The sequence below is a fragment of the Sciurus vulgaris genome (assembly GCF_902686455.1).
Source record: "Sciurus vulgaris genome assembly, chromosome: 10".
Classification (NCBI taxonomy): domain Eukaryota; kingdom Metazoa; phylum Chordata; class Mammalia; order Rodentia; family Sciuridae; genus Sciurus; species Sciurus vulgaris.
Genome location: NC_136470.1, coordinates 40,364,315 through 40,436,403, shown reverse-complemented (window position 1 = coordinate 40,436,403; position 72,089 = coordinate 40,364,315). Strand labels below are relative to the sequence as shown.

At 34.0% G+C, this 72,089-nt stretch overlaps 2 protein-coding genes across 3 annotated transcripts; one reads left to right on the top strand and one right to left on the bottom strand.

Moving 5' to 3' along the window:
* Positions 1-16,963: 16,963 nt before the first annotated feature.
* Positions 16,964-33,746, top strand: POU1F1 (POU class 1 homeobox 1; the record flags this gene model as incomplete). 2 transcript variants are annotated; one of them, XM_079155105.1, is made up of 6 exons in its annotated part: positions 16,964-17,105; positions 20,362-20,433; positions 27,632-27,856; positions 29,987-30,151; positions 30,930-30,990; positions 31,824-33,746. In XM_079155105.1, 6 exons carry the CDS (start codon positions 16,964-16,966, stop codon positions 32,032-32,034), a joined length of 876 nt encoding a protein of 291 aa, XP_079011231.1. In that variant the 3' UTR covers positions 32,035-33,746. The 2 variants fall into 2 exon arrangements, with proteins under 2 accessions (XP_079011231.1, XP_079011230.1); XM_079155104.1 differs by having other exon boundaries at positions 20,284-20,433.
* A 1,805-nt stretch (positions 33,747-35,551) lies between these two features.
* CHMP2B (charged multivesicular body protein 2B) lies at positions 35,552-66,334 on the bottom strand. Its single transcript, XM_079156321.1, is given in 8 exon segments — positions 35,552-37,208; positions 37,394-37,500; positions 40,986-41,088; positions 44,697-44,834; positions 44,836-44,856; positions 44,858-44,893; positions 50,116-50,207; positions 66,038-66,334. Coding segments are annotated over 8 exon segments (642 nt in total). The 5' UTR covers positions 66,072-66,334; the 3' UTR covers positions 35,552-37,097.
* Between the last annotated feature and the right edge of the window lie 5,755 nt (positions 66,335-72,089).

Genomic DNA, 72,089 nt, shown 5'->3' with positions numbered 1-72,089 from the left:
AATATAACTCATTTATCCATACTCGCAAGGCATTAATATTTATTCTGAGTATACTGGATACTGTGAATGTTTGGGAGGAGTCTTCCTAGCCAAAAGGGTTAAGTTTATTTTAAACTTCCCATGAAATTATTCATTTCATTTTCAAATATAATCTTTTCAGCTTTAATATTAAATATTAATTAAGGGAGGTATAGATGTTCTTTCACCAGGCCACACTCAGTACATGGGATAATGCAACACTGAAAATGACTATTTAAGTCCAACAGACAAACATAATATGCCTGAATTTCTTGTGTATTTATGCCAGGACATAGCTCCTCCAAATGAGGTGGCTGAGGTCAGGAAGGAGGAAAGAACAGACAGGATTCTTACTTATCTCAAAGATGTAACTAGAAAGAAAAAATTGTCAGAATCATTATTTCACACAGTAGTACTTCTGAAAAGATTTTAACAGAATTATATAATATTGATATTTTGTTTATTGAGAGGGGATTTTCAACAAACTACAACTCCCCTCCACACCCTAGACAACTTGATCAGATTAAGTCAGATTTGTTGGCTTTTTAAAAAGAGTCGCTGGTTCCTTTTTAAAGAAAATGGTTGCGTTTTTAGGATATGACTCTTGTGACCTTGAGCCCCTGGGGAAGTAGTCCCTCCTGCTTCCTGAAGCTCCAGCCTCCTTTGCATTCTTTCTGATTGGGTCTGAGTTGAGCCACACACTCTCTGAGGGTACTTCTAACACAGTTTTATCTAATTTATCAGAGATGCAAGAATCTGGCTGCAAAGAAAAGACTGGAATTAGAATGATTGTATAAGGAGTGAAGGAAGATTCTTATTCTTTATCCTTGTCCAATTTCTCCAAAATAACTAAATATACTTCCCCATCAGCAACAACAAAAAAAGAATATTTCTTATAGCAATGCTTTAAAAAATTCTAAGCTCAATACAGAACAATATCTTTGTATATATATATATACTTTATATATATAATATATATATATGTCTTTATATCCCTCCCTGTCTTCATCATACCCAATATGTTGTCTCATGAGAAAGAAATGTTTTGAAGAACTAATATTTCATTTCACTGATTAAAAAGTATGATTGAAATAACTTTGGAGTTGCAAAAGTGTTTGGTAAATATACATAGGCATCTTGTGAGGATATTTTACCAAGACTGTATTTCAACAAAGACATTCTTGAATTTCTAGGATACTATAATACTGGTTATTGCAAGCATTCTTTAATTGTCAATAATTTCTGCCTCTTTTTACATGTTTTAAAATTAATTGTATAGATGGTTTCACTCAGTATCTGTTCCATCTTTCCCTTTCTGTTGCTTGAGGACTTTAACTTCCCTAGTGGATGCACAGCGGTCATCACATTGTATCTGAATGTATATGGTGCTCCCTCTGTGCATTTCCTATGTTTCAACCATTAATTACCCTCTGAATCTTACATTCTTATTTAAATGTTTCATAGAGCTGCTCCTCGAATCAGAGAGACCATTTAAAAAATTCTTCATAAAAATAATCAAAATTGATAAAGTAATTGAATTATTTATAGTCAGTATTGTGACATAAAGGGAATTGTTTGAGCAACTAAACCTGAATTCACCTAATAAAGACAACAGATGCAGATGACAAAACTAATGAACAAATAAGAAACAACCCTTTAAAACTTCTTGAAATGTCACTTTCTTGATTTTCTTCTTTTTATTAGTTTCATATTTCAGGTGAAAGAGATTTGGTGAATCCTAGTTTCTAGTTTAATATCTAATTCACCAGGAAACTGAAATATCTTTATTTCATGTTGTCTGAATGAAAAATTGTTGAATTTTTACTTATTTATCAGTACTTTAGCAAAGCAGAAAATTAGAGTTGTTTTACAAAATTCCAAAACTATCAGTATGTTCTAAAAATGTTTTGTGCTAAAATCTCTATGAAAACCCTTCATCTTACTTTATTCATGTATCTTTATATGACAAGATATTTTTGCCTATGCCAGTATACATACTTATAAAACATTTTCAAATGCTTCATACCATTTCTCATATAAAAATATAGATTGAGAAGGGTAAGATGGTGCATGCCTGTAATCCCACGTACTCAGGAGGCTGAAGCAAGAGGATTGCTAGTTAAAAGCCAGTCTTTGCAACATAGAGAGACCCCATCTCACACACACACACACACACACACACACACACACAGAGAAAGGGGGGCGAGGGGAGTTGAATATCTGCTGTCTGACGTAGCTGGACTAGAAGTAGTTCAGATTTTAGATATTTTTGGATTTTGAAATAATTGTGTATAAATAATAACATATTGTATCAGAAAGGGATCTAAAGCTAAACATAAAATTCATTTATTTTTCATATACATTCTATACATAAAATCCGAAGTTGATTTTATAGTGTTTTTACTGCACTTGGGTTTTGAGTGTAATCCTCTCATGAGGCCAAGGATGGAATTTTCCACTTACATCCCGTCCCTGCTCAAAAAATTTTGGATTTTGGAACCTTTATGAATTAAGATTTTCAGATTAGCAATGCTCAAACTACCATTTGCTTAAATATTCACCTATAACCAGATGTGTGGGTGTTTCCATTTCTTTCTAATAAAATATTTTATGGAAATTCTTATGCAGAAATATTTGTTGGCATTTCTACATATTTATGATAAATTCCTTCAGGAAAAAAACACATAAACATTTTGAGTTTCTTCATACATAATTAATGATGATCCCAAATTGACCTATAAAAATGTTAAGCACACTTCTGCAGTTATGAGAATACATTTTTTAACTTATTTTTACTCATTCTATCTTATCATTTGATCAGTCATATCTTATTATTATCTTTCTTTGTCTTCCTTTGACTATTAGTGCAACAAAATTGTTTGTATTGTTTAATGACCATGTGTATGCTTGTGTTTCATTCACTGCTGTATTTCCATGGCCTAAAATACTGCCTTCCACAGGAAATCAACACACTCTAGACTGGTGCAAGCTGTACAACACCAATTCATTTGACTTTCGATTATGTTGTATTTCAAGTGTAGAGAGAAGCTCAGACATTAACATACTTAGCCCCAGATTTAATAGTTACTGGTTTACTCTCTGAGTTTTAGATCTTCTTATTTAATTCTTTTCTAAAATATTAAAGCATTAGAGTTACCACTCAAGTAACAGTCCCTATCTACCTACTTTTTCTCATTATTTTTACTTGTCTACATATGTAAAGATGTCAAACAACATATAGCATTATCTTAAGTGCTTTAAATATTACATAAATTGTGTCATATATGCCTCATTTTGTAATATATATATATATTTAATTTACCATTATGCTTTTGAGATTTAGCTGTTTTTACAGGTTCTTCAGTACCCTGGAAGGGTTTGGTTCCAGCACTATTCTCAGATGCCAAAAACCCTTAGATGCTCAAGTCCCTTGAATAAAAAGATGTAATACTTGTCAATAATGTATAGTCATCTCCTTTGAATCATCTGCAGGTTGCTTATAGTATCTAATGCAATGTAAATCATGTAAGTAGTTGATATACTGTATTATTTAGAGAAAATAATGTCAGTGAAAAAAGTCCTTACATGTGTAGTACAGACACAATTATTTTTTTGAATGTCTTAGATCTGCAGTTGAGTCCACAGATGGAGAACCTGCAGATACAGAGGGAAGACTGTAATTCATTTTAAGGGAGGCATAGAATCTGGTAGATGACTGTGCCAGAGTTCAATTTTCTATTTCCTTACTGTTAAATCATTTCCATTCTTTACTATTATAAATAATGCTAGAATTAACATCTTTAATATGTGTCCATACAAAGTTAATGTCAGAAGCCTTCTAAGTTATTATACATAAAAGAATTCTGCATCGTAAGTTGAACTTATCTTTTGACTTTTCTAGGTATGATCTAACTGCTGTCCAAAGTGCTTTTAATAATTTACATGTAATGAGCAACTCAAATTATACTTGTTTTTTTTTTTGACAAATTAGCATTTTCAGACTTTTTAAAACACGTAATGGCATTTTATGATGTAATTTTCATTTCAATGTTTGCTAGTGAGGAAGAATATCTTACTTATTTATCCTCCATTTGGATGTTCTCTTTTGTGCTCTTTTGTCTAATTGACTCAATACAAATGTGTTTCTGGTTTTAATGATTTCTGTTCCTTATTAATTTTTCTCTTCTATACTTTGGGTTTAATTTGCTCTTCTTTTATTATCTTCTAAAAAGAAGACTTAAACCTAATTTCTCTTCTTTTATTATCTTCTAAAAAGAAGACTTAACCCTAATTTTTCCTTCTTTTTGAAATATTTTCTAATTTCTACTGTGATAGCAACAGAAGTGTATTGCTTAATTTTTCAAATAATTTACCAATTTCTTCCTTTTATTGATTTGCAACTTAAATCTTACCTTTGTCAGAGATTACTTTTTATTCTTTTAATCATTTACCTCAATTATGATTTATTCCTGGCCCAAAATAAGTTTTTATGCTGGAAAAAATCTTTACAATCTTTACATGTGCTTAAGAAAAGTGCATTTTGCCATTTAGAAAATGTATTTTGTAAATATTCATTAAGTCAAGTTGACTTCAAATATAGTTGGGATTTTCTATGTTCTCACTGACATTTTTCTCCCCAAGGTTCTTGAGGTTGAACCCAGGACCTTGCGTGTTCTAGACAAATGTTTTACCAAGCAGCATCCCCAACCCTTTTTAAAATTTTATTTAGAGACAGGATCTCACTAAGTTTCTGAGTCTGGCCTCAAACTTGGTATCCACCTGCCTCAGCCTTACAAGTCTTCACCCATCTGACATTTTTTTCCTCTGGTCTACTTACCCTACCAAAAACTGGGAAAAGATATTGAATTATCCAAATAATATTAAATTATCCAAATATAGTTGTGAACTTTTCTATTTTTACTTAGTTCTAGGAATGTTCATTTATAACTTTGAAAGTGTGCAATTAGGCATGCATACATTCATTATTAGTTTGTCTCCCTGATAAATTGACCTATTTTGTTCTTTTGCAAATATTCACATTTAATTCTGTTTTTGGTTTGGGGGTAAAAATTGTAAACTCAAAGTAAAATTATTTTAGGCATGAAAAGATAAAGAAGACTGAACATAAAATTTGCAATAGAATTTTTTATTTAATTTAGTTCCTCTATCTTAAAACTTTAATTTGCAGGAAAATGTCACCTGGGAATAGTGCAGGGAGAAGACTGCTCTACAATATAGACACAAACTAAGTCTTTACCTTCAGATATCCCTGGTTCTACTGCATTCTGAGTCTTTGAAACTAGCTTTATTTTTGTTTAAACAATGCTCAAGAAACAACCAAACAGCCACAAGTGCACAGAGATGGCTGATGCGAACAAAAACTGGAGGTAGGAAGGGAATTCAGAGCAGATAAGGAAGTCTGGAGACTCGGATCCATATACATCGACTGTCTCCTTGATCCACCAGAATTCAACACCTTTTGTAGTCTCTTTTCTCCTGTCAATGAGGCAATTCTGAGTGGACATCCAACAGTGTCCCTATGGTCATGGACTGCCCTGCACTGAGGGGAGTCCTCAGAAAGGAGTATTGAAGCCATTCTGTCTCCGACCCCGAGCCTTAAGCAGCCATGCAGCCTTCTAGATCTTGGTTTCCTACACGATGTTTACTTTTTCCATTGTGCTTTTTCCTTCTTGGTGTTCCAAGATGGTTTCTTTTCTTCTTTACTTCTGTTCAGAGGACTTCCTTTGTCTATTCTTTTAAGGCAGGCTGCTGGAAGCAGATTCTCTTCATTTTCTTTCCTCTGAGAATGCTCTCATTTCTTCTTTAATCCTAGAAGATAATTTCACTTGATATGGGATTTGATTCTGGGTTTATAGTTGTTTCCTCCAGCACTTCAAAGTATTGGGCTCCTTCTTCCTGACCTCCGTGGTTCTGATGAAAAACGTACTGTCATTTGGAATTTTTTTCCCCTAAAGATAAAATGTTGCTTCTCTCTTCTTTCAAGACTTTTTCCTCTTCTCTTTAATTTTCAGAAATCTGATTATGATGTGTCTTGGTATAGATTTCTTTAGCGTTTTCCTTTGGGAGCTTATTCAGTTTCTCATATCCATAACTTTATACATTTTACTCAATTTCAAAATTTCTCAGACATTATTTCTTGAAATATTTTCTTAAAAATTTTATTTATTTTTATTTTTACAGACTGCATTTTGTTTCATTGTACACAAATGGGGTACACCTTTTTGTTTCTATGGTTGTGCACCATGTAGATTCATACCATTCATGTTCATACATGTACATAGGATAATGATGTCTGTCTCATGAAATAATTTTTGAGTTCATCTTTCAACCCATTCTGGCACATAAATAACAAAAATGTTAGAGCTTTTTATAGTCTCCAAGTTACTGAGGTTTAATTCTCTTTTTTATTTGTTCTGTTTGTATTTTAGTCTAATTTCTTTGTTTATGCTGTATAATTTTATTGTTCTACTTTTCAGGTCACCATTCTTTCCTCTGTCCTCTCAATTCTGCTGCTGAATTTGTCCACTGAGATTTTGTATCTCAGTTCTTCTGAAATATCTTTTATTTCTAAAATATTCATTTGATTCTTCTTTGTATCTTCAGTTTGTTTGCTGATACTTTCCACTTTTCATTTGTTTCTAGTGTTTTTGTAATTGTTCCTTGAAGTATTTTTATTATGTTGCTTTAAAATCATCAGGAAAATTCCAACATCTTGTCATGTTTGTGTTGACACTTCTGGATTGTCCTTTCTCATTCATGTTGATTATCAGATTCTTGATAATAAGTGATTCTAAAAATCCTATCCTAAATATTTTGGGGACTGTGTTATGAGCTTTTGAATCTTAATTAAACTTTTTTGCTGCAATAGTCTTCCTCTGCTGATACTGTGCTAATGGGGAAGGGAAGCATTGCCTGACTGATGTCAAGTGTGAACAGAAGTCCTCGTTCTCCATTTGGCCATTTTTGACACCCCCATAGAGCATGTCACAGCTGCTGAATGGTGGTGAGTTTGGGCTCCCACTGGGCATCCCTGACCCACTCTGGCTGGGAGTGGGAAGGGTGCCTCATTTTTGCTTCCCATGTGGCCTCCACTGACACCAGGATAAGTGAGGTCCTTCTTACTGATGTAAGGTAGGTGAAAATTCTGTCTCCCAGTAGGCCTCCTCTGACACATGCCCTGGGTAGGGAGAGTGGTTATTGTAAATGAGTTTTTTGTCTTGATTGGCTGCCCTTTACCTGGTCCTTCAGTTAGAGCAGAATTTTCCTGAAGCTTGTTTCAGCTGCACCCATTGGTATTCCTGGAGTACCACCTTCTCCAGCACTAAACCTTAGATATATGAAAAGCTAAACAAAAACATGCAGGAAACTTGCAGTGAATAGCAGGAAACTGTTCAGCTAACAAGGAGGAACCTCATTATATTATTTTTCCCTGGGTCCTAAGGTTGTTAGATAGTCTGTCTTTTTTACCCCTCTCGTTGTCTTATTTTGTTTGTATGATATACAATGCCCAGGGCTTTTCATGGTACCTAGTGGAAGGAATAGGTACAACCATGTCTATACTACCATGTTGTGGAACCAGAAATCCAAACTGGCATTTTTTTAATTATGAAATGTCCATCTTCATTCTGCTAATGTTCCTTAACTTGAAGGATATGTTTCTTGACAATGACATAGCCATAGAACCTATTTTTTCTCAGAACTTTGTTATTCTAATGTGACTATTCAGAAGCATTTTTTCACTTCAAACATTTCCTTTGTGTTTTCTTTCCTATTTGTAATTTTCCTTTGATTTCAAAATCCTTTTGTAGCTGCCATATAATTCCACTATATCATGCTCTGGATTTGTATTCCAGTGTTTTTCAAAGGTAACCCAAGTGTCACAGTAACATTTATTCAATAAATTTTTTTCCTACCATTTTTAAAAATAACTTCATTAAAAACTAAATGCTCATAATCAGACTTGCAGAAATTATTTTGAAATTATTAGAACTTCACAACTTTCGTAAATATAAAATATCACGAATTAACTTTATTCTGAACAAACTCCATTATAGTGTTTTTAGATTAAAATCTTGCCTACCATGTCTTATGTTTCAAAGTTTTACAAGTGACCTTTAATGGATGCTGGGCATTGATTTGAATATGCTGATGAAATCACTTGGCTTGCAAGATACTTGATAGAAAAATGAAACCTTAAACTATCAACTCTGTTTGAACAGATGATGTTTTTCTACCTACTGCACCAATATTCATTAAACAGAAGTATGTGCCCAAAGTTCAGGTATGAATAAAAATGAAATGGATTTTCTGAGTGCTTACATGTTAATCTGCATTTGGTCATAGTTTCTCAACACTATTATGATTTGCCCTCTGTTCTTCAATACAAAAGAAGCAATTAAAATAAGTCCCCATGAACCCAAAAGAACTTTTGTTCTCATTACTAGTCATTTTTAAGCTAGAAATCTGTAGTTGGCTTTACGAACTTGCGTCATTGACTAATTCTAGGAACTCATTCTACTCCTTCTACTTCATGTTTCTTATCTCCTTAATTTTTCTCCCTAGATTGTGGATACCAAATTTAAATAAAATAATACTAGGAAGACTAATTTAAGAAGATTAAAACAAATTTCTTTGTAATATTTTACCTTGCGCTTTCCTATACTTTTCTTTTATGTGTATCACAAGTGAAATAAGAGCAGGATTCCCTCCTGTATAAATCCTGCTTGTGTCCTACCTATAGAGTCACTAAATTCTCAAGGGATCTTTCAGACTCACAGCATATGTTCAGTCCTCTGCTGTCTCTCCAGTTCGCTTCTCCTAGCCACTTCTCCCCTTCCTTCTATTTTTCTCTCAGTGATTCCAATCTATTTAATCCCTTGAATGTCTGTAGAGTCAAAGTAAGACTCTTAAGAAGAGTAAGATACCTATTATTTCTCTGCACACTGTTAGTGAAGACAGAAGCTTAATAAGGGGAAGTGCATTTTACAAAATAATCGGAGCATGCTTTTTATATTCTGTAAACATTATCAATATTTTTAATCGTTATTTGCATTTTCTGAATCGCTAAATGAGGAATTCATTAGAAAATAATTCTCATAAACAGTATAACATATAAGGTATTTAAAAATGATCTTATTTCAGGGAGTGAAGTAATTAGATGGCCCTGGTCAGATTCAATTTTATATTTTGCTATCTTACTCCATGAAAACTCACTTTTTAATGTTCATGTATCTGTATTATCCTAAGCTTATCTGTGATATTGGCTTCGTTTATTTTGTGCATTTAATTTTATTCTATACGAACCTTTCCATGTAGCTTAATTGTCTTACTTGGATCGACTACTTATTATCATTTAAAATTCAGAATTTAGCTAACCCAGTTTTACAAAATTTTGTCACGCATTCTGTTTCCACCCTCTATGTTCTCTGAGAACCGTGGGAAAAACAGCATTAGCCCCAGAGATAGTTCCTCCCTGCAATGTACAGCAGAGTGGTTTTCATTTGCACACTCAATCTAGTACCAGGCAGGTGTCTGAGTGAGAGAAATTCTAGTCTTATTTACCTTTTATTGAATCTTTCAATTTTTCTTAATTAAACATCCAAGTTTCTGTCAAGAGCTATGTAATTATATGTGTTTTATTCAGAACTCTAAGGTCTAGACAGCAATTAATCTCATACACACATATACATACACACAATGAAATACATATATATTTCATTGCTATTGTCTGGGGCATGAGGAAGAATTTTCTTACAAATTATCCAAATCTGCTCTCTTCATTTTCCCTTACATAGACAAATATATCCTACTTACTCAGTGTGAGACTCAAAGAATTAATTTGAGTTTACCTCTACCACCTTGTTCAGTTTTTGCACTGAAATAATTCCAATATACAAGAAAAATTAAGATTTTCATTTAAAATACAAATCAGAATATTCGGGTTTTTCTGTAACAGTGATAAAAAATACAAAAGAAGAAAATTTCTTTGTAGCCAAAAAAACAAAAATGATAAATTCACATTTTAGTAATCTAACAATGTTGTCAAAATATGCAATAGTTTAGAATATCACTTAGAGATCACTAAAATTACACTAATTTAAGTAATATGTGACATAATAATGTATTTCAAGGCATTTGCTAAAATGAGGAACAAAGTAGATGTTCAATAAACATTAAATGAATCTGATTTTGGGTTCAAAAAAAAAGTCTTACTATGGAAAAAATAATTTTATTTTTAAATAATTGGTCATTGAAAAGTACTGCACAAATACATACCAGGAACAGTTCTCAGCAATATTTTAAAATATGTCCCCTGGGATTTTTTTCAATAATTCAATTATGCTGCCATTAACTTCCCCTACATCTTTCAAACAATTAACTTTTTTCCTATTTGAATTATAAATTGAATAATATTTAGCTACTTCTCTTTTCCTTAGTGATTCAAATTAATAGAGATTTATAAAAGTTTAGATTATTACATCCATTCCCCAAAAGTAGGAATGGAAACTTAAAATTACTTCATCAACCCACAACATTCCTGCATGGGAACCAAAAAGAAGAAAAGGGAATAAATTATACATTATAGTAAACACACACACACACACATACACACACACAGAAGAATAACTAGAAATGGTGTAGACTATTATTTGAGGATAGCTAGTCCTAACATAGAACATGGTAAGAATCCATCTTTTAAAAACCTTATTCTTCACTATGATTTGGCTTTGTAATAAGTTTTGTTTACCTTCACTTTCATAATTTTTTTTAGCCAAACACTATGAATTATACAAAAATTTCTGAATATCTCTTCCACTTCAACAATACTGATAGGTAGTGATAGGTAGATGGATTTTCTTAGCATAGTCCTGGCCCCCTCAAAAACACAACAAAACACAGGGGCAATCCCAAATAATCAGATGTATCCTTTGATCTTCATCAGAGGAAATGAAACACCTTTCTTCCTCCTACTTTGCACCCCTGTTCCCTTCTAAAATCCCTACATTAGATGATCTTGTGTCATGTACTAAGCCATAGCCAGATGATTATAATTAAATAATCTCATTGCAGTAACTAAAACAACACTCTGCTTCTTTCATCTTTAGAGACACCTGAAAGAAAAAAGCAGGTAGGCTCACTCAGCACAATATCAATTAATTTGCTGTGTTCTGCATTTATTTCTTATTACACCATATGATATCCTTGTGTCACCCAGTAAGACTACTAAGGAGCTAATCGTTTTCCCCTTTTCCCCCTACATCATGAGTTTAAGGACTGAAAGACTTCTCATTCAATCTCAATAGTAAACATATCTCTTGTGAAAGATTTATACACTCTGAAATATACCTCTTTGCCTCACCTATTAATGCTATGTAATGAAACTCAGAGCAAAGAGGTTTTCCAATTTAATTAACCCAGGCACAGCAGTATATTGTTTGGACAAGACTGAATCTATTTAAGTGAGTGAGGCAAATGATAAATCCACCCATGAGCTATAGTACAACAGAGATATGGTCCTTATGGGTGAGCATCATTCCTAAGTCAATGTCTCACCTTGACGTTTATTTTCCATAAGTTACAAGCTTACCCTTTGGACAACGTTATGAGAGCATTCATCTTCAGCAAGGTTGCAAGTCTTTGACATAATGTCTACCTTGGGCAATAAAGAACTTTAATTTCTGGGCGTGAAAGAATCTAAGCAAGAATGAACTGCATAATGTGAACATTCATTGCTGCGTTCACAATCAATAAACAGCCAAACATGGCATGCGTGACTGACATGTGCTTTGAATAATGTGTGCTTCCAGTGTGACAAAGCCCCTTTTCAAGCCATATGGCTGAATAATCTTTTCTTAAAAAAACTGCTTTGAGTAAAATTCATCATCTTTTCAAAAGTTATGAATTGTGGGAATACTACATTTTATTGCCACTTAGGCTAACTGAATTAATTAATTTCGATTCATCTTCACTTTCTTAACCACCTGGGAGTTCTTCATCTTAATTCCTTCCTCTTTATCAATTTTTTAATATCTAAAATACCTACAACTTGATTTAGTTCAAAGTGATTTGAATTGCAAGTTGGCAGAAAAAGAATTACCAACATTGATTGAGCATATTATATCACAGGATTACTTTATTCAGATTACTTTTTCATTGCCCCACAAGAAATATTGCCCCTGCCACACAGGTAATACAGCTGTGTATAACCCAGATTACATAGAAATGCATGTTCTAAAAAGATAGAGCATGACATCCTTTACAGAATTAGCTTTCCTTCCGTATTTTCTCTCTAAAAGTATGTGACAAAAAGTCTACACACAAAGACTGAGACACAGAACTAGATTTAGATAAATATCAATACAAAAATAGCTTTTCCACATATAGTAGAAAACAGTATTGTGTTGATTGCGTAGGCTTTAAATGGCTTGGGCTGTTATACTGGTCGATCACTTACTGAAGGGCTTTTGGTAAGAAATTAATCTGTCTGTGCCTCAGTTTCTCAGTCTGTGAAATGATGCTTATTTTACCATTTCAATGTGAAAATCAAATGAGATAAATCAAATAAAGCACATGGGCTAAATAAACATAAATAATTGTTACTACAAAGCTTTGCATATTAGTAATTGCTAACATTTACTAAATATTTCCTATGTGTCAGGCATTGCTATACCTGAGTTGAGTATTAGTTTATCTCCATTTGACAGATAACACAAAACACTGAAAAGTGGTATTACTTGCCTGTAATTCCATAGTTTAAAGGTGTAATGATCAGTATTGAACTCAGGCAGTTGGACTCTAGAATTTGCTGATGTGCTGAGCATGCTATATTGCTCTGAACTAAAATTTTTTAAAAATGTAGAGAAACTAAAAAACATAAATATGAAAAAAACCTTTAGCTATTATTACCTAGAAATTAATAGATTAGGATATTATAACTTAATAAGATTTTTTTTCTGGGCTTATATATTTTTCAAAGTGTGATCATTCTTTCAAAACTAAGCATATTTCAAAAACAATCATCTTCTCAGTTTAAGAAGAGCTACAGTGACTGAACTAGGTTAACAAATACTCCATGATCAATAGTTTTCTTCTATTTATTCTTTAATTACCTTAATTTGAAGAGGTCTTTTATAGTTTGTCTAATATTTTTAAACGAGTTATATTTTTCATTAATATCTAAACATTTATAAATGAACTCTAGAAACATAATGACTAGATTAGCTTAAAATGTCAAGAGGAATTTTGTAAGACTCAAAATTATGAGAGCTAAAAGTAAGGAAATAAGCCTTTGGATAAAGAGAATTTTAAAATTTAAAATCATTAAGAAATGAACAAAAGAGAAGATCAACATGTTTAGCTCTTACAAAAAATATTGTGGATGTTAAGGTCTAGCACAACTTTAAAAGACAACTGAGAAATTAGAAAAAATTTAATCATAAATTGAAAACAATGAAAATTAATATATTTAGTATAGTTCAAAGCATACAAATGGATAATAAAACTGTAGGAATGGCATTAAATAAAATGGCAAAATATAGAATTAATTAACAAAGTCATAAATATAAATAAGCTAATATAAAATGAAAGGATAGCATATTCACAATCCAAAAATCCAAATAAAACAATAAAATGCCATGGTCCAATCAGACTGATAAAGCATAACTACTTAGTCTTTACTACTGACATTAAGAGTGTAAAACAATTCATAGTTCCACCAATGGTGCTAACATAAGATCAAATAACAGCATCAGTCATATTTGAAGTGTCTTCCCAGATTATGACCTAGCCCTCTCTCTACAAATACCTACATGTATTCAGGGCAAACCCATTCGTTCCTAAATATGAACCAACAGGAGCCAAGCTTGTGCTTCTGGATACATCAATAGCCATGCCCCCAAAGAATATTTCTGTCATAAGTGTAGATGAAGAAACTCCAAGATCATACCTTTGCCTACTTGAAAGTTTAAGATGATGAATGAGGTGGCCATGGATGGAGTACAGCCTAGGCTGTTCTGCAGAGGGTAAGAAAACAGAGACACAGAAGAAAAGAAAATAGAAGAGGCAGACAGCTGTGCCAAAAGGCTTCCCATTTCCCTGTGGAGTCTTTCCCTGTGGCCTGACTTCCTTTTCTGTGAGTTCTAGAAAACTCCCATGTCCCCTGATAATAAGCAACTGCTTTTTGCCCAATGTTTTTTCATAATATTTGAAAACAAAATCTTAAGAAAACAAATTATTAAAAAAAAAAAAGAAAACAAATTATTTTTAAAATGACAGAAGTTTATAAAACAAACTATCTACTCCTACAGCTCAGAATCTATCTTCAAGGGAGACATGCAAAAAACTTCCTGTTATATTATAAAAATAAATCATTAAAAAATTTTGAACAGTAAAGCTAATTACATTCTTGTTTACAAAAGTAAAAAGCAGAAAGTAACATAAATACCAAAAACGATAATTTTTTTTTCTTTTTGTGGTGATGGGGATTGAACCCAAAGTCTTATGTATGTGAGGCAAGCACTCTACCAACTAAGTTATATCCCCAGCCCTAAATGATAAAATTTTAATCTATACATACAATATTATGTATTAAAGTTTTTTTTATAAACAACTGATAATAAAATTGATAAATGAATAGCTTACAGTATTGAGACGATTATAATGGAAACATCTATTTCTTAGCTTCACATCATTTTAACTGTATCATTCCAGTTTGCATTTCATAAAACAGGTGTTCAAATTTTTTTCTTTTTCTCTTTTTGTGCAGTGCAACAAATTAAACCCAGGGTCTTGCACATGCTAGATGCTAGGCACACTACCACTGAGCCACAACCTCTGCTCTTTTTATTTGATTTTTGAGGTAAGGTCTCCAAAGTTGCCCTGGTTGACCTTGAATTTGTGATCCTTCAACTTCGACCTTCAGAGTAGCTGGGATTACAGTGGTTGCCACAACGCCTACCTTAAACTTTTAAAATTATTTTCTTAATCAAGTCTGTCTAATATTGCAATTTCATAACTTAAATATTATGATAAATTACTAGAAAATTCTTTATTATTTGCTAGACAGATTTGATGGTACTCCATTACTTGATTGATATAATTTACAAAAATATTCCCATGATGTTTATATAACAATAGTAAAATTATTAAGGGTGATTTTCAAATTGTAAGCACTATAAATATCATGTAGCTTAATCTTTTTAATAAGTCATTCTCAATACAATTACTTGCATTTAGTTTCCTTAGCATAATCATTTTATAAACATACTGGAAAACTATGTTTTTAATATACTTAAAGATGAAAATTACTAAAATTCTGCAAAAGTATAATAAATACTCTTGGCTATCTGGGGTTGTGACTCAGTGGTAGAGCACTTGCCTAGCCTGTGTGAGGCACTGGGTTCAATTCTCAGCACCACCTATAAATAAATGAATAAAACAAAGGTCTATCAACTCTTGGTTATCTAAAATTTTAATTAGAGTAGATTAATAGAGTTTAAATTCAGAAAGGAAAAATATTTATTTTTAGAATAGTATTTTTTAGGCAATATCTAATGATTTAGACAATCTTTAACAAATTTTCCTACAAACTATCAATTGATTACTAACAAATTGTTCAAGTTTTTTGAAGATGTATTCTTGTCAATATTAACGTTAAACTTAACCAAAAGCACCAATTCTAACTTATTTTGAACATTTCATAATAAAAAACTTCATAGTCTAATGAAGCATGACCTTCACATCAGTAATGTCTAATGTCTATCAGGCTACTTTTGCTATTTTATCCTAGCTTATACACTATAAATAATATTGTATCCACTCAGTTATAGATATCAGTTATAGATAGAGAGCACGATGGTCAAAAAAATCTTGATGCTTATATTTATCTTTGAATCAACTGTTTTTGGTATTTTTTTTTATTCCCATATAATAACAATAAATTCAGTGTGAGAAGTCTGCATTCAATGCTGTCATGGTCACTCCATGCTCTGTGGTAGAATGGTCAAGACTCACAGTCTGGCTTAATGAGGATGGCCTGGTCTGTAACACACAGAGGTGCCGTGAGATTTGCTTGACATAGCTATAGAAATTGCCTTTGAATACTGTAAGCATCTAGTAAGAGTTTACTAAACATTAGTTGTTGATGAGTAAATTGAAATCAAGGGAAATATATGGACACTCATGTTCATCTTCTTTGCACATTACTAGATTTTACTCCTTTATTTCCATTTTCCACTTAAATACAATAAAAACTTAATTGCTTGTCACTGTTTTTCAAAAATGTGCATCGTTGAGCTTAAATTAGTAACGGGCAACTTATTCATTCTCATATTTAGTTGCATCTGCTTTTTTCAATAAGTGTTCTCCAGTAACACTTAAATATTCAAATTCTTAACATTATGTAGTATTTCTCTTGTTTTGTGTTATTTTGCAGGTTTAATGATAAGTTAGCAAAAAAGATAAAAACATCTCATATCTATAAATTTGTAATTATGTTGTTAGTGGCCAAAAGACACCTACAATTTTTAAATTAATTGTAGGATTATTTCTTTAAGAGACACCTTTTCAAAGTTCTTGAGTCCTCTCCAAAATGTCTGGATTACTGAAGTTGTCAAAGTTTCAGATTTCTCCTGTCCCCTCAAGCTATCCCCAAGAACCAGCTTCCTTCTTGGGCATGGATATGTTTGGGTAAGAAAGGAAGACAGTTCGGGTTGATAAAGCAATACTCCTGGGAAAAGACTATTAACATGTATAAAGGGATTTCCTTGCAGTATAAATGCTAGCACGCGCCCTCCTGGTGCCTCAGAGCCTTCTTGATGTATATATGCAGGTAGGGAGAATTGAATCAGCCCTTTGATACAGTAATATAATAAAACCCTGATTTGGGGAACAGCGGTTCTTCTTATTTTTCTACTCTCTTGTGGGAATGAGTTGCCAATCTTTTACTCCAGCTGATACGTTTTTACCTCTGAATTCTGACGCTTCTGCGACTCTGCCTCTGATAATGCATCACAGTGCTGCCGAGTGCCTACCAGTCTCCAACCATGCCACCAACGTGATGTCTACAGGTACTGACCCCTATGACAATTTCCATACAGCTAGGCCTGAGGTTTTCAGAATGAATGCTTTGACTCTTGGAAGTAAATAATCTTTTGCTTCTCTAATATTTTCCCTTCAGTTTTATTTGGCTTAAGTGAAATATTAAGTATATTTTAAAAACCAAAATGCCAAAGATTTTTAAAGAAAATATTAGTAAGGGAAATCATCTAGATTATTATTGGTTTTATTATAATGAAGAAAATCTCTTTTATAAATATGAAAGCAGTGAGTATTTTTTTAATCTGAAAAATATTTGAGTTGAAACAGTTTTGGATAAGAAAAAAATGGAGTATTCTAAAATAGTTTAATATTTAATAGGTACCACTCCTTTTTATTAAAGATTTATTTGGTTTTTAAATCACATGTGGGACTGTTTAAAAGTCATAAACTTCATAGTAAATACAAATGAATAATTTCCAATGCCAACGACAACAGATTTTAAAGAATAAAGTAATTAAATGTTTTAATAAACATGTTTTAGCATAATATTAAACAAAAATCAAAGTTAGAAGTAATTAACATTTAGAGTCCATGAACTGAGTTAAATTTCTTAAGACTGAGCTCCGAAGAGACTAACCTGTAAACTAGATCTTATGCTTTTCCTCATCTGTCTTAAATAGAAATTAAACTTAGGAATTCAAATATATTGTCTCACCACAGTCAGCCAAATATGTGTGCTTTCCTACTGCATTCATTCCTTAACTATGCGGTAACACACGGCTTCGAAGTTGATTTATAAATGGATAAAATCTTGAATAGAGTATATCTCTTCCATTAAATAGCAATACACTATTCATTTTCTGTTTGTTTTAAATGCAATTTGCCTCACATTTAAAAATGAAATAAATTTTATACATCCAGAATCAAAATTTGAGTTCATAAATTTATGTTCTGTTTTAAAAGACTTAAGGTTTATCTTCCACTGTAATTAGAGAGTGTCCAAACATATATGTAAGTTTGACATTAATCTCCAGAAGAATTTTGAAGAATCTAGAGATTAGATATATGGACTTTGACAAAATCACTCAATGTAGAGATTTTTTTCATCTCAAAAAGTTCTTATAATTTAACTCAAAATACAATATTGGAAGTATCCTCAACATATTTTTGAAAAATGTAACCAAGTGTTTTAATATAATTATTGTTACATATATTGTTTTATATATGTACACATAGTCATTTATACTTTGTACATATACTATAAATTTCTCTTAAAAATTGCCATATAGTTAATCATAGATTTTAAATAATAAATCATTTTATAGATTGAAGATAAGAATGATACATTGCTTCTTTTAACTACAGTTGTATGAAGACAAATTATCCAGCATGAAAAAGACCTTTAGAATTGAGGTAGTGATCTAGCAAAGGGATCTTATTTTAAGCTCAAAATCCTATTGATTCATTTGTTTATAAACACAAGTAGAGAACGTTTTTAGAAAAGCAAGGATTATTCTGTCAAAGGGAAAGAGGTCAGGCCCTCTTTAGAGTGAGAAGCTTATTTATTTAAGAATTAAATACCAGAGTATTTAGCAAATTAGTTCATTCTTTATCCAATTTCAAAAAACCAGAGTCAAAAATTATTTAAAAGTTGGAAGTAAAAGAATTCATTACCAGTAAAAATGCTAAAAAAACCTTAAAATGTTTTAAATTGATTTATAGTTTTTCTATGAAATTATATGTACCTAGTTGTCTAAGTAAGGAATTAGAAAAAATGGTTTTAATTAGAAGATTTGGGCATTAAATGTGCTTATATTTATTTGTCTAAATTTTGAATACATAGTAAGATTTTGATGTCATTATTGTATTACAAAACAACTTAAGTTCTTTTGATGTCAATTATAAAATTACTTATTCAGATATTTAAGAAGTAAAGATTGCTCTATATTTAGACAAAATACATTTTCTTTTCTTCATGAAGAGATCTCATCTTTAATCACTAAGTCATATTTTAATTTATATGTATATACGTATATATATATATATATATTTTTTTTTTTTTTTTCCTTATTTGGTACCAGGGATTGAACCCAGGGGTGCTTAACCATTGATTCACAGCCCCAGATATTTTTTTCTTTTTTTTTGAAACAGGGTCTCACTAAGTTCTTAGGGCCTAAGTTGCTGAGGTTGTTCTGGAACTTGTGATCCTTGTGCCTTAACCTCCTAAGTTTCTGGGATTACAAACATGCACAATCATGCCCGCAGTCAAAAAGAAAGAGTATGGGTCCCTCTCTTTTCAAAGGATCCTAGTTCTATACTATATATCTCATTTTTTCAAGAAGATTAGTTTATGGTTTATTGGTTTATATCCGGATATGAGGGAAAAATGAGAAAATACATAAAAAAACATTGACAGCTTAATAATCAATAGTCCTTGCTCTTAGTCAACTTGGTGACTTATGTCTAAAACTCGATAAAAGTTTAGTAATTCATATTTTCTTTTAAAATACACATTGACTCCATGAAGCATATAACTACGAATAAGATTATGTTTACACGGAGCTTTATGTGTATCTTCAATTGATAAGAAACTTATTTTCCAATTGACTTTATCATAAAAACATTTGAATTAATCATGTGTGCATAGATAACCTGCATAAATACATCAAATACATCATACATTTTCACAGGTTTTATTGAACACCCTGAATGCAGTGGTGGTGTTATATTCGTATACACTGGGAGGATACTGTCATTTCCTCTTCTGTGAAAGGAAGTTGTTAAAAAAATAAGTAAATACGCAGACTATTCAAGAGTCAATTTCAATATTCATTCTTCCAGAGAAAAATCTCCAGTATGACAATGTTAAGAGACTATTATTCTCCAGTTGTTGTAATGTCTATATTGGATGCAAGCTATGAGAATTTTAAAACTCCCAAAAGGCCAAGAACCAAACTGGTCAGTCACACCTTTGTGGGGTACTTGTAGCTATAGCACAGATTGCAAGATAATTAATGAAGGTTAGAGTTCATCTGATGACTTAGAGCTCATTACCAGAAGTGAACTTTGATTCCTAATTTTACCTACTCACTAAAAACTTCTCTCAAGTGAAAAGAAATTATTGGCATATAACTTTAAGAATTGCATAAATGTGTATCTTTGAAATGAACTGAATGTGTCTTGAATCCTCATACATTTTCTTACCAGTCCCGTCTATTTTGTCTTTGATCCAAACTCCTAAATGTTCTTGCACATATTTCTCGGTGACAACGTTGGGAAATACAGCAACAGGACTTCATTATTCTGTTCCTTCCTGTCATTATGGGAACCAGCCATCAACCTATGGAGTGATGGCAGGTAAGAAAAAGTACCTTTGTACATTATATTGAAATTGGGATAACTAATGAATTTTCTGGGCTTTTGGGAATGGTAATTAGTGTATAACATCAAATTCTCCTGATATCTTAACCTTGGAAGTTATTGGTAAAAGCCACCACTTATTGAGATGTTCCCTGATCTCAGAGATCATAGGAGTTATTCCTGATTGCCCTATTCTACACAGTCCTAAACTGCTATCCTTAACTCTTGTGTTTGCCTTGTATTTTTTAAATTTGAATTCACAGCTGTCAAACTGCCAATTGCCACCTGACGCTTTTGCAGGCTTGCCTTCAATTGTTATACAGTAGATAATAGCCTCACATTGCTATTTAAATTTAAATGTAAATTAACAGAAATAAAATAAAATTTAAAATCAAGATCCTCATGTGCCCTAGCTACATTTTGGGTGCTCATATCAGCCATAACAGATTTGATGAACATCCCCCTCATCACAGTATTTCTTTTGAATATTTGGTCCATAAAGATAAATAAGATACTGACTGAAAGCTGACAGTAATCTGCAGGGACTTTAGTGATAGCTATTTGGGGCTTTGCCTACCTTTTCTGAGATGCTTGAAAGTGTTAAATGAGAATAAAATTAATGAGGTTATATACTTGTCTCTCTGGATGAGTGAAGCATCAGTATTTAAAGCATAATTGTTGATTTACTTATGCTCATATGAACACACCATAGCATGCTTTTTCACTAGAGTATTGTACATAGTATTGGGGTTCATTTTGACAAAATAATATGTGCAAGGAATTTGATTTAAATGCTGATTCTCCTGCCCTCCCTCCCTCTGGTTCTCCTTCTATTCCACTCATCTACCTTATATCTTCTTGATATCCAATCCCCTCTCCCATGGCCTTCTTTCCCTTATTTTGCTGACTTCTTATATGAGAGTAAATATTTGGCTCTTGATTTCTGAAATTGGTTTCACTTAGCATTGTTTTTTTCCATTTCTTCATTTACTAACAAATGTCATTATTTCTTTATGACTGAATAGAACTCCACTATGTATATATCTCATATTTTCTTGATCAGTTCATCTGTTGATGGGCATCTAGGTTGATTCCATAACTTGGGTGTTGGGAATTGTGCTGCTATAAACACTGAAGTGTCTGTATTGCTTCAGTATGCTACTTTTAGATCTTTTGGATAAATACAATAGAGTGGGATAGCTGAGTCATATGGAGGTCCCATTTCTAGATTTCGAGGAGTCTCCACACTGCTTTTCATAGTGGTTGTACTAATTCGCAATCCCACCAGCAATGTCTGAGTGTACCTTTTTCCCACATCCTCACCAACAATTATTATTGTTTCTGTTCTTGGCAATTGCAATTCTGACCGGAATGAGATGAAATTTGAGTGTAGTTTTGATTCACATTTTCATGATCTATAGTATAGTTTTTAAGGAATGGTAAAAATCTGGCTAAGAGATCTCATGAAAGAACTCATTCATTTTAGGCATGACCAGGTAAAAGATTTTAATGGTTAATACAATGCACAGTTTGTTATGCATAAATTTTTTATTTGATTTTTTTTCTTAAAGAAATTTATTTTCTGTTTATTTCTGTAGCAAGAAAAGAACAGCCATCAGTTACATTAAGCTGTGTGTGTGTGTGTGTGTGTGTGTGTGTGTGTGAGAGAAAGAATTATACTGAAAAATTTTGACTGAAGGAATCATACGTTTAACTTATAAGTCTCTTTTAACTTACGTTTCATTATAATCCAAACAAAATCTGAAATGAAGAAACACGAATTTATGCCTATAATTTTGAAATAAAATGAAAGGAATACTTTACTTCACTAATCTTTAATTTCTCAAAGTGTCTCAGTTCAAGACGCAATAGAATGTTAAAACCTAAAGTATTTCAGGAAAAGATTAGCTTTTTTACATTCTGTCAAAAGCATTTCAAATAAACGAGCATCCTCACTTTTGTGGTAAAATGAACCCTGATATTTCTAATGATTTCCTGTAAATCATGACTTCTCTTTCTAATAATTAAGAAATAGAGAAAGCCAAAGATACCCTTCATCTTTGAGAACTGATCACTTATGACCCATGTCCACAGTTAATCAGTGTTCATAGATGATGAGTACAGCCCTCTTCAGGGATGAACTACTTCCATTATAAAATGGTCAACTCTGTGCATTGAGCTGCTGCAGGTGCAAGTGGAACAATTTCTTTGGCTTTCACAATGTTTTGATTATGTAGACAGTAAATGAGAAGCACATAGTGATGTGCCGCTGTCTCCTGGAGGGAAGTTCATTGCCAGTGACTTCCAGGAACCAAGGGCACACCTTTTGTTTCTCTCTTACCCCAGCACAGAGGTAGTCAGTGCCTGCTGATAGAGGTTAGCACAAACAAAAAACCAGATACAGCCCAGGGGCCAATAATCTCTTGCCCGAAGACCTTTAGATCCTTGATGCTACCTCTTTTCTTCCACCACATCAAAGAGGGCCACTGCAGGCCCAGTAGGTGTGCAGCTGGCCTCAGAATCCTAACATCCATACTGCTCCCAGGAACTGGAGCCAACGGAGGTGTTCACATTAGCAGTCAACAAGCAGCTCAAGTTTTGTAGGTACATGTTCCTTCAAGCAGGCACTCAACAAACCCTCTTTCACTAATCATTTCTTCATCACAATTAAAAAGGAAAAATTCCCCTGAGAAAGCCTTTCAGTCAGATTTAAAGTCTGACTTAGTGGCTTCAAGAGCAAAATTGTTGATTTGCAGGTATCATTGTAGCCTTAAAATAAAATAAATTTTGTCACTGAGTGAAAAACTCACTATGGCAAGCATAGAGTTGTTATTTGAATATTTCTGAGAGGAATATCATTAAAATGTGATATGCTTTATATTTTGTCAGAATGCCTATATTTTGACATGTATATTCAGCATTAGCATTTTCTTCATGGCAGATTAAATCTTAAAGAATCTATATTTTCATGCCTTCATTCTCAGAAAAGCAGCACAAATTGTGTTATAAAATACAGGAATTCATAAATAAGAAAGAAAAGACACAAAATAAATAATAGAAATCTGGTTGTTATTTGAATTTTCTGAGGAGTCAGAAGGTATGAATCAGTCACTTTCTCCCTATCCACAGAAGCATGTTATCAACAACAAAGACAGATTGTGTCACATGCTCTGCATGAAAGTGAAGCTCTAGAAAGAACTACATTTCAAAGGATGTGAAATTACTATTTTAATTTGTTTATTTTATTAGCCATACTCTGATGTTTTCATTTGAGCATTTTATTAAATTAGCCCACAGGAAGGGAACAGCTATAGCTAATACCTGTCAGTTTGGTATGGGGATTTTAATTATCAGATGAATCCATTGTACCTCCTAAATCCAGGGAAAGGCATAAACAGAATGACTAATTGGGAACAACAGCCACACCATTAACTAATTACTAAACTTTCCAAGTCACATAGCACCTCTGAGCTTCAATCTCTTCATATCTAAGTTACAATAGGTACTACAAACCTATCAGCAAAAAATTGTATTGACTCAACCTTTCTGTTTTGATCTCTTCATAAATTCTTGCAGCAAAAATTCCTTCTTCTGTTCCTTCATTCCTAAGAATTTAGATAATTCAACAATCTACAATGCAAATAACAGAAAACAGAGAAATACAAGTACTACTCCAAATCTTCTCTAGATAAGCACAGAACAAAATATTAACAAAAATCTTCAACACCCATGCTTGGGTATCTGAGATTGTGTTCTTCAGTTTTTAAAGTAGGGTGAAATTTATCTCAGTGGGCTGTCACTCTTTCCTAGGAGTCTAAGCAAATCAGACTCCTGTCACTGAATGTTAAACCTTATACATGACAATGGCGAACCAAGAGCTGGTGTGATAGTTCTTGTTTTAAAGTTCAATTTTAAGAGGAAAGGGAAAAAATGTTTGGAAATCAATCAAAAGAATGAACATCCATTCTCTTTTGATGAGAAGTGGATAATAAGGGAAAGGATTATTATGGCTGAAAAAGTCCTCCTCCCCACCTGAACTAATACAAAAGGTACTGAAATTATTTCAGCCACCAAGATGGAAAAAATAGTCCGCTTTCAACCCACTTCTTCATTTTTTTAAACTTTTGCTTTTAAATTTCTTTTGTCCAGTCTGTTCTTTCCTCTCTCCCTCCCACCCTCCCACGTTCCTCCCATCCCCCAACTCCTCTCTTTCATTTTGTTTTAAACTAAATTTTCCCATGGTTGTTTAGAATTGTCTATTGCTGAGGGAAGGAGTCATTGCAAGGTCTTTTGCCTCTCAATAAATCACTAAAGGTCTTTCAGTAACAATAACATGAATATTTTTCTCTTCTAGACTACATGTTGGTGACCTTCTGTTTTAAGGAACCAGACAGTAAATATCTTACACTTTCTAGTCTCTGTTGCAACTGCTTGATTTCCTCATTATAGCTGGAGAGCAGTCCCAAGCTACATGGGCATGGCTGGGTTCCAATTAAACTTAACTTACAAAAACAGGCCGTGGACCCCTGTTGCACACAGGTATTCACAGTGGCAATAATGGTGAAAAGATCATAATGAGGATTTATTGTTTTGCATAAGGAAAAAAAGAGGGACTAAATAGAGATATTCAAATACATGTTAAGATACATTTCTGTGACAGAGTGGTATATATTAGTCTACTTCCCCAGTTTGTGCACCTAGCTTATAACCTGAGAAGTTGCCCGCTAGCCACATGCTACAGAAGAGCAGTTTGCCCCATACCATGGTATGGAGTCAGCATCCTGCTAGGCAAGCCCTATCTCTGTCCCCCCACCGCCTGCTTTAAAAGGGTCACCTCTGTCCTTCACCTCTGCCAAAGAGAAATACAATACATACAGAGAAATCAGAAGCGCTGTGGTGGCTTAATCCGCAATGTGAAGATCTGTTTCGGCTATGGGGAAGATGAGAATGGGTCTGAACTATTTAAACGTGTGCTAGCACACGCTCCCTTCAGACACTTTGTCTAAAGACAATGTTGCTTTTATCAATGTTTCCAAAACTGCTTGTGAGACCTTTGCTGCACAAGAATAGCACATCTTTTTCTGTTTTTCTTCCTCAGTCATCCAGACTCAAAAAAGATTTGAAAAATTTCTTGCCACAAATACCATACCAATTACTCCCCACTTCCCTTAAACAAAGAAACATGCTAGAAATGGCACTTTGGTCATACTTGCAACTAGTGTGCTGAATTGCATAAGTTTAGTTATTCTCCGTTATAACAGAGAATAAAAATGTATTGCACATCATGTCCTCATTCTTACTCTGGATGCCACACTCAAAGCATAGTATTTCTTGTGCACTTTTCATGAACTTCATTTAAATTTATTTTCTTTTTCCATTTTCTTTTTCTTTTTTCTTTTTTAGTTGTTGATGGACTTTTTTTTTTTTTTTAATTTATTTATATGTGGTGCTGGGAAACAAACCCAGTGGTTCACATATGCTAGGCAAGTTCTCTGCCACTGGGCCACAACCCCAACCTCAAATTAATTTTCTAAATGTCCACTTTCCCACAGTATTTTTTAAAACTATTTTTTTAGTTGTCAATGAATCTTTTTAATCTTATTTATTTATTTGTGGTTCTGAGTATCAAACCCAGGGCCTCACACATGCCAGGCAAGTGTCCTACCACTGAGCCACAACTCCAGCCCTTTCCTGAAGTATTGATAATGTATAAACTAATCTTAAATTTTCCTGGAAATAGGGATAATACACTTCTATTTTCAAAACTAATTATAATATTTTTGTCTGAAAGCTTTCGTTTAATGTAGTCAAGTGTGTTTAACCCTAGGAAAAACCTTTAAAGGAAAGTCATTTAACTTACTTGAGCATAGACTGTTTGGAAAATGAACTAGGCAATTGTTTTGATGTGGTTTATTTGAGTGCTTAGTGGAATTCTGTTTATTTACTACTGAATAGTTCATCATGGCACTGGAGGAAAATTATTTAATTTTTGTCTTCTTAAATTTCCTAAATTTTAAATTTGGGTGAAAAATACATATTCTAACTCATTTGTTTGTATAAGGATAAGGAACGTGACCATATAAAATGAGCCCAAAGTATCCTATAGAAGATTTGCAGTAGTAAGTGATTATGATCAGGAAGATAAATTGAAAATAGTGATCAAAATTGCTAACAGATTCAGACCTTATGGTATGCTTATGTATAAGATAGACAACAACTTAACTGGGTAAGTTTGGTTTGTAAATGCACACATTTTTCAAGACAAAACTAATGTCTCCCAAATTTTTTCATAACTTCGAAGCTGCCAAATTTATCTAATACCATTTTATTTAATCTCTCAATTGTATATTTTTTGTTAGGAAAATGATATATTCTGCTTGATAGGGGGTACACTTTATAATTACATGTTCTCATATAAATAATACAAGTAAACAGTTTGCTGACTTAATGATAGTTTTATTCATTACATACTGATATATTAATCAAAGGTTTATTTATTACATTATTACTCATGTCTTTTGTGAATGTTTTTGGATTTACGTATTTTATAAGGAGCATAACTCTTGATATATTTTCCACTGTTTTTAAGAATAACTATTGCACATATTTTATAATAATTTGCTTTTAAGTATTTTTATTCACAAATATGAGTACTTAATATTTCTATACCAAAATGTCTTGGTTATACTTATCATTTAAAATAAACAGAAGTGAAATCTTTGCCCATAAAAATAGTAATGTACCAATGAAGAAAGAGAAAACAAAGTATTTTGGAATTTATTTTAAATGCCATACTCTCACCTACGTTCCTATATTGAGATAGACTCCGTTTTTCTAATGAAAAATGAATTGGAAAGCATTTTCTAAAAATATCAGAATAGTTTGCCATTTTTATTATCATTTAACAAACTAGTCAATGCTCATCATTTGAGTGATTACCTTTCATATCTAGAATTGTACTTCCTTTGTCATTTGTTTTTGATTTTCCTGAAATAATCAAGAAGTTACTCCATTCTATTAAAATGGTGTTAATAAATAAAAATGCTACTTGGGGAGACTAAAAGTAAGAAGAATTGAGAATTGAGGAAGAATTGAAACCGGTCATGAATAAGGGGTTCTAACAGGCAAGACCGTGGCTTGTATGAAAACAAGGGGTAATGACAAATGACTTGTGCTTTTCTCCGTTTGCTCACAGGCAGTTTAACTCCTTGTCTTTACAAGTTTCCTGATCACACCCTGAGTCATGGGTTTCCTGCCCTCCACCAGCCTCTCTTGGCAGAGGACCCCACAGTCGCTGAATTCAAGCAGGAACTCAGGCGGAAGAGCAAATTGGTTGAAGAACCAATAGACATGGATTCTCCAGAAATCCGAGAGCTTGAAAAGTTTGCCAATGAATTTAAAGTGAGAAGAATTAAGTTAGGTATGTGTTTAAGAGCAAGACAAATGACTTAATATGCAAATCCTACTGTCACTGTGAAATTTCTTATACTCTGTTCAAAAGTCTAAGACAGTTCTCACTGTGCATCTCTACTGTGGATTTAAGTTAGTCAATTTATGAAAATCTACAAAAAAAAATATTTCCTTGTAAATCCTTAATAGCCAAAAACACATGTGTTTTTTTTTTGTTTGAGTTTTGATTTTTTGTTTGTTTGTTTTTTAAGTAAAGGTGCTGTTTAAAACGTACCTACCACAAGATTAGTTTGGGAGCACCATTTTAATCTATACTTTATGTGAACATTTGAATAGACCATACATTCATAGGGTTCAAAATTGGTTTAACAATGTTTTTAGTTTCTTCTGTATGTTTCCAGGTACCTTGAGCATATATGTTAGCACATATTCTTTCCTGCAGTTTTATTTGGAAGAGTTTTGAGTTTTTTTAGAGCTTCTTTTCTTGTGTGGATCTGATGACCTCCATTTGATTAAATATACTACAATTTATTTAACAAATCCTCTTCTGGTAAAATTTAATTTAATTTATCATCTGCTGTCAAAAACAATGCCACATTTACTAACTTTAAAAAATATCCATTTAACACCTACATAAACATACATATAGGAAAAATTCAAGAAGGAACTTCATTGATTAAAAACTCTATTTGTAATTTTAATAGAGTTTATCAAACTGCTCTCTACAGAAATCTACCAAATTTTACTACCACCAAGAGTGTCTCTTTTGCACCCTCACAATATAAGGAAGTAGATTTTTAGTAGTTTGTTTGTTTTGCTTATTTATTTTTGTTACATGTCTTTATTGGTGTATCCTCAGCATCTAGAACAGTAACTAGAATAAAGTCAATAATAATTGAAAAAAATTACACTGTTAATCTTTTGTATCTTTCAAACTTTTTCAAAGCAAATAAGTAAAAATGGCATCTCAATGTAGTTTCCCTACCTTTTTTTTTTTTTTTTTTTCCCCCCCAATGCTGGGGAGGGAGCCCAGGAACTGTACATGCTGGGCAAGTTCTCTACCACTGAGCTACATTCCCAATCCCTCTCATTTTAGTTTCATTTCAAATTTCCCTTCTGAGTGAGGCATAGTCTTCACGTATTTGATAATCAGTTGTATTTTCTTTCCTGTGAAGAGTCTCTTCAGTCATTGCTCATTTTCTATTGAAGTGTTTCTAACATAATAACAATTAATTTCCATTAAAATTCATGAAGCAGTTTATTTTTAAAAGTGGGTTGAAGTGACAGTTTGAACCTCTGAACTTGTAGAATCAACTACAGAGAATTTTATAATGATGTTTCTTGATGGCATCATATGTAATCATTTTATAGATATAGGTATATAGCTTTAGGCCCTGAAAATAATATGCAGTTACTACATGTAATAAACACAGCAGTAGAAATCTTTATAACATTCATTTTCAGTCTTCTGTTTATATTGCTCTGATTGGTTCAAATTACATGTTGATGGTTTATTTCAGCTTGTATTCTAGAAATGTTTGGGACAGTCAATAAGGATCTTTTGCTTGGAGATAGAAGCATTACCAAATAATAAAATAAATGTGCTTGAAGGTATGCATACAATGTATCATCATAGATTCATTATAGACATATTTTTAGGGAAAGTACACATATATCTTAGTTTTATTTGGTACTTTGCAACAATATAGTTGAATATTTCACTCTTACACTTGAAATTAAAATATCTATGACTTACCATATTTTATGCTTGATATATTAACGGTTTTTTATCATATATCCACCAGATATTTAATAGTCATGATAAAAAGATAAGAATACTTTCTTATAAATTGTTTATAACACACCCATCGAACTTGACTAAATATTATGAATAGCACATGTTCTCATCTGAATCCTTTTGGCTTCTAGAGAAAAGTAATTCATTAACTATAAGGAGTATTCTTTGAAGTACTGGACAATCCTATACAGATCCTTACTAAATAATTTGAGATTGTCAGAAATATATAATTTTTAAAAAGTAATAGTTGACAAAGAAAGATGTACAGATATGTGTGATAATGAATCAAAACTGATGCCCTTTAAAAAGCTGAAGCTAATGATATTTATTGCCCTTTCACAGGATACACCCAAACAAATGTTGGGGAAGCCCTGGCAGCTGTGCATGGCTCTGAATTCAGTCAAACAACCATCTGCAGATTTGAAAACCTACAGCTCAGTTTTAAAAATGCATGCAAACTAAAAGCAATATTATCAAAATGGCTGGAGGAAGCTGAGCAAGTAGGAGGTACTAAAGCTAAGTCCCTGAAAACTGTGCTGAGGTTTAATCTAAAAGTATTCGCATTAATGCTACCAGTGAGAGGTTTGAGGCTCCCCTCTCCTTTTCTCTTTGTGATGAAAAGAAACATCTTGTTACATGCGAAAAGAAAGAAGGAAGGAAGGAAGGAAGGAAGGAAGGAAGGAAGGGAGGGAGGGAGGGAGGGACGGAGGGAGGGAGGCGAAGACCAGTGCAAAGCAAGTATAGAAATAATTTATTGAGGACAGAATAAGCTATGTAAGGAAATCTTTTAGATAATGTGACATTGGAGTAAAGTGGTGAAATATTTGAACAAACTCAGATATTCTACATCGCTGGTTCTACTGGACTTAACAGTCATGAATACCTTTTACAGCCTAATATTGGTGTATGTAGAGCATTTGTATACACCAATCTTCCAAATAAATAACATAAGCAATTTCTCAATGAACACTTTAACACAATACCATTTTCTAATCAAACTAATATCAACACTGGATATAGAGCAAGGTTTAAGAGCACTTACAGCCATGTTTGGACAAAAGTAAGGAGAGGATATGATTTATAGAAAATTGTCTTTACAAAGATAGCATTTATCTGTTTTGACTTTTTAAAAAATGGAATGTAAAATAAAATGGCAAAGACTGCAAAAATTTCAGACAAAAATGCAGAGTAATTTTATTTTTTATTGCTTCATGAAGAAAATATGAAATCCAAATAAGATAGTTTGTTTTAAATGACTTTGTAATTGTCTCTCTCTACATTATAGCTTTGTACAATGAAAAAGTGGGAGCAAATGAAAGGAAAAGGAAACGGAGAACAACTATAAGGTATTACTTTGCAACATTATTATAGGAAAAACATATTTTACAAATGTAATCAGCATTTTAATTATAATGTAGGTGCAATAGATAAAATGAATAGAGTTAACTGAAAAAACAAGATAGATTAAAAAACAATTTAAAAACTTAATAGTGAGCAATGGAAATCTGGTAATTTTTAACAGTTTATGTAAAAATATGTATTGATTCAAAAACATTTTAGTTCCAGAACTTTTGGATAAAAACAAAACCCAAATAATCACTTCTAAGAGAGTTCTAAGAGAACCTTTCAGAAAATGGTCATGCTCTGAGGATGTTCTATCTGACTAAAAATGACAAAAAACAGCCATCACCATCAGTACTTGAGTCTGTAAAGTTCAACATGACATCTTGCATTTCAACCCCAAAATAGTTTTGTTTTGTTTTTGTTTTTGTTTTTTTAATTTCTGTGTGGCACACATAGGAAATGATAATGGAAAGGTTTGATTTGATTGGTTAGTTGTTCACAAGATATTTCACTTATTAAAAATAGCCCAAATTTGGAGGAGGACGCAATATTTATGGATAACTAAAGCTCATTTCCTTTCCCAAGATCTTGGTGCCCTCCTGTGGCCAAAAGTGGTATAAACAGAGAAAGGCTAAGACCCCAATTTTTTTTTACCCTGACTTCAGTATTGCTATCTGGAATACAACAAACATCTAAATGTTGTATTTGCAAGTGTTTTGATAACTTTAGAGTTCTTTTTTCATATCAATATATAGGAAATTCAACAATTTTGTTCTGCCAAAACATTCACTAAAATCAACATAATCTCACTCTCACCCTTACCCTTCCATCCTAGTATTGCTGCTAAAGATGCTTTGGAGAGACACTTTGGTGAACAGAATAAGCCCTCCTCTCAAGAGATCATGCGGATGGCTGAAGAACTGAATCTCGAGAAAGAAGTAGTAAGAGTTTGGTTTTGCAACCGAAGGCAGAGAGAAAAGAGGGTGAAGACAAGTCTGAATCAAAGTCTATTTTCTGTTTCTAAGGAGCATCTTGAGTGCAGATAAGAGTTCCTATTGTGTGACAGTCATTTTTTCCCTACTATTTTTCATTTTTTTCTCTTTCCCAGCAAAAACAGAAATTAGGTAGTTGGTTGACTTCAAATTTATTTTATATCTATAACTTATGCAGCTCTATGTTTTTTAAAAAAGAATCCAAGAATTTAAATTAAATCGTTTTCTTTAAAACAATTGTCCTCAGAAAGGAAATGTACATTTTAAACAAAAGACACTAACTGGAATAAAACAATGAGACTCCCCTCCCCACCCCGGTTTACATACATGCAAACACAGACATCAGTTTGTGTATTTTTTTTTAGGGTATGTTTTCTTAAGCCGGATTATTAGCTTTGTCATTTTTTAATCAGTAATATATGTAATGAATATGACCAAGGAAGATCCAACTAGAAGATTCATTAACCAATGTTCTGCCTATCACCAGAGATGTCTCAGAATTTTATTATTGCATGTAGGAATAAACTCAATCAGAATTGATGCCTTCGAATCTAATATTTAGGGCATAAAGGCCACAAAAGTCTTTCAAAAGATGTTTATAGAAGCATATAGGTAAAATCTTTTTATTTTCCCCAAACATTAGCTTTTTGATGTTCAGCAATAGAAAATACATGGGTAAGGAGTGTGGCTCAGTGGTAGAACACTTGCCTAGCATAACAGGCTCTGGGTTCAATCCCCAGCACTGCAAAAAAAAAAAAAAAAAAAAAAAAAAAATTGTTTTTCCTACGTGTGTGTGTGTGTGTGTGTGTGTGTGTGTACAATTTAAGCTATATTCGAGCCCCAAACTACTAGTCCACAAGCAGCAATAGGACAGTGAAGGTACCTGGCTTGTTTGCTGTTTTTTACCAGTGCCTGGAACCTGTTTGCTCATAATAACCATGTAATGTTTGTCAAAGAAGGGATATACTGTTAAGGGTGCTGTTTAATTTAAAAACAAAATGTACTCTTGAGATCTCACAATCCTGAAACTCATCGGGAGTCCTATAAAAAAGAGACTGTCACTTTTGGTAAAATCAGTTAGAATCTGATTATTGATAATAAAGTTTGATATTTTGAGCTTTTCAATTCCAGGAATTATATCTCAAAGAAGACACTTATTTAACTTTTAAAAATGAACTTCTTTGAACTTGCAAGTAGAACCAAACTGTAATGTGATATAAATCTATGATTTTTAAAAAATATTTTGAATGTTTGCTGGCAAGATTGCCTAACTTATTTTATATATCAGTGGGAAATTGCTGACATAGAATGCTTATTAAATAAATTATTCTGTACAGCCTCTTTTTTATATTATTAATCACCTAGAATAAGGTCATTTATAGATCATATATGTATATGTACAAATAATCACCAACTTTAATGTATTACTAATAAATATAGATATTACCAAGAAATTTTCAGTGACCTCATGATCCAAGCTGAAGCACACATTTAGTACCTAAGAAGTGTTAGATTTGACATTTAGGAGTAAATTCCAAATTATTCTGCCATACAAAAGTTTAATTTTCTTCTCTAGGTAACTCAGTATTTTGTCACCTGCTTAAAAAACACATTGAGGAAGGGATTCTAGTTTTCAAAAGAATCAGCATACGTATATATGTACACATATACATTGAAATTACATATATACACTTTGAAATCTTAAAGACACAAAATGTAATGCAATATGAAACTAGGTTAATGATGTTTTTGCATTTTAATTATGGATCTGCTGGTATTGTTTAATACAACTTACTTTATATAAAACAAACATATATGTTTAGATTTTATACACACACACACACACACTTCATAATCATACATACCTTTATCCATGAGGTCTTACTTTTCAAATTGAGGTAAAACCAGCACTGGGAACTAATTTTACCCCCCTCCCAAAAGGAATTATCTCAAAGGAATACTTGGTATGTCTTTAGGAATTCAGTAGACTCATCCATTAAAATGGAAAGTTCTATTAATCAATTATGTTGATACATTAAGCTTTATGTAGAGGTGGTTCACAAACTGATTTATGTATATTTATCTAGTCAAAGAAATGTTTTTAGCATTGAGGGATGGGAAGATGTGTGCATTTTCAAGTCCTTGAGGGACCATGAAGGGTGTTTGGGGCACCTGAAATTAGATTTCACAATCCTTGGTTTGTTTGTTTGTTTATTTATTTATATTCTTTTTGTTATACATGACAGTAACTCAATTCAATTGACTCTTAAAGTAACTAGGGTTAGAAGAATGGCTGTAAGTTCTCTTATGAACTCAGCTTCTATAAAGAAGATATAAGGTGGCTTACCTTTTTCTGCAGCTGAGAAACCTTTCCGTGCAAAGTAATAACATCAAAGGAGAAAGTCATCCCTTCTCTTACCTGGACAAATCTTGTTTTGACTAAGGAGTATCTAAAATAGTGGTACATATTTAAATTAGGTCCACAAAGATCAGGCTAGAAGTGGGGCAAGTGGATGGTCAGGAATGTAAATTTGGCTAAAGGGGGAGTACAGGTTCCTACTGGCATTCAAATGAGAATAATAAAATACACAATCACTGTGCAGGTCAAATAACATACAGCTCCCACAGGGCTGGCTTCCTTCCTCCATTCCAGTGTCAAAATCCTGAGACCCTTTCCACTGGCCCCTGCCATAAGCAGGCACTCATTTTAAGAGCATAAAGTAGTCTGTGTAACACAATCATCTGACAGATGGTCATTCTGTTTCCTAATACCAGGTATTATTATCATGTGTACTGCCATTTTCACACCCCCACATTCCAGTTCTCTGGTACTCTAAAAATCTCCTCCATTATGACTTTTACATCTGACTTTTACAAACGTGACATTGTATTGCCTCCCTTTCGGTACCAGAGATTTTTGCTGCATTATTCTACCCTCTTTCTATTGGCAACCCCTTGCAGCTTGAATACAAATGTTTAAAAAATATCCTATTACCAAAAAAGGGAAGTTACAGAGAGACAGGGTTAAAAAAAAAAAAAAAAAAAAAAAAAAAAAAAAAAACTACATTCATTAAACTAAATCTATAAAAATTCTTACTTTCTATTCTTTAAAAGTCCAAAAGGAATTTTCATATTTAGTGAGAGAGTAATATTATAGATTTATAGTGATTATAAATATGCCACCCAAAGCATTTTATATATGTAGCTAAGTCAGAATCCAAGTCTTCTTCAGTATTCACATTTGACAGAAATGAAAGCAATCACTAAGAATTATGAGCTTAAATATAAAACTTAAAAATGTTTAGTCCTTGGAAACTCCAGGAAGGAATTATCAGACTAATTTAATATGAAACCATCACTTCTTAGGCTTACTCCATTCACAAACATCAATCCTGTACCAATTGTTAGTTCTTAAAAAGACAATTTGTTTTGTTGTCAAACTGTTGTATAGCAGAGTTTTCTACATTCCTTCCAAGAAAATAATAAAAATCATCCTTTTGAAAATTACCAAACATCATAAGAATTCTAATTTTAGCAGAAGCCAAAAACAGAGTAAAAGAGATTTTTAAAAAAGGGTAACAGTAATAAATCTTTATTCAATTTTTTTAACAAAATAATTTTAAAAACTGAAAGCCCCCACATGTAAACAAGAAATTAAACAAAGTTAGATGGCATTATTATATACATTCAAGAACCAAAACATGTTCTGGGTCAACATCCCATAATCCAGTAAATTGTTTTCACTCATGTCTCTTCAGGGAAATTGTGAGTGTGTACTTAGTAAATATAGAATGGTTGATGGATTCTAAACTTAAATGGCTTAGCTTTCTGTTCCTTCCACCAATCCACATGTTACATGTATAATAATCCTAAAATGTGACTTTGCCAACATCAGACCAAATGTCCACCACCCCAAATCAAACAAGTTAAACATAAATTCCTTCAGAGGTTTTGTAGTAGGATGTGTCAGAATCCATATATTGTAACATTATTTCTCAAAACTAACCTAAATTCAAAATTCTAACTAATGTGGCATCCTTCATGTTCTCTTATTCTCTATATACATAAAATACCATAAATTATGCCTTAGAGAATGCTAACATAGTAATACACATTCAGGCAGTCATTTCTGACAAAGTTGTTTATTCACCAAAAAAAAGTTAAGTTTTATATTAAAAGTTTAGGTCAAGTATTGTCATAGTAGTTGTACAGTTGTACTTCATTAAGAATAATGCCTTCAATTTACAGGGCTTAATATACATTAATTCAATTTAAATTAAACAGAAATTAAACTCATGTGGAGAAAATCTTGATTCTTGGAAGAAAAACCAAAATATACTATGTGATTCCTATGAAATGTCATGAATTCAGTATCTTTTTTTCTATTATATTCAATTCACTTTTATAAGGCTTAGAAGAGAGCCTGGATAATTATTGAGAGGTCTCAAGTTTAGTTTAAAATGAAATTCTTTTCTGCCAGGTAAAATAATTTAAAGATGAGCACAATATGTTTGTGCTATTTTAAGGCAGGTGCCAAGCACATTTTGAAAGGTAATAAACTTACCAACTAGAATGTTCTCCCAAAAGAAAAAAAAAAAGAAAGAAAAAAAAGCTCATGGCAGTTTTCAACAGATGTTTAAATAGCACTGTTCTTTTTGATCATTTAAAAATAATTTGGCAGATGAACTGCCTATGGTCATAACACAATCATTTACAAAGGACAAGCAACAGATACAGAATTAACGGTATACTTTTAATATTTTTACAAGTCTTTTTAAGTTGATGCCTAGTGGCATTTAACAAGAATTTTGTATTCAGTGTAAAAAGATTAAAACATAAACAGACACTAAGTAATAGTTATAATTTTTCTATGCCATGCAGAAAAGAAATCAAGTTTTACACATCATCACTCCTAAGTAGTTCTAATTAAAATTCAAACTGTTCCCATTTTTGCATCATTGTTATTCTTTGGCAAAAGATTCAAAATGGCCATGGGTTAGGAAACAACTGTTCACTCATGGTTTTCATTTTTGCAAAATAAATGTGTTTTGTAAAAGGAATCTGTACTGTGCTTGCTTTATACTAAATAAGTACGCAAAAATATCATGACTTTTTGATTAATCTACTCCTAAGGCTTTGAGTTGCCGTTCAATCTCCTCATCGGAGATTGTAGCCTTTGAAGTAGAGGCAGATGGTAAACTTCGGGCAGCTGATGGAGCTTTGGCCATCTATAGTAAGGAAACAAAAAGAAAAAAAAATGTTCATTTGCTAACATTTGGGCTAGAATATAAAGGACATACTGCAAAGTAATTTACTTTTGAAGCAAATACAAAAATACATTAACACTAACAGACAATCTAAAACACAAGAGTGGCAAAAATTATTTTCATCTAAGAAAAGAAGATGTTCATACCTTTCCAGAGATTTCAATTCCAATTTCATCAAGAACTTGATTCACAATATCCTGGCTTTCTTCTTCATCATCAGAGCCGTCAAAGATGTCATCAAGGGTGTCATTGACTTGGTGGAAGGAGGGGAAACAAAACAGTTACTTTCAAACATTTCAGGAAAGTTTTACATTTTTAGAAGACAGTACAACTATGTGTATATATTTTTTACATTACAGAAGGCAAATTTAGGTCAAACAATGAAATACAAAAGTCACTTTGAAATGTCAGTGAAGTATACTGATAAACATATTCCTAAACCACTAAATTTAGAAAAATGTTAATTTCTAGAAAAATTAAACTGTAATAAAATAGGTCCACTCTAATTTTTTTTTTTAATCTTATCTTTAGGGCTGGTTGTATAAGTGCAGTGGTAAAGGGCTCGCCTAATGTGGGAAGGCCCTGGGTTCAATCCCTAGCATGGCAATAAAGAAAAAAAAAAAAAAAGAACTTTCATAAAAACAATTATATTTTTAAACAAAACCCATGTGATATTCACAAGGCTTAAGTCTTTAAATATAATCCACAACTTGTATTCATTGAGCTGGTAACTGTTAAAGCTAACCATGCAAGAATCAAATATCCTGTTGGTTAGTACATGGGTGACAATTTACTCTTTTTATACCTATATCATATTTTTATACTTCTTCAATATATACTCAAGATATAGGCAGAACATTCTAATAAGGTCAAAGGTCCAATAGTTTATTGAATCTGTCCAAGGAATAATGTTCAATTTAACCTTTCAAGATTATTACTGCTGTAATCCTGCTTTTCCCCTTCTCTGCCTAAAATATTTATCAAAAGCCTTCTATATAGAGGGCAGCATGCTGAGTTGAGGCGAAGGAATGTCTAAAGGTGTGGGATTATGTCTCATTTGTCTTTCACACTGGGCACCTGAGTGTCTGGCATGCAGTACAAATATAATGGAAAACTAAGGAGAAAAATGAAGACCTTAGGTAGTTTACTCTTGGATGGAAAACAAAGCAAAATAAAATACTTTACAGTACATGGAGAAATAGATGCTTATATAGTTTCAGAGCGAAACTATTTACATTCAGCTGAAAGGAATGTGAGAGATAGTCCTTAAAGCTTGCCTAAGGTTTAATCAAAAAGAGATACAGACATGTGAAGCAATCAGAACATATACAAGGAAGAGTAAATTCTTCAGTTTGATTGGGATTTGAGGTGCATGAATAAAAAAGGGAAAAGATGAAAAAAAATTAAAGAGGTTGGCCTAGAAAGGTAATGTAGTTTGATCTCCTTGTAACCACCTTGATAAGTAGGCTCCTCATAAAAGACAAAATATCTACTACTGAAACAATCCTTGTCTATGGAATGCTTATAGCAGAATGTCCTCGTTTAGGATGGCAATAGTGACAAACCTATAACCTATGGGCTTACGAGCCATGACTTTCTGGAAAACGTCACACATGACAGTTAAACATCTGGGGAATTAACACATTGGAGTTATTTTATAACCTAAATGCTCCCCTTCAACACAGGTTGATAAGCAATTTTATCTGATGCATTATTATCTATTATTCTGTATTATTATTGATCAGAGAGCTTGTGCCTGAGATAGGAAGAATAGATACAGGGAATCATTTATGTTGTCCCAATCTTCTTCCTGCTTTGCCTGTATTTCTTAGCTGCTTGTATCCTTGACATCAATAATAAAGCTTGACACTGGTTATGATATCTGGCCTGCGCGAACATGATTTGAAAAGTTGATTTTTTTGATGTGTTAGTTCAACAGTACAAATTGGAAAAGGTTAAAGAGCTAATGAATAAGAAAAAAATCACAGAAATATCACTTCTGAAGAAGTAGAGTGAACACTTTTAAGACATGAATTAGTATCAGTTGCTCCATTCAGTATCCATGCAATAGAAGAAAAAAGTACTTCACTTCTCTGGGGCTCAATATTTTCACTGGCAAAATAAAAGGGCATGACTGGAAAATTGCTTTTGATTTATGATTTTGGGGGGGGGTGTTACTTTGTGGTGAGCAGGAAGTCAATGAAAGAATCTGTCAAGCATACTCCAGAGGTAAATTTCTGTGCTACCTGGGTGGTGGGAAGTAATAGGGAGGTGGGGAGTGCAGATCAAAGTTTTTAAGGGCCTAAATGAAGAAACCTTAGAGAAATAATGAAAGAAGGGGATAGATGAGAACACAAAGAAGAATACTTTCAGAAAACTAATCAAAGATATAATGAAGATTTCCCAAAGACCTTGTTTCTAAAACTTGAGTGTGGACAACTTTTGGAACAATGTGGCAATACAAATTCTCATTCAAAAAAAGGTACATTTATTTCCACTTTCAATTTATCTCTGGGTGAATTTTGTTAATGTACTTTATTTACTAATCTATTCAAAAAAACGACCATAAATTACTGCTATTACTTCATACTGATTTTTAAGGTACTAAAATACGAATGGAAACAACTATGATAGATATGATAGTAAGTAAGGGCTTGATTCTTTTCATTATAGCTTAATGGAAAAGTTAATTCCTTTAAGACCTGCTCACACCTGTGTCATCACTGGAACTCACATGCAAATATTAGATACTGTGATCATTATATAAATGATAATTCTCTCAGTCATTAAACAGTTACTAAAAATGTTTCAAAAGCCTTGAAAAAAAATCACATTTTTCAAAGGCTTGAAGTAAAAACTAAAGAACTTCTGGATCAAGATACACATACAGTATCATTATACCCTCAGAAAAAATATGATACTCTGAAATAAAATCCTAGAACAACAGTGAATATGGAAATAGTAGCATTTAAATAGATACGGTTTTATGCACCAAGTGCTGTCAGACTAAAATGCTGGCAGATACGCAGAGCTAAATCAGCATATCCCTATATAGTTATAAAATCACCAGAAAGTATTTTTTTTCAAAATAATGATGCAAATTTTTGACATGTAAGTAAAGATTCAATATTGACCAGGGTGTTGTAAGGAGTTATTCATTCATTTTTTACCAAAAAAAAATTTGGTGTGGTCTTTCTGTGAAGAATTTGGTACTATGAACCAAAAGCTTTATAAAGCTTAGTCAATACACTAATAAGCTTTAAGAAATCAAACACATATACACTTAAAAAGAAGAAAACTAAACATTAAATGACATTTTGTGAGAGAAAAGAAGAAGAAAATGGTTCCATTAACTTTACCCCTAATACATACAGCTCTTTTATGGTATGAGAGAGTTCATATAATTCTGAAACTGCTAGCTTATACAAGAGTTATTTTATGGAAAACATTTTTCAGTATGCTAATCAATAAAGTAAGACTGTTGAAGCCAGTATGTAATAGAAATATGGTCTGACATTTTATATTTTTCCCTCAGTTACACAATAAGAGCTCTGTGCCTTAAACATGTCAATAAAAAAGTATATTGAGTTATGCAAAAAAATATCTGTCTATATGGTTGCTCTATCATCCTTTGTTTCCTCATTTGTGCCTCCATGAATGATGAGACTGCCAGCAAATGCACTGGGCTAATTCAAAGATGTGAAAACTGTACATTTCATCATAACTTCTGAAACTTACTCATTTCTTCTGTCATTTCCATTTTCATGTTTTCCTTCTGGAAATTCTGCATTGTTTGTAATGTCTTTTGTGGATCCATTTTCTTGTTAACTGCCTGCATTGTCTGTTAATATGTAAAAAGACTAATGTTAGCTATATAATTATGAAACTTTTACCATGGAATGCCAGGCACTGTGGCACATGTCTGGAATCCCAGCAACTTGGAAGGCTAAGGTTGGAGGATCACAAGTTCGAGGCCAGCCTCAGCAACTTAGTGAGGCCCTAAGCAACTTGGTGAGACCCTATCTCAAAATTAAAAAAAAAAAAAAAAAATTGAAAGGGCTGGGGATGTAGCTCAGTTATACAGCATCTCTGGGTTCAATCCTCAGACCAGAAAAAAAAAAAAAAAAAAAAACGTTCTTACCATGAAGGAAGTCCAGAGGAAGCACATCACATAATCACAAATAGACAGGCTTTTAAAAGATATACATCCTGACATTCTAAAACATAGTGCTGACTATTCTAGAAAAAAATGAATATTCATTTTAAAACTACATGCTTAAAATCTACATAATAAAGGTCAGTGTAAACTATTTCATTTGAACAGTAGGCAAAAATTACACAGCAAAAACATATTATCAACATAAAACTTTTCTATTCTAAGGGGAAAATTACACTTACCTGTTACAGGGCAAGTAGGTCATGTTTAAATTTAAAAGAATTTTAAAGTTTAATTATAATTTTAATTAAAACTTTCAATATGTAAAAGGATTAGGAGTTATACTAGCATAGATAGTTAGGCTATTAATACATTTTAAATCATAAATACAAAAAATTAGTTTGTAAAAATATGTGAAAAGAATTCTTTTGTATACTTAATTTTATTAAAAGAGATTATTGCTGGGCATGGTGGTGCATGCCTGTAATCACAGTAGCTTGGGAGGCTGAGGCAGGGGGATTGAGCATTAAGCAACTCAGCAAGACCCTGTCTCTAAATAAAATCCAAAAAGGGCTGGGGATGTGTCTCAGTAATTAAATCCCTATGGGTTCAGGGTTCAATCCCAGGTACCAAAAAAAAAAAAAAAAAGATTACTACTCTAGTATTACCAAAATTTACATATGTGATGCACTATATATGTAAGAATATATATTATATAGTTAATCTGGCATATTAAAAGATTATTATACATTGACAACATAGTAACATCAAACATATAAAGGAAAAACAGCCTATTCTCACACAATCTCTACTCACACTGTGGCCAAAGTAATCTTTGAATATGCCATTGTATTCTACTCATCCAGTACTCCATTGCCCCCTACACCTAACTCTAAGAAACCTTTTCATTGCTCTTAGTGTTAAAAGTCAAATTCCATAACTTACCAATAAGATTTATCACCAGCTGCAATCTGTTTAACAAGAGGTCTCATTTGCCACTACTGCCCTCGAGGCACATGTTGATCTTTTATTTCCTTAACTATGCTATAATCTCTCCTGCCACAGGACCTTTACATAGACTAGTCCCTCGCCTGAAGTGGTCCTTTCCACCTACTTTCACAATCAATACTTCACACTGCAGTTATATGCTACTTTCTTAGGAAAATAGCTATTGACACTCGAGATTAGAACATTCTTGTTTAAAATCCATCACCATAGACAAATTTTATATTTGTTGGTTTAAATTACATTACTTTAATTGTAACTACATTGTTGTCATATGCTAATAACATTAATAAGGAGGATGATGATAGAGTAGCTAACACTTGTATAATTATACTGTAAACCAGGTACTAGTCTAAGCATTTTACATATAATAATACTAAAGTTACAGAGAATGAAGGCATAAAAAGCTAAATAATTTCCCCAAGATCACACAGTAGTTAAGAGAAATGAGATCTGAACCCAAGCAGAGCTTTCATTCTTAACCACTGTACCTACTACCTTTTGGAATGGGCTACTTTTTACATAGACTGTAAGTTCCCCAAAGGTGAAGCCCTTGCCTGGTTTTACTTTCTATTTTATGCTCATCATCTATTGTAGTGTCCACATGGAGAACCTAAACAATATTTGGTAAGTTAACACATTTCTATGAAATCTAAGTGAGAATTATAACCCAGACATTTTTACATGGAAAGCCCACATGAGGTATGTATTTCTGGTCTATGAGTTACAGAAAATTAAAAGATGAATAATTGTTTCCCCCTAACAAACACTACTGCCTACTTATGTGATCTCCAAAATGATCTTCTTCCCAAATCAAACAGATATTAATTGTCAATCTGTCAGACCAAAACAAGGAAAGTTCTCAAGTTTCCTCTTAGCTATTAACTTTTGATTGTAAAATGACTAAGATCAATCAAGAGTAAGTTAACTGAGAAACAAAACTTCTGCTGAAACTTTCTCTATTTTTTTATAGAATGTGTTACTATACTTCTTGTACCTCATAAAATAGATGCATTCTATTTTGTTTTCTGTAGTCTAAGAAACAATTACAATCAATTTTCATTATTTGTGGATTACATATGTATGAATTTTCCTAGTTACTAAATTTTATTTGTAACTTCACATCAATACTTACAGTACTTTAATATGGTGACATGGGCTGAGAGACAAAAAAACTGAGTCACCCAAAGGGTAATGACCTGCCTTCTTGTCTCAGCTTTCATATTGTAAACCAGTGTTCTTTTTGTAATGTCTTTAGTATTAGATTTTTCTCATTTTTGCACTTTTTATTGGTGATTTTTGCACTTTAAAAAGCCCTAAGCATAGTACTAATGTGCTGTCTAGTGTTCCTAAGTGAAGAAGGCACAGCATGCCTTACTGAGAAAATGTATGGTAGATAAGGTTCGTTTATGCATGTGGCATAGTGCTATGACACTGTGTGTAATAAATCAACAATATATATTAAATAGGGTGTCTTCAAACAGAAACACACATAAAATAAGGCTGGATATAGGTAGTCAATGCAAATGTTGTGGAAAAAAGCCTCGCAGGGAAGCTATCCACAATGTTTCCCATAAGAGCAATAGTTCAACATTTGCTATTTCATTATTCTGGAATTCACAGACTATAACTACTGATTATAAAGAGATTCTACCGTACATACCATTTTCCTAATATGTACCTTATAATTTTCTCTGGATTTTTTCCCTTTGGCTCTTAATATTCATACTCCCCCTTACCTACATCTAACACTTAGAAAGTCCTTGAAGGTGACCTAGGTCTTCTGTCCTTTGGCCCCACCCTACCCAAGATCTGTGCAGTTCAACAAAGCTTCATACAGACTGAGGTATGGCAGCTAGTTTCCTACACAGACATATCTTATGCTCCCCCAGCTTAACTGCAAAGTCTGGAAAAGAAAGTCTTTTCTAAATCTCTTTTGATTACTCATAGTGTCTGATTCATATCAAGGATCATTATTTATTAAATGATTAAAATACTCAAGATTTTAAACTCTACAGTGAAAGTCATATGTATGTGTTAAAATATATGCTATGTTACACACACACACACACACACATATATATGGTTAAAATATAAACTCCTGGAAAACATTATTTGATAAATCCTTTTGACTATATATATATAGTATATATATGTATGTATGTATATATATATATACATACTTACATATATACATACATACACACCAAAAGGTGTTTGGAAATCTGACTTGAATATTAACATTTACATGTCTTTGATGAAATTTGGATACAAAGCCTTGTACTGACCTTTGCTGTGGTAGACATTGCTCCAGCCATCTTCATCTGGGAATTCATTACTTTTGTTTGTGTGGACATAGAAGTGACCTTTGAACTTACAGCAAAAGTTCTTGTTTTCTGTTTACGCAGATGTACAAGCTGTTTGGCCTAAAACTCTGCAAGCTTCTTTTATTGCCAATCTTTGCCATTTTCTTAATTTCTAATTCCTAAAAGGGAAAATAAGAGGAGGGAATAAAATCATCAAGGAGTAATTCTGAATGATTCATTTCAGAAGAACAGATCTACGATAAGTAATATATCCTTTCACCCTAAGAGGAAGAGGCTGTCATAAAAGTCATAGAGAGAAAGTAATTTGAGAGGACTATTTACTCTACATGTCCACATGGGAAGGGGAGAACTAGTATCTTCATCATGAATACAAAGCAAGTCTACAAAACAGTAGATACATAGAACACAGGAAAAAAGGTTTTAAAAACAAGTAAAAGAAGGTAAGAAAAACAGTGGCACAGTGCAGATATTGTGGTGACAGATTTAAAGATAACAATATAGTAATAATATAGATAATTGCATTACATGAACAGTCCATCTTATACCTCAATTAAAAGGGCAAGTGTCAGATTAGCTAAAAAAGCTAACCCAATTACATGCTATCTCAAGAAACCAACTTTAAATATAAAAACAAGTTTGTACTAAAAAAGGGAAAAATACAAATTACATAACTATCCACACAAGTTTGCCAATCTGGGGTGGCTATATTAATAACAAATCAAATACATTTGAGAACAAGGAATATTATCAGAAATTTTTCAAAAGCATTTCATTATGATAAAGGGAAAAACACAGATCTCAAGGCAATCTTAAATGCATATGCACTGAATTAACAGTGCTTCAAAATACAGGAAGCAAAACTAACAGAATTGAAAGAAGAAATAGACAAACACAAATAGCTAAGAGATATCAATAACTCCTTTCTTAATTATATACCTATAATTGTTAAAATTACAGTAGTTCCTCCTTAGCCACAGGGGAGATGTTCCAAGGTCCTCAAAGATGTCTGAAACTGTATGGTACCAAACCCTATACTTAGTATTTTTCCTCTTGTACATACGTATCTATGATACGTTTTTATTAAGATTGAAATTATACAAAGTACATTCTTTAATGACAAATAAACTGGAATAAATAATGCAACTATGTGGAAGGGAAATCTAAAGCAGAGAAATTAAAAAACATGGTTCTTAGTCTAAGTCATGGCTAAAAAAATCAGAGTGAAAACAATGAGAGATTTTGAACATAAAATGCAGCATATCAAAATTGTGAAACTACTGTTAAAATAGTTCTCAGGAAATTTATAGCATTAAGAACTTCTATTTACAAACAAAAGAATTCAAGTAATAAAAATAAGGAAATACATAAACAGGCAAAGAAATTATAAGCTAAAAAGAAAAACCAGTACAGAAAATCAGTGAAAACAAAACTGTTTTTTGGGTTCTTTTTTTTTTTTTTTTAACAAGATTAATCAAAATGATAAACACTTGCTAAACTGGCTGAAGAAAATAGCCAGGGCAGACAAAGAACACATAACTTATAAATAATGAGAATGTACAGGAGGGCATCACTTCCTAACTTAACGATGCTAAAAGGTAACAAGGGAATATTTCACTACATCACTGTCTTTACATTTAAAATTTAGTCAGAAATTGACAAATTCCTTCCTATACTCAAAAAAAGGGTCATTTCAACATAGCAGATGGCCTAAGCCACTAGATATCTAGTTAAAGTAAAAATAATTTGTAGTTTACAAAGCGAACCACAAAGAAAATTTCGCTCACAGATGATTTTACTAACGAATCTATCAAATATTTAAGGATCTAATACACAAATATTCCAGTAAAGAAAAAGGTAAAGTAACATGTGCCAGTTCAGCATTTTTTTTGGGGGGGGGGAGGGGTGCTGGGGATCGAACCCAGGGCCTTGTGCTTGCAAGGCAAGCACTCTACCGACTGAGCTATCTCCCCAGCCCCGAGTTCAGCAGTTTTACTCTGATAGCACCCCTGCAAAAAATATATATGTACACACACACACACACACACACACCACCCAAAAAGAAGACTAAAAATCAACATCTTTCATGAACATAAATGAAATATTCTTGACAAAGTTGCAGTAAATCGAAAAAGTTGAAAATATAGGAAAAAAATGCATCATTATCATGGAGTATATTCCAAGGAGCAAAAAGCTGTTTCTAACTTTTGAAAAATCAATGTATTTCACTATCTTCACAGACTATAAAGAAAAACCATACAATCATTTCAATAGATGCAAAAATATACCAAATGAAACATTTAATAAAATTCACTCCTGATAAAAATTCACAGCAAACTAGATAAAAATGAAATTGCACCAGCTGGAAAAGAATATTGATACAAAAAGTCTATAATATCAAACTTAGTCACTTAAGACTGAATGTTTTTCCCTCTAAATTTAGTAAAAGGATAAAAAATGTTTACATCACTTCTATTCAATATTTTACAGGAGGGTTCTAGATAGTGTAAAAAGAAATTGAATTTGTTCTTAAAAGATATAAATAAAACTTTAGCATCAAAAATGAAATATTTAGGGATAAATATGACAAATGAAGTATAAAACCTATCCTTACAGTACAACACACTGCTGAGAAAATTAAAGATCTAAATAAATGAAGACAAAATAGTCAGGATTGGAAGACCCTATTATTGATTAAAATGTTAACTCTTCCCAAGGGTTACATATTTAATGTAATTCCAATCAAAATCTCATTTTTTTTTTTTAGAAGTTGACAGGTTTATTCTAAAGTTCATATGGAAATGTGAAGCACCTAAAATAGTCTTAAACAATTATGAAAAAAGAAATACAAAGCTGAATGATTAACATTTTTTAAACTTTAAATTTACCATAAAAAATATTGGTAAAAACAGGGTGGTATTGGCTAAGTGTAGTCAGAATAGCATAGAGCCCTGAGAAATGCCCCTACAAGCTTGACATGCTTTTCCACAAAGATGAGAAGGAAAAGATGTCAGAAACAAATATGTTGGAAACAACTGAAGTTGCACATACAAAAAATAAACCTCTAACCATTATTTGACACATGTGAAGTTTAATTCAATATGGATCCCAGTTTTAAATGAAAGAACTAAAACTATAATAATTCTAGGAGAAACGTAAGAGAAAGTATTAGTGCTTTTGGGTTAAGCAAAGATTTCATAAGACACTAAAATACTAGCCAATGAAGAAAATAATAATAAAAAATTTTTCGTATATATACCACAGTTTCTTTATCCATTCGTCAACTGAAGGGCATCTAGGTTGGTTCCACAATCTAACTATTGTGAACTGAGCTGCTATGAACACTGACGTGGCTGCATTACTGTAGTATGCTGACTTTAAGTCCTTTGGGTATAAACCGAGGAGTGGGATAGCTGGGTCAAATGGTGGGTCCATTAAAAGTTTTCTGAGGAATCTCCATACTGCTTTCCAGAGTGGCTGTACCAATGTGAACTCCACCAGCAATGTATGAATGTGCCTTTTTCCCCACATCCATACCAACAGTTATTATTGCTTGCATGCTTGATACACAATGGAATATTACTCAGCCATAAAAAAGAATAAAATTATGGCATTTGCTGGTAAATGAATGAAGTTGGAAAATAGCATGTAAGTGAAATAGGCCAAGTCCAAAAAACCAAAGGCTGAATGTTTTCTCTGATAAGTGGATGATGATATATAACAAGTAGGGGGTGGCAGAGGGGAAGAGAAGAATGAAGGAACTTTGGGTGGTGTAGAGGAAAATGGGGTGGGAGTGGGTGGGGGATGGAAAGATAGTAGAATGAAACAGACACTATTACCCTATGTATATGTATGATTACATGAATGGTGTGAATCTACATTGTGTACAACCATAGAAATGAGAAATTGTACCCCATTTGTGTACAATGAATCAAAATGTGGTCTGTTAAAAAAAAAAAAAAAAAAGAGAGAGAGTAAAAAAAAAAAAAAAAAAACTCTTTGGTTCCCCTAAAACATTCAGGAAAAGAAGGAGAAGACCAGAAACTTATTTGCAAACCATGTACTTAATAAAGCACTTATATCCACAATATATAAAAAACTACCCACAACTACATAATAAGAAACAACTTGGTGAGAAAACACGGGTAAAGTACTTCAGTAGGTACTTTGCCAAAGAAGACTTATGTGACCAACAGGTACATGAAAATATACTGAGCATCATTTGTAAATTAGACAATGCATACCTACCAGAATGGCTAAAAAAAAGGCTATCAACTCCAAGTATGTAGAATGATTGTAATTCTACATTGCTAGTGAGGAAAGAAAATATTAGAGTTACTTTGCAAAACAGTTAAACATATAGTTACCCTAAGACCCATTAAGCTCACTCTTAGGAAGCCCCCTCCAAATGAAAACAAATATTTACACAAAAACTTCATTTGATTGTATATAGCAAATTTATTCAAAACAACCAAAAACCTGGGAAAACCTCAAATATTCACAGGTCAGTAAATGGATAAACAAACTGAAAAACATCCACATAATGGATTAACACTTATCAACAAAAAATAATTAATTTGAATACATGTAACAATATTAATTAGTCTCAAAATTATTATGCTGAAAATAGCCTTATGAAAGTTCAGATATGACTCTATTTTTATAAATTTATAGAAACACAAATTAATCTACATGACAAATCAGTATTTGCCTCACTAAAGAAAGGGAGACGGGGAGGAATGCACAAAAGGGATTTCAAAAGGCATAAAAAAACTTTTGAAGACACTGGCTCTGATCATTACATAAACTGCAGTAATGATTTCAGGTGTTTACACACATATCAAACTGTACATTTTAAATATGTACAGTTTACTGCATGTCACTTACACCTCAATAAAGCTACTTTATAAAAAAAATCCGAAGCAACATACATTTAGAAACATCAATAATATAGATAAGCCAGATCAGCCAATTTATAAAAAATGATATTCACTGCCACAGATACACTGATCTTTAAAATATCATGACACCTATGACTTAATGCAATTTTTCTATAACTCTCTTGTTTTCTGTGACAATTTTATCTTTGCAGTTAACTAAAAAGAAGGTAATTCTGGTTTGAGAAATATTTTTTCCTAGACATTCATGATTTTCACAAACTGAAGAATAATTTGATTGTATATTCAGAAGAACACACAGAATTCTGATGAAAGCAGAACACAATGGAAGGACGCAGAAGTGCAGGAAAGCATTAAATGTCATTTCGAAGTGAAGTAAATCATTTACCACCTGTCATGTGCCTTTTTCCTAGTTAGTTAATGATTCTGACACCAATTTCCAAATTTGTTTGAAAAGTTAAACTGAAATTTAATGTTCTACTTACCAGCTGTTTTTCCTGCTTCTCTAAAGCTGCTCGATCTCTGATTATAGCCCTCTGTGTACCTCGTAACTCACGATTCTGTTCCTTTATTACATCTACAAGAATCACACACACAAAAAAAAAACCTGAATTCATCATTGCAAAATTTTTTCAATACCATTTAAAATACTGAACTAAGAGACTGTAATAGAAAAAAAGTCTTGCTTTTGCTTTACTAGATGTTAAATTTTTTTCCTTCAATTTAATACAATAAAAATTACTGACATAGTAAATCGTGGATTATAAATATTGATTATAAAGAATTGACAGAAGAATGCAAATATGAAACAGTTTGAGTTTTAACCATAAGTATACATTACAGCACAGTAAAATACTCCCTGTAAGTATTAATTAGCACATAATCTTATATGGCACATACATATCACACACACGTAAATCATTTTGAACTCTCCTTACTCCAATGCTATATGAATTTCAGAAAGGAAGGCATGTCATGTATTTTATTAAATCTTTTTTTCCCCTACACTAAGTCATAAATTGTAAAACTACAGATCTTTCAATGAGGCAGATGTGGATTTGAATCACACCTTTATCACTTTATTACACAATTATATCTTGGCAAAGTTAGTTAACATTCTAACCTTTGTTTTTCTTATTCATAAAACAGTGATTGCTTTAAGGATAAATAACTCACAGAATGCTCTGATATGAGTCCACTCAATCATAATGTCTTTCTAATTTACCTCAATTCATTTGGATTCTTTAGTTCCACCTATTGAAAAACTGAAATATAACCTAGGTCTGATGGGCTATACTTTGGGTTAAGTTATCTTAAAAGGAACACAAATATCAATGTTAATTTTGCCAAAACTGATTTCTTACTGTCAGGAATCTTGTTAAGTGTTTTACACATATTGTACAATCTGATGTTCACAATGTTATAGAGTTGATTTTTCTATTATTTTATATTTAACAAACTGAGTGTTAGGAAAGTTAAAAAACTTGTCAACATCACATAGGTGGTATAAGTGATGACACATTTGGCCCTAAGCATTCGGTCTCTTGAACCAGCCATATTAATCACTTCATCAGAGCAACTTTTTAATAAAGAGATAGATTAAAAATAACAAAAACAACAAAAAGAAACTGTCTCTTAAAATGACGTAACTGGACATCGACATGGAAAAGAACACCTCACACCATGTACAAAAATTAACAACCCAAATATAAAAGCTAAAGTCATAAAATTCTTGGACTACATTGGAGTAAATTTTCATGGCCTTGGTGGAAACTGGCAATGAGTTCTTAAATTTGATATTAAAAGCATAAGCAAGAAAAGAAAACAAAAACTTATAAATTGGACTTCATGAAAATTAGTTTTGTGCCTCAAAAAGGACATTATCAAGTGAAAAGATGACCTACAGATTGAAAGAAAATGAATGTAAAACATATTTGGTAAGAGTCTGGTACTTGCGATTTATAAACAATTTTTGTAACTCAAGAACAAAAGACAGGGCTGGGGTTGTGGCTCAGTGGTAGAGCGCTTGCCTGGCATGTGTGAGGCACTGGGTTCCATTCTCAGCACCACATGTAATAAATAAACGAATAAAATAAAGGTCTATCAACATCTAAAAAATATTTAAAAAAAAAAAAAAAAGACAACCTAAATTTAAAAGGGACAAGGGCTTGAGTAGACATTTTCCCAAAGAACATACAAAGGGTCAACAAACAACAAAAAAAATCTAAAACATCATTTGTCATTGGGGAAATGAAGAACCACTTCACATCCACTAGAATGATTATAATTAAAAAAAAAAAAAAAAAAAAGGAAAACAAACTGTGTTGCCTGGAACCTCTGTATGCTCATGGTAAGACTGTAAAAAGATTTGGCTACTGTGGATAAGAGTTCAGTGATTCCTCAAAGATTTAAACATAAAATTACCATATGATATAGCAATTCCACTCCTACACATTTATTCAAAAGAATTTAAATAGGAGATCTCAAAAGAACAGAAAACAAATGCAAAAATAGACAAATGAGATTATATCAAACCAAAATGCTTATGCAGAGTGTGAGAAACAATTAACAGAATGGAGACAGCCTATAAAATTGGACAAAATATTTGCAAACTGTACATCTGACAAGGGGTTGCTATCCAGAACATACAAGAACTCCAAAAAACTCATGAGCAAAGAACAAAAGAATAAAAATAACACAATTTAAAAATGCACATAGACCTAAATAGACACTGCTCAAAAGAACATGTGGTCAATAGGTATATGAAAAAATGTTCAACATCATTAATTATCAGGGAAATGCAAATTTAAATAATAAAGAAATATCAACTCACCCTAATGAGAATGGCTACTATTAAAATGACTAAAGATAAGTGCCTGTGAGAATATGAAGAAAAAGGAACCCTCATACACCCTCAGTAGGGATGTAAATTAGCATAGTCATTAAGGAAAACAGAAAGGATGTTCAAAAAATAAAAAACAGAGCTACCAGATGATCCAGCAGTCTCACTAATGGGTATACATCCAAAAGAAATGAAATCACTAGATGCAAGGGACATCTACATGCTCATGTTCTTTGAGTACTCACACAAAGAGTAAATAATATACAACAGCCAAGAAATGAAAACAACCTGAGTGTCATCAACTGATCAATGAATAAAGAAAATGTGGTACATACACACAAGGAAATACTTTCAGTCATAAAAATAATGAAAGCCTGTCATTTGCATCAGTATGGATGGAAATAGAGAGTATTAAATGAAATATGCCAGTATTAGAAAGACAGGTACCACATGATCTCACTTGTATGTGGAATCTAAAAAATGTTGTTCTCATAGAAGTTTAGGGTAGTATGGTAGTTACTAGAGGCTGGGGAGTATAGGAGGAAGGAAGAGATTGGGGAAAAGCTGATCAGTGGGCAGTTACAGTTAAATAAAAGCAAGAAGTTCTTATGTGCTAGTACACAATACAGTAACTACAGGAAACAATATACTATACATTTCAAAAAGCTGTAAGAAAGAATTTTGAAAGTTTTTGTCATGAAGAAATCGTAAGTGAGAAGACAGACATGTGTTCCCTGATTTAAATATTATACAATGTGTACATGTACCAAAATATTACATGGTTCTCCATTAATGTGTATATTTTTTATGTTCATATATATCAGTTAAAATAAATTTGAAAAATTGAAACAGGAACTGAAACACTTCTTCATGAATGTCTATAGAACTATTCATATACAAAAGTAGAAACAATGCAAAGGACCATGAAGAGATGAACAGATAAACTGTATTATATACATTCAACAGAATATTATTCAGTAGTCAAAAGAAATGAAATAATGAAATGTACTACAACATGGATGCACCTCAAAAACATGCTAAATGACAGTGATCACAACAAAAGATCACAACTAATGATTACATTTAAACCACATAGCCAGAGTAGGTAAATCCATAGTCAAGCAGATTGGTAGTTGCCAGGGGGTGGGAAGAAGACAGAACAGTGAGTCACTGCTTAATGTGCCTACTGTGAGGTGATGGCAATGTCTGATCTAGACAGACGGTAATCAACTAACCACTGCGAATATACTGAAAGTCACTGAACCGCCTACTTTAAAATGGTTAATGTCATATGAATTTTACCTTTACCACAACTAAAATAAGCCAGTATTCATTGTCCTTTTTTTTTAGTATAATCTGTTCCAACTATTAGTTATATTAATAGTTATTGTTATTAAATTGTTGATATAAACCAGTCAACTGCAAGGGCTTTTTTAATGAGAGTTAAAATAAGATGGTAAAGCTCTTATATCTTATCTATGAGAAATCTATCTTCTCTCTTGTAGTGACCCTGTTTCTCCCTTGGGTTTAGGGTGGGCCTCTACTACTCAAGATTTACTTGAGTTCCATTCTTGATATTGGTTACATAAAGAAACATATGTGCAGGGGTGAAGGGAAATCTCCACTCCACTTTCTAAAGAGTCACTGGAACAAACTAACAAAGATTAAACAAGAGAAAAGGCATACACAAATTTATTAACATAAGAAAAAGGAAAAAAAGTCACAGTATGGGGGGGGGGGTTTACAGGAATGGGGTTACGTAGTAGCTCAAAACTATTTGAACTATTATTGCCCACTATTTAGAAATTTATATATCTCTTTGGCTATAGTGGAAGTGGAAAACAGGGGATGACAAGGGAAGAATAAATTACATTTAGGGAAACACTTGGACTGGGAGAAAGTGTGGATGGCATGCAGAACACTCTGTAATTTGTAAATAAAATAGAGGATGATGGTATGTGACTAAGTGTGTCAGCAATCTCTGGTTTCTTTTCCTATGATGTGGGTTTAATTAATGGCAGCTTAGACAAGGGATCCAGAGGTAGCTGTTTTCTTCCATCGAGGTTCAGACTATAAGCAGACAAGAAGATAGCCTCTTCCAGTGTTTGCTGCTAAGTTCTTTTAATTTAAAATAATCAGCATCCCTTGGTGCCATATTTTGGGTACAGTTTCTGGAATTTTTCAATAGCATATCTACAATGGAGATGAAGAAAATGGGAGCTTTTTCTCCTGCTACCAACCTTCTTCTCCTAAAATTACTAGGACTTGATAGAAAACACACTTCTCATTTAAAAGACAGAGTAGATGGTTTTATAGACAAATACTTAGGAAATGTTGAAATTGAAAAAAAAATTTTCTCTGCTTCAAGATATCTGTGAATGTTTAATATAAATATATATTGCAAGTCTCTAAGGTGAGAATATATTATAGATTATTTGTCAAATTTATTAAACCAAGAATCCCTTTTAAGAAATATCTATAAACATTTCCTAGATACTACTGTTTCATGAAGCACTGATTTGGATTCTAATGTAAAAATTACAGGATGTATTAGTTTGCTAGAGTTAAATAAAAATTACAGGAGGTCATTGCTTTGGACGAAGTTCCTGCACTAGGTCTCAAAAGACTGTGTACTAAAAATCAAAATGGACTTACTCTTACTACGTCTCATGTCACTAAACATAAACTGTTAGCTGACTTTCTAAGAAATCAGGAGAGGCAACAGTCAGATTCCAAAACAAAGTGAGTTTCAATGAAGTTCTCTAAGTTTAATCTTCAAAAAGCAACCTGAAGTGACCTGATGCTAAACAGGCAAGTTATTATTCTATCTCTCTGTCCCTGCCTTCCTAGGAAAGTAACTCTGAAATGACCAATCTATTCTTTTATTTTTTGTTTTTGTTTCCTGTTGTATCAATAAAACCAATCTCTTTTGCTGAGCTTTACCCTGTTTTTTGAAATGAAATGCCACCCAATTCTAGAACCCCATATAAAGTCGATAAAGATCTTTAAATTTGTTGTGGTTATGTCCTTTGTCCCCAGCACTATCATAGCAAAACATCACAAACCAGCAGCTTCGACAGAAGAAATTTTGGAGGCCTGAAATACAAAATCAAAATCAAGTGCCATCAGGTTTGGTTTCTCCTGGGCCATTGTCCTTGCCTTTTAGATGACCACCTACTTGCTATGTCCGAAGATGTGTGCCGTTTCTGGTGTCTCTTCCACTTCTTAATCAGGCCAGTCATGTTCAATCCAGAGCCTACCCTTATGACCTCACTTACTTTTAGTTACCTCTTTAAAGGTTCTATTTTCAAACACAGCCACATTTGGGTTTAGAGTTTCATCATACATTTGAAGGTATAGAGCAAAATTTAGCCCATAAATTAAAAACTCTTTCCTTAAAATATTACAATGAACAACCAACAATGAAGAAAACTAAAACTCTCTTTCCCCCTATCTTTCAAAGCAATTATCAGCCTCTTCATCCTCAACACTCAAACACACCTAATTCACTGCTTCTGGACTAAGCTCCCTACCTTGCCATTACCAATGGGTTGGTATGAAGACATTTACCACTTTGCCCACTATTTTGATAGAAAATGTGCTCTAAATTTAAAACTAAAATTACAAATAAACTTCTGAAGTACAACCCCTTTGTGTTACCAAAGACTCCTAAATTCACCTAGTAAGAGGAAGTGGCAATGCAGTTAGTGATGATGGTCTTCAGTCACAATACTACTCAGGAAAGTGAAGCCACTATATTGATAAGCTAACTGTGGTCAGATAATTGATATAGGTTTACACAACTGCTGAAAGTCTTGATTGCTAAGATTCAGAATTCTATCTGTACACATTTTTTAATGATTAGGTTACTAAAATTAAAAGTATAAATTTGGTCTTTGTCATGAGTTCCCGACACAAAGGGTCTAAAACCCTGGAATACACTAAATAAAAACAAATGCTTTTTATTTTTCAGAATAAGCCCCTTCCCACCACACCTGAGTATGTTACTGTTATTTGTGGATGGGGGTAAGAAGTGGGATAAGAATGGGGCTGGAGACCAGAAACATCAAACATTTGACTTTCAATCCCTTTTCCTCCCTGTAACTCAAGGGTGGGAGAATTCCAGAGACTGGGATACAAAACTCTTGGCCAAAGAGATTCAGAGCTTCCTAACCTCAGTGAACACACTAATGTGATGGGAAGGTGGCACACCCAGAGTGGGCATGGAAGCTCTGCATTTCTCCTCCAGCTCTGTATTTCTCCCATTTGACTGTTCCTGAGTGATATTCTTTATAATAAACCAGCATTTGTAAATAAAGCACTTTCCTGAGTTCTGAGAGTAGTCCTATCAAATTATCAACCCCGGAGAGAAAGCTGTAGGAACACCTGGTCAGAAAGAAGCATGGGTGGCAGGCAACCTGGGACTTTCAAATAGCATCTGGGGTGAGGCAGTTCTGTTAAACCGAGTCCTTACTCTACAATGTCTATGCTAACTCTGGATAATCAGTGTCAGAATTAAAATAATTGTTGGACACCTAGCTCTCCAAGAATCAAAGAGTCCAGACTAGATATAGTCATCTTTATTAAAAAAAAAAGTGTTATGGCAAAAACAAACATGAAATTTAATAAAAGTTTGATTTTACTTTTCTTAATTTTATATAACTATGTGTACGTTAACTATTACTATATATCATAAAAATAAAGAAAATTAACTACTGTATGTTCCACAGCCTCACACTTGTTAATAGACCTATTAATATTTAAACAGTTCCAAGCTATAAACTCAGAGCATCTAATGTTACATACTAAAACAATCATAACACTTTAAAACATATTATGGTAAGTAGGAAAAAGATAGTAAAACGTCTTTTCATATGAGACAACAGGAATAGCCTATAAAATAAATAAACTGCTCTTCAATTTTTCTTAAGCAGACCCTATGTTAAATGAACATTTAATGATTTAGTCATTGAGATAATTCAAATGGATAAAATGAAAAAAGTAGAGACATATTTAATGTTTTTAAGGTCAAGTTTTTTTCGACTAGATTTATTTCTTAGTAGATCTCACTTCATCCCAAGACTACAAATTCTTCAAAAGCAGGAAATGCATATAAGAAAAGAGATTCCCTAAATTCAATTACAAGGGCCAGAGGATGGAGGTAAGGAGAGATAGAGGAAGTTAATCAACAACAAAATAACAAAAACCTGCTTCACAATCCTGTAGAAACGTATATCAAATCCCATCACTATCCCCTAGGCACCACCACATTCTGTTTACCATCCCAACCAATCCAAAAGCGATAATTATTTCTTCTTATGAATTGCCTTCCTATCCCAAAGCTTTCCCCAACTCACATTATTCCAATTCTCTTATCTAAAGTCAATATAAAAGTTATGCTAATTCCCCAAATTTTTATTATACAATTACTCTTAGCTCGAGGTCTAGTGGACATTCTTCCAACTGCTCTCTACCCTTGCTGCTGGAAGTAGTGGCAACCTGTTCAAGGACCTGGTTCTTTTCTAGATAGCATGTGTAAAGGTTGAAAAAACCCTTTGATTTCAAAGATCTAAGAGTGGCTTGATAACATTTATTTATATATTTGTCAGTATTTTCATTTTTTACTTGATGTTAAACACTCTATCAATATGTTATACTTAATGATCTAAGAGAATACAGTTGTAATGAAATGTAAAAGGATTGGTCTAAAAAGCACATTTAACATGTTTCTTTAAAAAGAAAAATAAAATTTATCGATTATCAAGAAAGATGACTTGCGGGGTGCCATCCATGGCCTGCAATTAAAAAAAAAAAAACAAGCTTGGCAGAACTATCAGACAGGGAAATCTGGCTTCAGGTATTCACAATTATGGAACATTGTTTGAGATTGCCAGAAGTACGTGGTTACCCTGCAGATTGGTTCACCGCCAGCATTTGCAGACCCCAGATGTGCCCATGACCCGCTAGAGCCAAATGGCTTGTTGAACTCCTCCCCATCCTGTTTCTCACCAAAGCAGCTCCTCCCAGTCCGCCTTGGATCCGACAAACCAAGCGCGGACTCCGTTTTTTGCTGGAGCCAGTCCCTTGTGGACGGCTTATCAGTCATGCCCCTGCTTCAAATGATAATTTTGCTCCTGTCTTTCTTTATGATAAATAAATGTCTTAACTATTATTTCGCTTCCAGCCCATCGCTTCTAGAGGAACCCTTTCCCTAGCCCACACGGTGTGCGACGAGAATGACTCATGATTTAACATCAGTAAAACCTGAACTATGAAAGAATATCTTTTTTTTTTTTTTTTTTTGGTGCTGGGGATTGAACTCAACCACTGAGTCACATCTTCACATCTTCAGCCCTATTTTGTATTTTATTTAGAGACAGGGTCTCAGTGAGTTTCTTAGCGCCTCACCATTGCTGAGGCTAGCTTTGAACTCGTGATCCTCCTATCTCAGCCTCCGGAGCCTTTGTACAACAGGAACACAGATCACTGAACTAACCAGCTAATTCTCTAAGATGTTAACTAATTAACATTTCTTTAGATTTACCCAACCCAGTATACCTGATGACCTCCAGATAACATCTGAATGTGCAATGCCTCTCCTTGTTTTTTAATCCTATGTATGGACTAACACAAAGCACATAAATTGTGGTAAGGTAACATGTCTGTTTAAAGAAAACACAGTAACTAGCCCCAGGAAGTCAGAGTCAGTTTTGATGTTCAGATTAGATCAGAGGAAAAATGGAGACATGTCTTGGATGAGGAAGATACTGTTCAGCAAGAGCCTCTTGTTTACTGCCTCACTTCCCTTCCCTTCCCACCCTATAAAACCCCTTTCACTACCTGAGTTCTCCAAAATAGAGCTCTGATGGACTATAGCCCCTCTATCGTATCAGGGCCAGCCCTGAATGAACTTGATTCGCTGGCATCATCTCTCATCTCCTAAGTACCGGCTTTCAAGCAGTGAGCAGCTAGACTTGGGTCCAATAATATAATTCCTTCCATGGCGACAATAACAGAAACATGTACGGGATATTACTGATACCTAGGAGAGAAATGGAATGCATGCATGATTCCGATCCACACACTGCTTCTTTCTCTATGCCAAAAAAAAAAAAAAAGGCAGAACTTAAAAAAAAAAAAAACAAAAAAAACTTTAGCAGTACATCAACCTTGTGGGGCTGTTGAGAATTATTTCAGAACATGTGATAATACAAAACTTTGAAATGTGAAAATATTAAAGGTATATGGATATGATATGACATGTTTTCTCCTTTACCATTGACTCAGCGAGATAACAAGGGTCTGGAAATAGCCCCAACCACCACACTTTTCTAGCCTATGCCAAGTATATCACTTAGAGAAAGGTCAGCCAGGCCAGCTCAGGCATTAAATGTGTATCTCAAGCTTTACAGGCTCTTTTTATCAATGAAATAGACATGACAAGATCAAAGACTAAAGTTTTCCACTTTAAAAGATACACTGAAAACTCTTTCTGCCTTCTTTGGTTCTAAGTCAATTAGGTTTATTTGTTTAAGGTCAAAAAATTTAAACAAAACAAAATAAGCCAAACTCCAACTTGAATTATGGCTTAATTCCCTGTACCTTGCTCATTCACATATAATTTGCACATTTGAGAATTAAAAGCAATTACCAACTATATAGGAAGAGTCATCAATTTGTAAGTAATACAAGTTGAAGTACCTTTCTTTTGGGACAAGGGAAGAGACCTGTCCCAAGTTTGCAGGGCAGTTGAGGATTACTATCTCAGGAGTGCTGAGGCACATCAGGAGAACTTGTGGGAACTCAACCTGGTCTACTAGACAGCATCTGCTCTATTGAATTCTGTTATGTGACTTACTATGAGGACACGATGGACTTAAAGAAAACAAAAACTAGTAAGTCATATTTTCTACTTTTAAATGTATTTCTTTGATAAAAATCATTTTATCTCTACAATTTTATTGCCTATCAGTTATCCTGATTCTAGCCAACACATGAATAAAATAGAAACAAAATATTCCTATATCCTGCTTGATGGGGAGTTTCTACTTTAGACTTTACCTATAAACTCTGTAACAGCTGGCATCAGTGGGAATAGTAGGTACGTGGTACTGTTATCAGCATTAGACAAACTCCAATTGTAACTATGGATAGAAGAAAAGCCCTGAGTAAGTGTTAGTTTGGATAAAATAGGTTGAAGATGGAAAAACCAGAATCTGCCTACAAGAAAGAAGTGAAATACTAAAGATAAACAGAGAGTGAAGCCCTTTGGAAGCATGAGAGGAAAAAAACCCATGTTCCATTTGATTTTGTCTGACCAATAATCTCAAGTCATTCAAACCTTGAGGAATTCATTCACACAACTTTATTATTATTATCAAAATGTCAGTGTTTTCAAGAGCTGAACAGATGCCAGCAAAGCTTTGGGTCTAATTTGGTCAATGGAGTCATGAGAGGAATGGAGAAATACAGAGGGAAGAAATTTTTCTACATAAATATCTGTTCTGAAAGGATAGAGAACTTTTACTAAGAAAAATGCTCTAAAGAGCATACTGTGCTCCTCAATTCTACTTTCAATTACTTCTCTTTGGTGTGCCAAGAAGGAAGGAGCAAACAGAAAGTAACATGTGAGTTTTTACACATTCAGAGCACTAAAGGGACAAATGCCTTTCTAGGGAAGATCTAGATATTGTAGATGGCACCATAAGAATGTTGTCTTTTATTCCGGAAAAAAGACTACACATTTCTTATGGGAATTCAGCTTGTGTGGCTGGTAGGTTTTATTTCCTCTTATCATCAATGTGGCACCACAACTGACCTCTTGACAGGAGCTTTGCCCCAATTTAGTCAAAACTGCACAAGACTGGATTCCAGACAACTAGCCTATATGGCCTGATTTGTCTTCAATGAAACAAAACCCCAAAAGTTTTGCTCCTTTACTTGTGTGTAACATTTCTCAAAGTATCTCTAAATCTGCACCAAGGCTCACAGTGGGTGGCTATGTGAATGTAGAGAATAGTAAGCTCTAGATATGGAAAAGACTTCTTTTGGTTAGTACATACTGTTATTTTAAGGGTGTGGTCTGGTTTCTAAATTATAAATTACTTTAAATACATTTTAAAATGTGCTAAAGACTCTCTAATAATGCAGGGAAGACAAAATAATCATAATGCAACTTTGGAAATGCAGAAAAATCTACTTTGGTTCTAGCGAATGCAAATAAGAAAGGAAATGCTAAACAATGGGAACACAAGGAGTGTCTTATTTATTTAACACAATCTGAAGAAATATCAGAGAACACGTTCTGGAGAAGGCTTTTGCCTCAGATGGTTCAGGCTGGAAGAGAAAGGAAAAGAATTTTTTTAGGAATATGGCACCATAAGCAAAAAAATATGTTAGAGTAAGAGAGTATGACATACAGTATAAATACCATTACTGCTAGAGAGTAAAGCGGCCAGAGACATGACGAAAAAAAGGCAATAGTCAGATCAAGAAGAACTATGCCTCTACAATTAAAGAGTTCACACTTAATTCTGCTGGTGCCAGAAATTCAATAAAGAGGTTTTTTTGTTTGTTTGTTTGTTGTTTTTTGAGAAGCAGCACAGATTTAGGTTTCAGGTCTACTGATCATACAACCAACTTTGAAGATAAAGGATTTAAGGGCTATGAAGCTGCAGAAAGGAAAGGCAGAGAGGTTATGCAGTAAAGTGCAACATAAGTAGAACCTGAATTAGAGCAAAGAGTTGAAGGACCACAGATTTACATGTATCAAATACTCAAGAGGCAAAAAAAAAAAAAAAAAAAAAGGCAGGATTTGGTAGGTAGTGACTGGGTAATTAGCTGAAGGTAGAGGGCAAAAATCAAGTAATCAAGTTCTGCCCATACTGGAAGAAGAAAACCCTGGGAAGGATTTTCCCACACCACTGGGGATTGAACCCAAGGGCACATTCCACTAACTTACATCCCCAGTTGTTTTTATTTTTATTTTGACACAGGTTCTCACTAAATTGGTGAAGATGGCTTCAAATTTGCAATCCCTTTCTGCCTCCACCTCCCAAATCACTAGGATTGCAGGCATATGCCACCAAGCCTCCTTGGGAAGGAACTGATTTAAAGATGAAAAGTTCTACTTGGGATCTCTAACTAGAGATGCTTTGAGACATCTATGTGCAGATATTCAGCAAACTGTTGGACATACAAATTCTAGGTATTTATATCTAGAAATACTATTTTGGAATACAACAGTACATAAATTGTAACTAAAATAAGAGTGGACAGTGCATCATGCAGGGATAGCATGTACTGTTAGAACAGTGGGATATCAAAATGAAAATCCACAAATATTTAACACACAGGTTTAACAAATAAAAGAGAAAAGAAAAGCTGAATTAAAAAAAAGTAGTGGTCAGTGGAAAATTAGGAAAGTGTTTTACCACAGAATCCAGAACAGAGACTTTCAAAGAAGAAATTATCAGGATCAAATAGGCCCAAGAGATGATCACTAAAATAAGTGGCCACTGGAACTGATGATCTAAATAAGTGATGAGGTCCTAGCTCTTCTACTTAGTAGCTTTATAATTTGGGATAAATTAGTCCCTTTCCTCTTAGTTCCTCATCTATATAATGGGGATAATAGTGGTGCTTATAGGCTTTATGAGAATTAAATAAGATAGTGCATGCAAAAGACTGACATAGAATAGGACCTCAAGTTTGTCTTTATTGAACATGTCAGATAAAAATTATAAAGTGCTTAAAGAAATTCACTTGTTTGTTTGTTTTTTTAACAGTGCTGGGATCCAACCCATGACCTCTCACTCATCTACCCAGAGCTACATCTCCAACCCCAGAACTGCCCCTTTTAAAAGACATGGAGAGTTGTGCATTTATGACAAGTCCTCATGGAATCCTGATTTACAGGTTCATAATTAGCTTCAACAAATAGGTCACCATTAGTCCACGGCGGGGGCGTGGGGGGGGGAGAACACTGTAGATAAACAAAATAACTCTACATATGTGTGTACGTATTTTACAAGTCAGTAAAAGGAAAGTCAAATACTTGATTGTAATTTCAAATTGGAAAGAATCTTCCTCTTTAATGGCATTGAGATACACCTCTCATTAATTTCTGGAACAAAGTATACACTGAGGAGACTTGTTCATCTTTGTGTCAAAAATGAATTAAACATAACTCTGAATAGTAATAAGTGCTGTAATGTTGTCTCCCTTTTTAATTTACATGTGCAGTCGTCTTTAATGATATAGTATATAACTCTCCCAGCCAATCCAAAGAGATGAAAAGATTCAATTATTCCCCAGATCCACAAGCAGTTACCTATTTCCCTTATATATCAGAATTTCATTACTGCTATAACAGACAAAAAGTCAGCATACAGTAAAAGATCTTATGATCAATAATCAACATGCCTAAGAATCTGAGAGACATGCATAAAAATACATTGAATTTCATAATATACAGCCTCATTACTGCTAAGAGTGCTATCACCTTTTCAACAAACAAAAAACTTCCCTTTAATAAAACAAAGAGTAAAAACATCAGTAAAGCTCTGTATTAAAGTAATGAAAATCCAGTCTATAATTAAGATGTAAGTAAATGATTTGATTAATAATTTAAGAAAACATCAAATATGTAGCTTGGTAGTTGTAGTAAACATATATGATGACCAAATTACATTCAGTAATTTTACACAAAGTATTTAGTGGTACAGTTCTTGGCAAAAGTCCTTAAGACTTTTTTCCCCCTGAAAATAAGTCTATTAAACAAACACATTCCTTAGAAGGATTAACTAACTGAAAATGAATACACACTAAAACACCCTCACTGCACATCTTTATTGTCCTTTTTCCTCTCCTCTGTACTTCAAGTACAATAGTCACTAGACTGCCAAAAGCACCAGAAAGCACAGAACTGAGATGTATGCCTTCAAAAATATTTAGCAGATATTAAGCAATTAAAACTAAGATGTTTATAGTCTACTATTTAAAAATGAATTCATTTTGTAACATCAAAATAAGAAAAAAAAAACATTTTTCTGTTTAGTATTCTCACTACATAAAAATCAAGAAAAAAATTCTCAGTATACAAAACTCAAAACAAGAATAAAAAAAAAAAAAAGATACCACCCCTCCTCCAGTCCTGGGAGTACTATAGAATAATTGAGTATTGGCACCGAAGCACTGAAAAAAAATAAATAAAGTGCTATGTTAAGAATTAAAGAGTATTCTCAAGAAAAATAAACACAAAAAGCTTTTACATAATTGTATTACATCATATACCAAGTTAGTAGCTATTCCAGGTATTGTAAATGGTACTTTTCAATTAGTAAAAAGTCAATGAACTGAAAAAAAAAAAAATTCAATTACTCAAAATAAGCAAAGAATGCATTATTCTGTATGAGAACTTAGGGGTAAAATGGAATGTGTTGAAATGAGGGACAGAGCAGCAGGGTAAAGATGATGTCTTTGTTATCTTCCCCAAAACAAATTTGCCGGCATTGGAACAGTCAACACAAAGGAAAGAAGGAGTTACCTCCAAGTCAAGACAGCACTGTGGTTGTACCAATCACTGTCTAGCTACCACTGCTCCTTTTGTGGCAGGGTTAGACCCTTACAAAGAAGTGATTCTTCGGTTTGAACGAACAACAACTTAGTCTCAACATGTAATGGGAAACAATTTTTAAATAATTTGAATGAATTTAATACCCAGTAACAGCAATGAAAATATCAAGATTTATCAGTGCTGTATAAATATACATTATAGGCATTGCATATGCACTCAAAACTTGTATGCTCTGGTGCATTTTTTCTTAAGATGATACTGAGCTAAATGTATGAAACAATGTATGAGTCTTTCCAATGTAAACTTCTATAAAAATAATATATAATACATCCCTACTTTACTTTGCAAAAGACAATCACAAGGGAGAAAAATCCATTATTAAAACTAAATCCAGGCACTTCCCTGGTATTTCTTTTATATTTCCACTGGAGTCAATCAAGTAACATTTGTTTCACATCACTACTCTGGGGTGTTCCTAAAGGGACAACTGGCCCGGACCCAAGTTCATTTTGTAACTGGAGTCAGCTACCACTTCCCCCACCCAAACACACAGGTTTCCTATTAGAATACCTGAAATAGTACGACCCTAAATTTAAGGAGTAACAAATCAAGTAGAAGACACCAACAAAAAATTAATCAAATCACCCCAAGTCTAATGACACTCAAAGGCAAGCAGTACCCTGCGTCCTCTACAATGTTCAAAACCATCCTACAGAAAATAATTAATAATAATAATAAAAATAATAAAGGTGGGGGAAGTGTCGGAAAGAGAAGAAGCCAGATTGCCCAGGTGAGCTTGAGGTGGGTAGAGTCAGAGAAGGGGAAGCAGAAAAGTGACGCAGACAGGGCGGTCACCTGTGGGGCCACTTGACCGAGCCCCGCCCCCCAGGGACAGCAGCCAGAATCGCAGCCAGAATTGCAGCCGGAAATCCCAAAAGATGCCGGGGAAACACACAGCTGGGCCCTGTAAGTCCAGCCTGGAACTTACCATCCACGGTTTTCTTCTTGAAGAGGGACGCCATGGTGAGGGACTGATCCCGGGCGGCCCGGCTTGGCCCGGTCCGGCCCGACCCGAGACAGGGAAAGGGAGAAGAGGAGGGGACAGGCCTTCAGAGGGCTCGGGGTGGCGAAGCTGCCGGGCAGGAGGAAGAGGGCCGGGTTGCCAGGCAGGACCCGTGGAGGGCGTGTATCCGCGAGGCTACCGCAGCCGCGTCGCGGGGAGCTCAGGTGACCGGGAACTAAGACACTTTTTGGAGAAGTCACTTCTAGGCGGCGCCTGCGCATTCTGCGCGCACGCCTGCGCACTGCAGCTCTGAAGCCGATGCCTCTGCCCTTACTTCAACGGCTGCCCGCTCCTGGCTCTGCGGGGATGTGGCGGGGCGAGACCCCGCTGGCCGGATGCTGCGCCTGGAGCTGGCGGGCGCGGCTGGGGCTCCAGCGCAGTTCCCTGCTGACTGAGAAAAGCCTGGTTTAGCGCTTTCGGTCCCGCCCGGGGAGGCTGGAATGAGGGGTCTCTAAGGTCCGAGGGAAAGTGCGGGTCGTCCGGAGACCGCCTGGGCCCGTTCTGAGTTGATTTATGACTGTCCTGTTGCTGCCGGTATTAATTTTCTTCTCACAAGGAAAAGTAAGAGGGCCGGTGGGAATGCTGAGTTCATGCCCTTTGCCGCAGTAGCTCGCTCAGCGATCTCTTCCCACTGGGGGACCCGAAGCCTTCCTGTGTCGCCCTTGACCCCCAGGCTCAGATGACCAGGTGTGGGTCTCGGGATCTAATGTCCAGGATTGGGGATGGCGCGGGGAGGGAAAGCATGAGGAGCAAGTTTCTTTATGCAGCACCTTGTTTAGTGCTTTTTCCTGGAAACCTGCATAAAAATCCACACATTTCTACACAGGTTTAAATATCTACATCTCTATTTCTTTATTTCTTGCAATTACTCAGGAAAAATTCATGACTGTACAGAGGACCTATTAGAATGCTACACAGCTGTATATTAGTCTTTGATACGGAAAAAAATCCATATCATTTTAAAGGAAAAGCATAATGAAATATTTAAAGAATACTTGCATCTCTAAGTACAAATATGGGAAATACAATCTTGTATTTCATATCTTTTTTTAACATACTATTTCACTATTCAGAATCTTAATTTTGCTTTGAACTTATTTTCCTCCTAATTTACTGCTTAGCAACACTGCTTTCCACAGGATAAAAATAATAGCTATAGCTTGGGGTATATAGCTCACTGGTAGACAGCTTGCATAGTATGTACCAGGCGTCGCGGTACAATCCCCAGCACCAAAATTAAAGTAACCATAGCATTTTATTTGTTTGTTTGTTTTAAATAGATATGACTTCCTATATGGAAGTCACTCCAATGATAATATTATCACTCGTTTCTGGATTTATGAATCATGTCTCAAGAATTGTTAAGCATTTGGGAGCATCAGTCTTCCTTCCCATTTATTTTCTCTTGGTAAAATATCAAAGCCCTCATGGCCAATGACAATCATACTGTTGCTACTAAAATTTAACCACAGATATGCTCAAGAAAACTTTCTTAGAATGACAGTAATATGCAAAGTATATCTTGTTCCTGAAGTTATTTAGGTATCCTTGGAAGAGGAAGTAAGGAAGCATTAGAGGAAAATGTAACTGAGGTGATGGTCTACACCCAAGGCCTTGCCTTTCCTGGAGTAAGCTCTATGGCAAAAAAGCAGATTGCCCTGGCAGCCTGTTGTAATGAATGGCACAGAGCTGTGCTTGAAGGCATGAGAAGCAATAAGCTGTTATGTGTGTAGAAATCATACTCCTCCCTGCTGCAGTCACCCTTGTTTTATTACTCCTACACAATCCCCCCCACTGACCCAATTGTAACAGTTGGGAAAATGCCAAAATACTTAGCAGCAACCATATGGAAGACCCTCCAAAAGTGCACAGCAGGAGCTAAAGGCAGGGCTTGTTCATTACAATAAAGATAAAACAGAAATATGTACTATTTAAACTCAGCACTCTAATAGCTTGATTCTCCCATTGGTTGGAGCCGGCTGACTGGCATCCATTCTGATAAATTGGCGGCCAGACTGTACCCATACATATTTTGTATATCATCCCTTATATGAAGTGCAAGATACATTTAAATAAAGCTGAAATGTGGTACCCAAGAAGTAGTAAACAAGAATAGGATACTGTTCTTCATTTAATCAAAGTCTCCATTGTCATGTACAAATTTGCTGAATCAACAAGACACGTATATAAGCATAGAGGATAAAGAAAACATCTTAATTTTATATCTCATTAAGAAGTAATGAACTAATGTCCTGTGGTCATACCTTTATAACCTGACACTCTTCCTCCAGATTGCTCAGTGAGAAGTATTTATTACATATCTGGTGAAACATACCATGCTATATGTTGGGGATATGCCAGTGAAGAAAGAAGTATCATCCTCTCCCTTTAGTTCTTACCTACCTTCCTACCAATTTTTGATCTTTTCTTGATTGTCCATTGCAGATTGGCAGGCTTTGACTCAGCATAAGAAAAGACTTCTGAAAACATGCTATTCTAAAATGAGATGAATACTGTGTAAGATAGTGAATTTCTTGTCACTGAAGTATTCAAGGACTAGGTTATTGTAGACAGTGTTTAAAGAATCAAATCCTTGATTAGAATATTAATAAGGTTCCTTTAAAATCTGAAATTATATAATAAATAAAATGTAACTTAGGCCAAATACCTTGCTGTGCAGTGTTTTAAACCCTATGATAATACCACCGGATCTTGTTGGCTTTACCTATAAAAATATGGTGAAACCAAATAATATAGCAACCCACCATTTCAAATCATCCCAATTCATTGGGGTTCATCTCTATTCTGCAACATTACCACCTCTCATTTTCCTGCTTCCATCCTTATGGCCTCCATTCTTGTTTCAACATAACATGCAGAGTGTTCCTCTTAGAATGATATCCTGTTATTGTTTGGCAAAAAGAGATCAACATATTCTCTATACTTACATTGGAGAAACGTGCGCGCGCACACGCACACACACGCACACACACACACACACACACCTGTTCTACTGGATAAATTTCCATTATAAATTCATTAAATGTCCAGATTCTTACTACATTTTGCCCCTTCTGATTATTTCCCTTCATTTTTGTGTCAGGTAGAACATACTGTTTAGATGTGATCTTAGGATTATGTGATCTATTACCTCTCTTGTTCTATACACAATTTCTGATAGCACACCAATTGCATTAGCATTTTTGACAACAGTTTCTTTGAATCACGTCTAGTTTAGTAAAAACCTTTAGCACTTTGGGGGAGGAGTACCAGAGATTGAACTCAGGGGCACTCAACCACTGAGCCACATTTTATATTTTATTTAGATGCAGCCCTATTTTATATTTTATTTAGATGCAGGGTCTCACTGAGTTGCTTAGCACCACACTATTGCTGAGGCTGGCTTTGAACTAATGATTTTCCTGCCTCAGCCTCCTGAGCTGCTAGAATTGCAGGTGTTTGCCACTGAGCTCAGCTCCTTTAGCACATTTTAAAACAATATTCCTACTCAGTACTCCCCATCTTATACTTGATTAATGGATAATTTTAATCCAGCTGCGTAAGTTTTTATGCATCATCTAGAAACACCCATTCATATTTGTATTGATTCACTTATGAATACCTTTGAGGCATAGTAGTTATCTATGAATCCGTTTATATAAAGTCAAGATTTTATGATTAAAACCTTCACCTTTAAGGCCGTTTTCAAGTTTTTTATAATCTTTAATAAGATAGAAACAGTTCTGCTGATATAAAGATATACTATACCAGTGCTATATTCACATTCTATGAGTTACAGCAGCCATAAAGTTAAGAAATGAGTTGAGTTTGGCATAATTCATTCTTGGGGAAACATGATTCACTCCATATACTCAAAAGATTTTTTTTCCAAATACTAAAATATAATTTAATCCTCTATTGAAATTTGTTTCCTGGAGTATTCCATTACATCCTCCTCTTTGAAAACCAGTTATTTGCTATTTCTCTGTCTTTTTGAATCTTGGATTATAATTTGAACAGATGTCCTTTTTTGCTCTTCTGGCTCTGGAAGGCAGGCCATATCATGGTGAGTGCTGACTGTGGACAGAGGCTGCTGGATCTACAACCAGTTCTGCAACTTTGTAGCTGTTATGTCTGGGCAAGTCACTGAAACTCTCCAAATTTATTTCACCACACCTGTGATGAGGAAAACATGTTCATAGAGCTTCATGTAGCACCTTCATACAGCTATTCCAAGGATTAAAAATTAATCTGTGTGGTCCTGTGTATTGAACCCAGGGCTGCTCTACCACTGAGCTACATCCTCAGCCCCTTTTTATTTTATTTTGAGACAGGGTCTTGCCATGTTGCTGAAGTTGGCCTCTAACTTGAGCTCCTCCTGCCTCGGCCTCTTGCATCCCTGGGATTACAAGAGTGCGCCACCACGCCCAGCAAATGAATGAATACATGTAAGACACTTAGAGTAGTACCTGACACAAAGCATCTCAGTCCTTCTGTGCTGCTACTGCAGAATCCTACAGACTAAGTAATTCATAAGCCAGAGAAATTTTTGTCTCATAGTTGTAGAGAGTGGGAAGTCCAAGATTGTTGGGACTAATGACATGTTAACTAACTCAGGCTGACTCCTTACTCCCTGGCGAGTGAGCAAGATCAAGGCCTCAAAGGTGGTTTCAATAGTTAAATCAGACCGCCCTCAGAGATTGGTTAACAACAGTTCCCCGAAAGTGATCAGCTGTGCTTGCCATATAGCCCTATGGGACTCTCACCTGCTGTGAATCCCCCCATGCCTTGCTGACCTTTAAGCTGATTGGTTCCCGCCTAGCCCCCACCCTACATAAAAGCTGTGTGCTTTCCTTAATAAATGAGGTTCCTGCTGTGCCTCGGGGGCTGACAGACCTCCCGGCTCTGGTGTGTTGCTCATCACCCTGCTCGCCCCATATTCTCCTCAGGTGAGCCCTGAGGAGGTACATCAGACCTTGTTGTCCGACAGGGAGCAACAGAGATCAAGGCACTGACATATTTGGTGTCTGGTGAGGGCTGCTCTTTGCCTCCAAACTGGCCCCTTGTTGCTGTGTCCCGAAGGAGGGAAGAACGCTATGTTTTCACATGAGGATAGGGACAGAGGAGGGAAAAAAAGAGGCAGCTCCCTCAAACCTCCGTCACAAAGCAGGAATCCCGAGCACATGGACTCTGCCCTCATGACTTACTCACCTCCCAACTCCTCCCCCTAACTGGGAATTGAACCCAGGGGTGCTCGCCCAGTAGGCCACATCCCCCCCCCCCCTTTTTTTTAATTTTAAGATAAGGTCTCCCTAAATTGCCCACACTAAATTGCCCACACTGGCCTGGAAATTACAATCCTGCCTTAGACCCCCCAGTAGCTGGGATTATGCTCAACTGGACTCACCTTATTTTTTTTTTATTGTTTGTTCTATTTAGTTATACATGACAGCAGAATGCATTTTGATTCATTGAACACAAAAGGGGTACAACTTACCATTTCTCTGATTGTATACCCTGTAGTTGCACCACTTGTGTAATCATACACGTACATAGGGTGATGATGTTAGTCTCATTCTACCATCTTTCCTTCCCCCCACCCCTTTCCCTGCCTCATTTCCCTCTACACAATTCAACGTTCCTCTGTTCTTCCCTTACCCTCCCCTCTTAGGTATCCCCTCCCCACCTCTTAATATTATCACATTGGTGACAAAGTTTCAACATCTGAACTTTGGGAGAGAAATTCAGATCATAGCACGTAAGGAACACTAAAAAGGCTTTAGTTGTCTGCATTATCATTCCCACCTTCTTGCCTTTTGTATTTTCTCAAGAATAATCTCTTCATTCTGAAATTTACTCCTCTACTAGAGAAAACATAAAGATTATTTATTTCTGATTCTGATCCCAGTTATCTGCACTCTATTAGCTAGCTCTCTCTCCTCATTTCCTTCTCCTGAAATAAAAAAAAAAAAAAATC